Source organism: Microchirus variegatus (assembly GCF_963457635.1).
Source record: "Microchirus variegatus genome assembly, chromosome: 5".
Classification (NCBI taxonomy): domain Eukaryota; kingdom Metazoa; phylum Chordata; class Actinopteri; order Pleuronectiformes; family Soleidae; genus Microchirus; species Microchirus variegatus.
In genome coordinates, this window is record NC_139806.1 from 20,309,357 (window position 1) to 20,380,756 (window position 71,400).

General features: G+C 39.2%; 5 protein-coding genes across 7 annotated transcripts in view; 3 read left to right on the plus strand and 2 right to left on the minus strand.

Annotated features, from left to right (window-relative positions):
* Positions 1–14,590: 14,590 nt before the first annotated feature.
* LOC310928024 (aquaporin-1-like) lies at positions 14,591–17,168 on the plus strand. The gene is made up of 4 exons (XM_083890484.1): positions 14,591–14,989; positions 15,611–15,772; positions 15,967–16,047; positions 16,337–17,168. Exons 1-4 carry the CDS (start codon positions 14,627–14,629, stop codon positions 16,514–16,516), a joined length of 786 nt encoding a protein of 261 aa, XP_083746610.1. The 5' UTR covers positions 14,591–14,626; the 3' UTR covers positions 16,517–17,168.
* A 6,078-nt stretch (positions 17,169–23,246) lies between these two features.
* LOC310927307 (aquaporin-1-like) lies at positions 23,247–24,697 on the plus strand (the record flags this gene model as incomplete). Its single annotated transcript, XM_083889601.1, has 4 exons — positions 23,247–23,609; positions 23,992–24,150; positions 24,338–24,418; positions 24,500–24,697. The coding sequence occupies 4 exons, from the start codon at positions 23,247–23,249 to the stop codon at positions 24,695–24,697; spliced, it is 801 nt and encodes a 266-aa protein (XP_083745727.1).
* A 1,346-nt stretch (positions 24,698–26,043) lies between these two features.
* thoc1 (THO complex 1) lies at positions 26,044–37,913 on the plus strand (the record flags this gene model as incomplete). Its single annotated transcript, XM_083889603.1, has 21 exons — positions 26,044–26,074; positions 32,284–32,398; positions 32,962–33,019; positions 33,114–33,183; positions 33,893–34,011; positions 34,101–34,149; positions 34,229–34,324; positions 34,415–34,497; positions 34,599–34,672; positions 34,871–34,979; positions 35,063–35,197; positions 35,803–35,903; positions 35,985–36,051; positions 36,286–36,336; positions 36,424–36,494; positions 36,604–36,699; positions 36,805–36,870; positions 36,951–37,034; positions 37,161–37,308; positions 37,405–37,489; positions 37,613–37,913. The coding sequence occupies 21 exons, from the start codon at positions 26,044–26,046 to the stop codon at positions 37,888–37,890; spliced, it is 1,986 nt and encodes a 661-aa protein (XP_083745729.1). The 3' UTR covers positions 37,891–37,913.
* A 537-nt stretch (positions 37,914–38,450) lies between these two features.
* usp14 (ubiquitin specific peptidase 14 (tRNA-guanine transglycosylase)) lies at positions 38,451–48,010 on the minus strand. The gene is made up of 16 exons (XM_083888809.1): positions 47,909–48,010; positions 47,002–47,147; positions 46,383–46,415; positions 46,173–46,277; positions 44,614–44,717; positions 44,482–44,540; positions 44,263–44,393; positions 43,906–43,986; positions 43,702–43,784; positions 43,449–43,563; positions 43,252–43,317; positions 43,047–43,139; positions 42,820–42,948; positions 40,928–40,988; positions 39,546–39,653; positions 38,451–39,455 (listed from the first exon to the last, which is right to left on the minus strand). The coding sequence occupies exons 1-16, from the start codon at positions 47,922–47,924 to the stop codon at positions 39,310–39,312; spliced, it is 1,476 nt and encodes a 491-aa protein (XP_083744935.1). The 5' UTR covers positions 47,925–48,010; the 3' UTR covers positions 38,451–39,309.
* A 1,333-nt stretch (positions 48,011–49,343) lies between these two features.
* rock1 (Rho-associated, coiled-coil containing protein kinase 1) overlaps positions 49,344–71,400 on the minus strand; it is a 28,327-nt gene continuing 6,270 nt past the window's right edge. Inside the window, exons 2-33 of one of the 3 annotated variants that reach the window (XM_083889464.1) lie at positions 68,505–68,586; positions 66,112–66,212; positions 65,835–65,972; positions 65,509–65,684; positions 64,190–64,274; positions 63,950–64,094; positions 63,696–63,834; positions 63,399–63,490; positions 62,400–62,559; positions 62,177–62,249; positions 61,983–62,071; positions 61,460–61,508; positions 61,156–61,291; positions 60,697–60,788; positions 60,360–60,606; positions 60,115–60,221; positions 59,818–59,968; positions 58,965–59,125; positions 58,663–58,847; positions 57,376–57,445; positions 57,183–57,286; positions 56,843–57,008; positions 56,651–56,744; positions 56,230–56,318; positions 55,952–56,143; positions 55,697–55,862; positions 53,751–53,821; positions 53,567–53,655; positions 53,305–53,383; positions 52,893–53,154; positions 51,461–51,668; positions 49,344–50,712 (exon numbers count right to left, since the gene is read on the minus strand). In XM_083889464.1, the coding sequence (XP_083745590.1) occupies positions 50,709–50,712; positions 51,461–51,668; positions 52,893–53,154; positions 53,305–53,383; positions 53,567–53,655; positions 53,751–53,821; positions 55,697–55,862; positions 55,952–56,143; positions 56,230–56,318; positions 56,651–56,744; positions 56,843–57,008; positions 57,183–57,286; positions 57,376–57,445; positions 58,663–58,847; positions 58,965–59,125; positions 59,818–59,968; positions 60,115–60,221; positions 60,360–60,606; positions 60,697–60,788; positions 61,156–61,291; positions 61,460–61,508; positions 61,983–62,071; positions 62,177–62,249; positions 62,400–62,559; positions 63,399–63,490; positions 63,696–63,834; positions 63,950–64,094; positions 64,190–64,274; positions 65,509–65,684; positions 65,835–65,972; positions 66,112–66,212; positions 68,505–68,586 (4,002 nt within the window). In that variant the 3' untranslated portion in view covers positions 49,344–50,708. Of the gene's footprint in view, positions 50,713–51,460; positions 51,669–52,892; positions 53,155–53,304; positions 53,384–53,566; positions 53,656–53,750; positions 53,822–53,908; positions 54,004–54,760; positions 54,811–55,696; positions 55,863–55,951; positions 56,144–56,229; positions 56,319–56,650; positions 56,745–56,842; positions 57,009–57,182; positions 57,287–57,375; positions 57,446–58,662; positions 58,848–58,964; positions 59,126–59,817; positions 59,969–60,114; positions 60,222–60,359; positions 60,607–60,696; positions 60,789–61,155; positions 61,292–61,459; positions 61,509–61,982; positions 62,072–62,176; positions 62,250–62,399; positions 62,560–63,398; positions 63,491–63,695; positions 63,835–63,949; positions 64,095–64,189; positions 64,275–65,508; positions 65,685–65,834; positions 65,973–66,111; positions 66,213–68,504; positions 68,587–71,400 lie in introns of those variants that run through there. The other 2 variants (XR_014592823.1, XM_083889465.1) reach the window with 2 other exon arrangements.

Here is a 71,400-nt window from a genome sequence, read left to right on the forward strand (position 1 = left end):
TTAATCAAAACAAGTGAATGGTGACCTGCAGCCTGAGCAAAATCTACAAATCACTGATTGACCAACAGGCAGACGTGTGTAATGAAAGACCAGATTCAGAGACTTCAACTACTTAGAGTTAGAAACAATGAAATAGATGTGTTGTTAATCTCATGGACTATCCACAGTTAAACAGTTCAGGGAAGACAGATGTAGGAATAAGGGCGTAATTAAGGGTCAATTAAAAGCTAAGTTAAAAGCAAAATCAGAGACTATTGCTTTAACCATTTCTGATCCTGATCATCACTGATTGAATCATGATAAAAGTAATGATAAGAAAAGATAACAGAAGAAGATCATCACTGATCCATTTTCAGGTATTTAAAGATAATTGGGACCTGGCATTGTTTGGAGATTACTGATATACATGATTGGAATTCAGCAGGTGTGTTACCTGGGTGAGCATGTAGGAGATTCATCATCTCACTGGCTGAGTTTATCCTGCTGCGTTTTCAGGTGGGCATATATTGCACTTGGCAAGTTCCACAAAATGTCCAGAGTAATTTTTGGCAGACTTTTTCACGCACACAGTATTGCCCCTCTTAGACCATTTCACAGTTTGGGGTTGTTTACACACCATGTGTCTTCATGGTAAACCAACATTTACATGTCAGAGATGGGGTAACAGAAACTCTGTGTAGGTTCCATGAACATGAACAACATCATGCTTCTGTTGGGTTCTGACACACGCACAAAAAGGGAAAAAAACAAAAGAGTGGAAACAGGTCATTATGTCGCGCATAAGAATCTGAAACTCCCATTTTGAAGCCGCCAAAATAAAAATTTAGCTGGTACCTAAACTGACGTATTGTAAAAGGAAGTTTAGAGTCGTCAACCAGGCTTCTACTGCTTTATCCTCCACATCAGGGTCGTGTGGGGGGTGCTAACTCCATGCAGAAAGGTCCTTCTTCCAACCGTGTCGCAAGCCCGGGTCTTCTTGCTGCAAAGGCAGAAGAAAAACCAGTGCTAACCACTTCAACCGTGTGGCCCATGTCCACTCATATGTGTTGTTGCTTTAGTGTTTATTTGTGTCTAAATGGGAACATAGTTTGACATCATGTTCTTTTGGAGAAGACACAAAACTAGTTCTTGAGACAATTATCTCCTCGGGAAAAGGTTCACTATCAATCAAATGGGAAGTAGAATCATTTTGCCATAGAATTCCATTCAAAGGGAGTTGTTTTGGCAATGAGTGGAGTCTCCCCCTTGTCAATATATTGTTACTTCATGGTTGGCTTCAGGAGGAGCTCAGAAGACTGCATGCATTTTTGGGTCTATGGTCAGGTCAGAACAGAGGAATGTCCTACTCTTCTGTAGGACATAAACAGGGAGCAAAATGCTGTCATTTCTCAACATAAATCTTGCCATGGAAAAAAAAAATGTCATCCATCATTACCATCATAACACTATGTGAAATCCCCCGCTGGATTTAGAGGGAGTTTCATCAGACAGCCACACACTGCCACATGGGAGAATTTGGTTTTCGTTTTGGGAACCACAAGAACTCACAATTTATGGATGCACTGTGTCGGGTGGGACTGACAGACTGAATTATTATCATGAAATTAGAAAGATATTTGAGGACACATTATAAACAGCATGCTGACCAAACTTCTTCTAATTACTTTTCTTATTTAATCAGTACAATAGTAGGCCTATGTACTTGTATGTCCTCTCTTTATTAGTAGTATAATGGGGGGAGGGGGGGCTACAAAATAGTATCTCTTTTCCTATTTTTTTTACTAGTTCCTCATTGAAAGAGGCAGTGTCGCTTCATTGTTTCCCCCCAAGTATAAAAACAGATGACCTTACACACCCATACACACACTCACACCCACTCTCATGTGTATCCCCCACATTCTAAACAGAATCGCTCCACGTGTACCAGAGGTGAACTTGATGACCGTGGTCAGAAAACTGATCAAATGTGTTTCTTCTTAAAGTAAAAGCTTACCAGTCTGGATCACACAAATACACTTGATGTACACCTGTTCTACGGTGCGTGAACGCAAATATCTAATCAACCACGGCTGGTATGAATATTTCAAAAACTGCTGATGGGGTTGAATGCAGAACCATCTCTATTGTTTACAGGAGGGTTTCTTAATCCTGGTCCTGGGGACCCACTGCCCTCCGTGTTTTAGACATTTCCCTGCTCCAACACACCTGATTCAAATGGTCAGCTCATCAGTAAGCTCTGCTGAAGCCTGATAATGAGCCATTTATTTGAATCGGGTGTGCTGGAGCAAGGAAACGTCTAAAACATGCAGGGCAGTGGGTCTCCAGGACAAAACATGTCTTGTTAATGCCAGAGGTAAAGGCTGAATGGCCATGATGAGAAAGGCATCAGTAACTCAAACAAACACTGGTTACAACCAAGGTTTGCAGAAGAACATCTCTGAATGCCAAACAACCTTATAACCTTGAAGCAGATGGGCTACAGCAGCAGAGGACCACACCAAATGCCTAATAAAGTGATCATTGAGTAACGTTTTTTTTTGTTTATAAAAGAGTACTGGTCTGAAAATTGAGATGAAATGTGGAAAGTCTTGAATGTGTGTGTAATAATATTTCATTTCACTAAAGGAGCTTGAAAGGCACAGATGACTGACTCACAAAACATTCTAAAGTCATTTCCAAAGAGGCATTTCTGTGAGTCTCCATGAACAGTGGGAGTTTCAGTAACAGGGACATTTACATCACAAAGCCCAGTGTGTAAACCTCCCATCCCAGAGAAATGTCCAGCCTAATGTAGAGAAACAGCTCTGTGACTGACGTCATCGTAAGAAATTTCAAATTCAAAGCAGCAACAACCAACCTCAGTCAAATTATTAAATAATGTCAACAAAGAACTGAAAGTGTACATAGTGAAATAATTTCATAGAAATGAAGGGATGTTTTTTATTATTATTATTTGTATTTGTTCCCTGATTTGTTTGTATAACATGAAAGCCAGGAAGCTTGGAAATTATGGAATAACGTTCATTTTAAAGACATAATGTAAATAATAATTAGTAGGGCTCAACAAGTTCATATTTATTTACTACTCGTACAAACTACAATAAAGTAGTTCTACCTCTGTAATCATATACTTTTTCACCCAGGGTGTTGCAAATTTAGTTGCATTGACATTTTATTAGGAGGCACCCAGCCTGAACAAATGACCACAGATTATTTTTCACCTGAGTGAGTATGCCTATAACATTTAGACTGATGTGTAAAGGATGATTATTTGATTACTTCTGCATGGAGTGACATAAATCAGCCGATATACTGGCGCCATCTGTTTCTCCACTGTCTTATCTCAAGCACTTAAAGTGTCCAATTGAAATAATGCATGGCAAATAATTCATTTGTTACATCATTGCCGTGATTTACTGCGGCATAGTATATGAAGAATATGCAGGGAAAGACCTTTCCACAACTTACAATGTAAGCAGTCGGGAATTTTACAATGAGATTACACTCAAACTGTTAAATGTTTCTTATATAGACTGCATTAAATGGCAAATTCCTCTTTGTGGGTTGTATGTATGCACAGTGAACGTGGTACGGCCTGTGGATGTGTGGTCCATCTTTGCACAAAAGGAGATATGTAGGATTTTTAATTGTGGAAGAGAGCAAGACCTCCTGGAGTAGGTGGAGACCAAAATAAAGCTAATGTTAGCACTTGAACACACACAATGCAATTTTGTCGCTCAATAAAACGATCATGAAAGGCAGAGTTTGATGTTGTTAGAAAACAGAATGGGATCGTGGGAATTTTTGGTTCATCTGTGCTTAGAGATTCAGAAGTGAGTTGGTGTGGTCCGTTAATGACACACACACAATGAAATAAAAAAAACAAGACAACACAGTTGTTAACTTGTAGAACAGAATGTTTCCTTCCTGACTCTGAATATTTGGAGGGGCTTGAGGATGTCATTACAAAACAACCAAAATGAAACACAGTGTGTTATCTTGAATAGAAATGTGCATTTCTATGGATTTAAGGTGTAGGAAAAACATGTTTTGCTCATGTAAGCGCACTGTTCAACAAAATAAACATTAGTCTTACATCGTTTTTCGTATTCATATCTTTATGAATACAGCAGTCCGATTAGGGGCCTTGTGGTTAACATCTCTTTGAGTTACAACACATGCACACTCATAAAGTTGACACACAATAACAAACCCAAGTTTGTATACAGTGCTGCGTCTCTGCAATTCGTCTCAGGCAAGTGTATCATAAATTGGCAGTATTTATCTGCTACTCTACCAAGGTAGGGTGCTTTTGAGCAATGCAGAAAGAAAAATATAGTAAGTTATATGTGTATGTACTCTGTCACACTAATAGGTTCTTAATTCGTGATATATTGACATATTTGGGCTTTAAAAGGCTGTTTCTGGGTCATTTGGTCAAGTGAACAACAAAATCATTATGATGCTGCTGTGTTTGTTTAATTCACATTCCCAGAGTACCGGGAGAAAACCCACACACATACAGTGAGAACATGCAAATTCCATGCAGAAAGTCCCTCAGTTGAACCAGAATGGTTCCAGTTACCTTCTTGCTGTGAGACCTTCTTCAACATGTGGCTCGTGACACATGTTGAAGAAGGTGTCTTCTAAATCAATAAAAATGAACATCCAACACCCTTCCTGCTGTTACCTTAAAAGAATTGTAAATAAACACAAACCAATCAAACATAGTGGTCATGTGTTTAAGGATAATGGTATATATCGTTATCCCTACCAGAAAAATCCAAAGATCAGCTGATAACAGTATGAAGTCCATCCTTATCAGATGACACTTAGCATTTTATTATTTTATAAACCTGTTTTCATGCCAGACAGTTAACAGGGCAGAGTGGCAGCTCACCATAAAGACCTTATAAAGTTTAGTGTTATCTGCGGGAGAAGAAAGGGTTTTGTTTGGGGGCATCTCATAATAGTGCAGTGATATCACCTTTCATTATTTGTGCTTTCACAAATGCAGTGATCCGTTTCACATCACAGCTACCAGTGTTCAGCAAAGAGCCACTGAACTGTTTCAAAATCCTAATGTGCTAAGTCAGCAAGGTCACCTTGGTGATCTCGCCACAGAGATGCATGAAAAAAAAAAAGATGATATGGTCTCTGAAGCGTGAGGAAGTCTATAATGTCGGGGCTGTTGTCATGACATCGCAGACCCCCGACTAAGTCTTTCACAAATGTTTCTGTATAGGTTTTGTAGAGTTGGGGGGACACAAGCAAAGGGCTTTACAATGGTCATTAAATAGGCAAAGAACCATGCGTCACATGCAACAATTGAGGGAGACTGAAGCTTCTAATAAAAGACCCCCCACCCACCACATGTGTTTGCAAGGCCCCCATTCTCAAGAGAACACAGAGAGCTGAAATATCAGTGCATCTCAGGGTTTCTAAATCATAGTCCTGGAGACTCACTGCACTGCATGTTTTAGAGGTTTCCTGCTCCAACACACCTGATCAAATGGTCAGCTCATCAGCAAGCACCACAGACGACAGATAACAACCCATTTATTTGAATGAGGTGTGTTAGAGCAGGGAAACATCTAAAGCATGCAGGGCGGTGTGTCTCCAGGACCAGGATTGAGAAACCATGCTGAGTTTCTCAGAAACCCTGGTCTATCTTACTCAAGATGGTCTAATATCAGCATCAACCTGGGATCAAACGGCTGAGGCTCATTCACTGTAGCCTATAGAACAAACGTTGTCTTTTGACAGATCAACTGAAGAGTCTGTGTTCCATTTTGCGAACATAAAACCCTCTTCAAGACTCATCAGTTAATGTTTAAATGTTTATGAACCCAACCACAGATAAGACACTTTGAAGCTGTTACAAGTAACTATTGTAGAGGAGCAGGTGTTAGAATGATCATTTGTTCCACACCAAGTTCATGAAAACAACCCAGGAGTCATCATAAGTTATAATGCATTAACTTATACAAGTAGCTGTTACACCAACATTCATTTTTACGAACAGCCGATCAACACGGTTGGCTTTAACAGAATCACATAAGGAAAACATGCCAAAATCGCTGATTAATGGTGTGAAGGGGGTCATACGAATGTACTACTCTTCCTCAACTGTGAGACACATGCAGAATAAGAGGATATCCCATAATGGCTCTTGCAAAAATAAACAGTTTCACGTTATAACTCACTAATTACGCCCCCACTGTGGAAGTCAGATAAGCCAAAAGACCATTAAAGCAGCATTAGACCTGCTAATGTTTCCTATCCTGAAAGAGCCACCCCAGACGTTACACCTTGGATATTTCATAAACAAATAAAGGAGGTCACAGAGGCAGCAGGACATTATGTGGGTTGTCATGCTTCACCTGTCCCTGTTCACAATATCTGGACTCACGGATATTTCATCACATTGGTCAGACAAACTGACAAACTGACAAACAAAAAAACTCAAAAAGAAACCTGCTCATAAAAGGTGTTGATGTTTAAGTTTCCTTTGATCCGTTTAATTTTGTTGTTTAAAACACTCGCATGTGAGAGTAATGGTAGGCTAATTTGGGCCATACCTCTATTTTGAGGTACTTCATGTCCATAACATAAATGGAGAGATCCAGTCTGGAGGTGCACTAACCTGAACTCTGTATGCAGCATTAGTCTCGTGACTGCGATTTGCCAGCTGATGCTTCTGTGTCCCAGTGTTAAATAGAAGAACATTGAAGCTGCTCGCTGGTAATCATTTCAGTATAAGTGCATTTGTGTGTATGTGTGTATTAGTTACTCTCTAGGACCTTCTCTGGCATAAACAGTGACCTTGTCAGGACCAGTAGTCCTCATGGAGACCAAAACCTTGTCCTAATTACTGAGGAACTGGTTGTGGGCTCAGATTTGAATTGTGATGAGGTTCCGATTAGGGTTTGGTATTAATTGGTTATGGTTAATGTTAGATAGTTAGGCTGTCCAAATGAATGGAAGTCAAAGAGAGTCCTTAAAATGATAGCTTTGCAAACCTGTGGATGTGTGTATCTGTGTTTCAGGGCAATGCATAATGACACTCTAACACATGGTTAAGGAATCTGAGTCCTGGCAAAACATTTGATTGGTCATGCGGCTCCTTTGTCTCTGTCTATTTTCACACGCTCGTGGCTGAATTCCTCTTCTTGTCAATGTGAGGTCAGTGTGAAGAATGACCTCCCTTTATCCCGGCAATCAAAACATCAGGAACAGATTCATCATCACTTTCCTCTAAGTGATTTCTGCTTTGAGTTTCAGTCGTGTTCATGACACATGGAATAATGTATTTCTTACAGAGACACAGGTCATATATCTGTTTTTGCTCTGGAGAATTTCTTCGCTATTCAAAATACCTCGTGACCAATCTGTAATTAGATAAATTTGAGCAATTAGTAAAATGAGTTCCTAACTGTCACAGGCTGTTTCACGGGTCACTGGATCTCTGTGTTGTCCATGCTCCTCAACCTTCAACCTGATAGCTTGTTTGTTCAACCACCAGCCCACAGTATTCCCGGAAAACACTCAGGTTTAATTCTCATTTTTACTGCATTTTACCACTTAGAATTAAATCATTAATTAACAAGAAACTATAATGACTTTTCCCTATTCAACTTTTTACTCAGCTTGTTTTATTACTAATCAAGGCCAATTAAAATCATTTTTCAAAAGAACTGTAATTAGATGTCATGAGTCCTATTCCATTTCTCTTGATTCTGTTTTGAGTTTCTAAGGCAAACACCTGTTTACACTCTCCCAGTATTTAAACATGTCTGTTCCACTTGTTCACTTCCAGATCTTGTCTCATTCCACTGTTATCCTTCATGCTGTGGACTCTCATTCTAGCTACTGTACCTGTTACCTGCACGCTTAGTGCATTTGTTTTTATAATTTAGATTTGCCATTTGTGCCTGATACCAACTTTGAGTTCTACAAAGTTTCAGCATATTTAGAACACGAAGGTTGACACTGATTCACATAGCATTCCTATATTGTTGTCTACTTATATCCTAACTAAATGTGTACTGTGTACATTTACTCAAATACATTTCCCCTAACTCTCTTCGTTACTTGTTATTACTAAATAAAATCAGGAGAAGAAGAGTTGGTAAATGTTCTGTATTTATATAGAGCTTTTCTAGTCTTGATGCTGCTTTACACTATAGTTTTGCCATTCACTCAGCACATCTACACACATTTCTTTCATATCCATTCACACGCTGACAGCAGGAGCAACATGGGGTTAAGTGTCTTGCCCATGGACACATATAGACCTCCACAGCCGGGAATCAAACCCACGCCTTCCAGGTGAAAGACAACTCACTCTGCCCCTACCAAGAGTTACCAACACTTTTTAAATACTTTTATTTCTAAAACTTGAGTACATTTTATATCAGAAAATTACTTTTAATACTTAAGTACAGTAAATGGCATATACTTTAAGTCTTTTACTCAAGTAATATTGTAAAAGGTGACTTCTACCAAACTCATTTTTGTGTGCGATACTTTTACTTTTACTCAAGAATCCCTTTTAGCTGTTTTACACAAGACTGCTAATAAGGCAATAAGGCTGGGCGATATGTCCAAAATGTAATTGCTGTCCGTATATCAATAATAATCACAGTAAAACGGTGATCAAATTTTTAAGGCGCTGCATGAAATACGTATTGTCATAAACTGGTTCGTTCAAGGCTTGGCAACCTCGAGTATGTAGACAGAAACATGAAATAAAGTACAGTGGCATTACTTACGTATAGCCCCTTTTAAGTCTTGTTTTGAAAGTTGAAGAATCAATTTGTTTATTAGTATTATTATTATTCCTGTAGACACAGGTGACACTAAAACTCAACAGGGTACACACAAAGAAAAACTTCCAAATAAAACCGCAAACCGGCAGTGCATAGATAGAGATATAGACAGATATATAGCTGATATTGAATAGCTGATATTGAATAGCTGATATTTACAAAAACTTAAATCAATAACAAAACTTTGAACAAGTAAACACTATCTTTGAAGAAGCCTCAGTTCTCTAAGAACAAAAGTTCGCCCCATGGTTAGGGAGGGTCTCAGTATGCAGGCATGGATGATTCACACACATGATTGGATTACGGATTTGTAGCAGCAACCTCTGTCTTTGGTACACGTCCCACCTTTGAACTCAAATACTAAACAAACCTCTCAAGTGATAATCAAGCCCACCATGACCTTCACCTCCCCTTGACTTTTGCTTTCCGTCCGTAATCTAGCAGTCAGTTCCATTAGCTGGAAATGTTAAAGGTTTTCAGAACATTTATTTAATCTCTTACATAAATCACTCACACAAGTGTTTATATTTTGTGTGTTTTTTAAGCATTCTCCACATTCCTTTAAATAGTAGCCCGAGCAGCTCACAATGCGGTCTGAGATGGCGTCACTGCAGGCGTGTGTGTTTTCTTTTTTTGAAAATGTAATCACGGGCAAAACTGAGAGTGGTTTGAAAGTCTGATAAGATAGAGATGGCCCCGTCAACTGTGAAAGCGTAAGTGAAACACTTAGCATAACTGAGGTCAAAACAGGCTACAGCTGAGGTTTGATGATGCAACGAAGAATCCATGTGATATTTCAATGTACAATTAACTTTTATAAGTGCTTTTACTGTTGTGATGGCGCTTCCTCTAGATATATTAGGCCACATAACTAAATTATTCTGGGTAACTGATTACATAACAGCTTTATATACTTGAAAGTTTGACATTTTCCATCTGAAATTTTCATCCTTATTCTGTTACATTGTCATCATGATTTTAAATGGTAGGCCGTTAATTTCATTTACAAATCAGCTGCAAATTAGTTTTGGTTCTGTCAGGCATCAAATAATTGCTTTTAAATGATGCTTGAAAGTCCTAGCCCTCATCTTCCCTGTTGTCACTTCACTCTTTAACAGGGACTGCGCTGCACCAAGAAGAGCTGATTTGATTGACTGGAAGTGATGCTATTGAATTCTTTGGTTCCAAAAGCATTCCACGAGCATGCCAAACCTTCACCACACATTACTCAACGTTTCCATACTTGTACCTATCGTCCCCATGGCACACCACTCCCATGGAACCGGGAGGGAAATGTTCACATGACAAGAAAAGTCTGCTCTGAAAAATGTCCCTCAACTGTATGTGCCACATTCATCATGACATCAATTTAAGATGAAGCAAAGTCGTTTGAAGGGAATGTGAAGGTCCAGGCAAAGGGGCAAAGGTGTAGGATCCTACACACAAATCAAAGTTCATGATTATACTAATAGTGGTGTAGTTGTTAGCGCTCTTGCCTTTGCTGCAAGAAACAAGGGCCTTTCTGCATGAAGTTTGCATGTTCTCCCCATGTGTGCGTGGGTTTTCTCCGAGTTCACCGGCTTCCTCCCACAGTCCAAAAACATGCAGATTTGGGGATTAGGTGAATTGATCACTCTAAATTGACAATAGATGTGAGAGTGTCAATGAATGGTTGTGTGGCCCTGCGATGGACTGGCGAACTGTCCAGGGTGTACCCCGCCTATCACCCTGTGTCAGCTGAGATTGGCACAGCACCCCCCCGCGACCCTCTGGTGGAGGATAAAGCGGTAGATAATGGATGGATGGATGGATAATCATAATAATCATTTTATTGATTCAGCACCTTTGCAACTTTGCGCTGCCCCTAACTCAGGAAACTAAACGGAGGACGAAGATAAGTTCCTCCTCTGCCTTAGATCTGGGTTGTCATGGCAACTGTAGAGAACTTAGCTGACATTAACGTGGCGAATTCACTACATATGTGTTACTCACAACTTCTGCTAAAATAAAAGCCAGCCCCTGAACTTCCACTAAATTTTAATGACTAACGTTAGCTGTCAAAGTCCAAGTTACACCTTAGCGACAACTGACCGGAAGTTAAGTGGCTGGCTTATATTTTAATGGAATTTGTAAGTAACGCTCCATGCATGGCTCTTCCTGAAACCTCAGGAAGAGTCTGTTCAAGGTTTTTTTTTGTGAGAGAGATTTTCCTCCCTCAATGTGAGGGTCCAAGGACAGACATGAATGGAATGCATGCGACCCCAACTTTAACAAGCTTTCCAGTCCCCGCACTGGCCACACAGCCCCACAGCATGATGCAACCGCCACCAAATTTTACTGTAGGTAGCAAGTGTTTTTTTTAGAATACTGTGTTCTTTTTCCCCCATGCATAAAGCCCCTTGTTTTGCCCAAATAACTATTTTAGTTTCATCAGTCCACAGCACCTTATTCCAAAATGAAGCTGGCTTGTCCAAATGTGCTTTAGCATACCTCCAGCGACTCTGTTTGTGGTGGGTGCAGAGAAAAGGCTTTTTTTGCATTACTCTTCCATACAGCATCTCCTTGTGTAAAGTGCGCTGAATAGTTGAACGATGCACAGTGACACCATCTGCAGCAAGATGATGTTGTAGGTCTTTGGAGCTGGTTTGTGGGTTGACTGTGACTGTTCTCACCATCCTTCGCCTCTGCTTATCTGAGATTTTTCTTGGTCTGCCACTTCGGGCCTTAACTAGAACTGTGCCTGTGGTCTTCCAATTCCTCACAATGTTCCTCACAGTTGAAACTGAGAGCTTAAGGGCCAATTCCAATTCCTATCTTAACCCTCAAGCTCAACCCTTAATCTTAACTGGCCCTCAAAACCAAGTGTTGAGGGTTATTTTGTCACTTAGAAATGGGACACCCCTTAAATGCAGATACGTCTTCAGACTGTCGGGGGCAGAATAACGCGAAAGCTGCGTCCAGTCTGTCAACTCTAAAAAAGAAGAACACATTTACGTCACAATTATTTATTACGATCCGTTTGTCAGTCAAGTTATTAGGTTGTCAATTAGTTATAAGATAATACTCATACAAATACCACAACCACGGACATATTCAGCTGACAGTTACCACACACCACGGCTTATTGAAAAGTAAACGATAGCAAACTATCGCTTGTTATGATTGGATTAGGTTACCAAACCAATTTTGAGTTCCAAGGATTAGTGCTAAATCTATTGAAATCAATAAAATGACAAGGGCGCCTAAATTTATGCACATGCCTAAATGTGTTTAAATAATTCTTGCACACTTTCTGTAAATCATATAAACTTTATTTCACTTCTCAAATATCACTGTTTGTCTCCTATATGATATATTTAACTGACATTTCTTATTCAAACAACCAATATAATATAAAGGAAAATCATGAACATTTACAGGGGTGCCCAAACGTTTGCATGCCACTGTATATATAGCATAAAAAATGTAATGTTTTTCTTTGTTTTATTTCACGTGCATAAATTAAATAAATTAAATGTATGAATCTGAGGCTTATATGAAAACCACAGCCAGAAGAATATACACAGGACAAAAAAATAAATAAAATAAAGTTTCATACGTTTTTGTGAATGTTCAAGAGCCCAAAATTGGTTCATTTTTGGAGAAGGAGAACAATTGCAGGAAAGGTCTTCACAACACTTGTGGCGAGGTCGTTGCAATAGAATGATGAAAGGTACAGGGATGAAAGGCAAAGCAAAAAAAATGAGAACGCAACATTGTGGATGTGGATGATCATAAAATACCACCAATAAAGAAGAAAACGAAGAAAAGATTTACGTTATGATTTAAATCGATTCTGTATGTAAGAGCTTTATCTCACCCAGGTATGTCGTTCACTGCTGACCTTTACAATAGAGCCCCACAATATTATTTATACAGTATAGTGCACTGGTCTACAGCTCCCCACTGCCTTTTTCTCCAATAATGTGTATTTGATTTCACATTACATCAGCACTGCAGTTATCTAAGATAGTGGCAACACTTATAACGTGAAGCAGCACTGATACTGTTTTACAGAGCTACCTGATAACAGCAGTAGACCTGAAGGTCAACTTACTCAAGTGAATTTCATGGTTCTTCTGTTCTGAAGCTGCACTACTATATTTTTGATCACCACATTCGGGTAGCATTAGCAGTAAAAAAAAATACTTCTGCAGGGTCAAGTGTGCTCAAATTTAAATTGCATTATTGCTCATAAATCTTCAGACCTCTTAATTTTAATATTAATACTAAGCCAGTTACTGGATGCCTTGTGTAAATGGCAAATGATGAAATAATGTTATAATGCGTCAATTTAAAAAGAAGAGATCAGTAAGAGACAGTACTGTCAGTTCTGCGTCACAAGAGAAACAGCCGCTCAGTGTTAGTCATTGAATTTTAAGAGTTTCGCAAGTTATTCTTAAGCAATTTTTTCATCCGTGGGCATCATGTGGCCACATTCCGGTCACACTCAGGAATGTGCCAAACGTGAGTCCACGGAGCTTGTAATTGTACAAGATGGCACAGTTAATCATTAAAAGGCCATAAATTTGGTGTAGGACGGGACGCTCTGCCTCCTCTGCTTTTGCTGCTGCTGCTTTTATCACGTCGCAGCGACAACACAACTGTTTTCATTCACAAGTTTGCAGACGCACACATCTCCATGTTTGTTTACAAATGAGTCAGTGCATTTTTGTCATCAACATCAGACGGGAATTACTGCCTTTGAGTAACACATGTGTGCTTAGTTTAATTTGAATGAAATGAGACACTTGAATGTCAGAGATAAACTTACTCCTGTGCGGAGAGAAACACTCATACATGCCAACACTTAACCGTAAACTCCAGACAGATTTCACAGTGGCCTGCGTGCTGTTTGTTTGTTGTCACACGCCGCTGAGTTGGGGACCAGGTGTAACAGGCAGCTCATTTCTCAGAGTTGATGTTTTACCCTGCGTCCAACGCTTTGCCCTACAGTGCATCTAATAATTATTCATCTTACATGCTTTGAGTTAATGAGTTATTCTGGTGAAAGAAATGTGTTCTCTTTTGGACTACATATTTTATTTTGTAGATGTTTCAAAAATGTTGCTTAATATAAAAATACCAGAATGCAAACTATTTAAAAAACACTTTATTTTCTTGTCACCTTGGCAGGATTATCCTGCTCAGAGCAGACATGGAATAACGTCATTTGGGTGGACTTGTAAAATACTGAATACCTTTTCTGTGTTAGAAAGGGTGAGACCTGAAATGATCTGGCTTCTCTCTGACTCTCCCTTATGTGCTCTTAGTGAAACACAGTACATAAACACACTAAAAGAAATACTTATCGCAAGTTGTTTGTTTGTTTAGTTTCTTTTTGTTGTTTCACAGCTAATGCTCAATTAGGACAAGTTCAATTCAAAATGAGTGCATGTGGATGAAAGTGAAAATTTAGAAGCTATGCAGGTCAATAATACAAAATGCTCTTTTAGGAATCATTACTATAACTCACAAAAGTCCAAAGAGCAGAAAGTGGTGATCAGGGAGGCACTGGGAGAGGGGCTGGAGGACAGAGAGGGGAGGAGGGAGGGTGAGGGAACAGAGGGAGGGAAGCAAGAGACCAGTCTTTTGGATTTCTCATTAATTCAGTGTGGCCCTCTCTTTCAGGTTCCCAAATGCCCGCCTCCCAGCCATTATCAGTGCGGGGCGTATATATGCAGCTTGCTGCTGTGGTTCAGCTCAGAAACTTTAGACGGGACAGCCCAACGCTAAGCAGCCAATCTTCCACCAAGATGAGAGAGTTCAAGAGCAAAGACTTCTGGAGGGCCGTTCTGGCCGAATTTGTTGGCATGACCTTTTTCATTTTCCTCAGCATCGCGGCAGCCATTGGGAACGGAAACAACACTAACCCAGACCAGGAGGTGAAGGTGTCACTGGCCTTTGGACTGGCTATCGCCACGCTGGCCCAGAGTTTAGGCCACATCAGTGGAGCCCACCTGAATCCTGCAGTTACCATAGGGATGCTTGTCAGCTGCCAGATCAGCATATTCAAGGCCATCATGTACATAATTGCTCAGATGCTGGGTTCAGCGCTGGCCAGTGGCATTATGTATGGAGCCCGTCCAAAAGACTCTACAGCACTGGGGCTCAACACTGTGAGTAAAACCTTTCATAATATTGTTGTTGACAGAAGAAGTTATAGTAAGCAGTTTGAGAATGAGAGCTCTAAAATATCCCTCACTTCCAAGAAACATGAAGCAACTGTATGTAAAGTTCCTACTTAGTGTGAAGTCAACCTCACACTGAAAACTTTCTGACCGAATTAGCACAAAAGTGTGCATGTTCTTCTTTGGACATTCTGTCATTGCTTGTTATTGAACAGTGATGACACATGATTTTAACACACCGCACTGCAGCACCTTAAAGAATTTGCAGGTAAAACATGAAGTGTCAACAGGCTGACATTTCTCCTCAGCTGTTTTTGGAATATATGATGTTTTGCATATTATTTTTCTAATTTTACACTTTTCCTTAAGCAGGGTTGTAAAAGATAATATCGGCTGGGTTTTTTTGCTGAAATGCTTGGTCTCACTAGCTTCTCACTGTGGTTAAACTTCAGCTAAATACAACATTTTTTGCAAAGTAGCCAATTTACTGTCACACTTTCAGGGCAATGCCAGTGGCCACTGAGAGTGAAGTGGTCATGATAGGAGGCAATCCATGTGAGTGACACACTGATAAACATGTTGTTTTGTACTCCTCTTTAACTCTCACAGCTCAATGGCATTACTGCAGGCCAAGGCGTGGGCATCGAGCTTCTGGCAACGTTCCAGCTGGTGCTGTGTGTCATTGCAGTCACTGATAAACGGCGGCGTGATGTCACCGGCTCAGCACCCTTGGCCATTGGCCTCTCGGTCTGCCTGGGACACTTGGCAGCTGTAAGTTTCAGCTCACAATCGCTCTCAAATGCTGTGCAAAGTAAAACATTTTGAGGCAATGTAAACCAGCAGCAAACATGATAGTGCTCTTTGAGTAGAAGGATTCCACGCATTATTATTGTTTAAGCTAATCCCCCTCTGGAAGTCTGTCTAGACCGTATAACTGAAGATCCTTTTTTCATTGTTCATCACAGATCAGCTACACAGGCTGTGGAATCAATCCCGCCCGCTCCTTTGGTCCAGCTTTGATCCTGAACAATTTCACTGACCACTGGGTAAGTCCGACAAGTACTCTACGCATGCTTCACATTCTTCTGTATGCAAATCCTAGCAAGTCATGCTTAAATAATTCCATAACAGACAGATGTCTCCATTACCCCCCTCATGTTGCAAGTTAATCAGTTATAATATTCCTATTCTTTTTACAATTAGCCCAACTGAAATATTGGTAAAAGAAAACCTTTTGAACCAGACTAGAATGTGTATCAGCAATGACAATGGTTTGTGCTTGACTCATGTCAACAAAGATCCATCCAATGATCGATCTGTGTTTCTCAATCGCAGGTTTACTGGGTGGGGCCACTCTGTGGTGGTATTTTAGCAGCGCTCATCTACGATTTCCTGCTCTCTCCCAAATATGATGACTTCCCCGATCGCATGAAAGTACTGGTCAGCGGTCCAGTGGACGACTATGATGTTAACGGGAGCAACGGTGCTACAACTGTGGAAATGACGTCAAAGTAGCAGCGCTGTGCAGTCACAACCACTTAGTGTCATTGTACATGTGTGCACTCCTGTAAAAAAAGAAGAATTGCTCTGGACTTTAGTGTTTAGGACAGTCAGTGTTTCTGTGCTTTTTTTGTTGAAATACCAATGAGAACATGAAAAGTGTCACGTTCTCATTCACATCTCTGTTTGACCCAAGCACATACAATTTGTATTCTAACTGATTCTAAAACACAAAAGATAGGGATTATTGTTGCCCAAATTGCCTTCAGTCGCAATCTCTATAAAGCAATTTACAAAAAATAGAATCTTAGAATGACAGAATGAACATTTTTAAGACCTACATTTTTATATAAGAAGGTTATGGAAAATCTTGACAGGGCAATGTGCAGAGTTTATTTCCCTTATCAGTATTCTATGTTGAGCCATTGTTGTTATTTTTGTATACATATTTCTATTTGCTTGTATCACTTTGTATTTCTGTTAAATAATGTATTTTATGAACACTATGGAAATGTCTCACTTTTATAAATAAATAAAACACTTATTATTATTGATAGTTGTTCTATTGTTTTTGTTCTTCTTTTTTATTGGTATAACAAAATTACAAATTGAGAAACTTGTGTTTTGTTTCATAGCATATTTTTATATTTGAAAATAAAGTGCACATGGAAAACTAATTACAGCCCTTGAATTATTGTGTGTAATTTCATTAAATATGACTCAAATTATGAAAATGCAATGGGTCAGTACAACTGGATGAGTTTACATGATAATTTACTGCCTGAATGAGTGCAACAAATTAGCAGGTAATCAAATAACCAAATCTGACATGCTGTAATCTTTCTGGGATGTTTAAAACATAAGCATGAATCATTTGGTAATCCAGCCTTGACTTCGTCCCATAAAAAAATAAATATACGATATTACCAGGTGTCCTGCGTAATGTGAGCCAAATCGTCAATGTTTCTCAGCCTTCACATTTTATTTTATCTCTGGTCTGCACGCCAGGACAAGGAAAATGTGCAAAGCTGTGATCATTAAACTGCCGCTCATGGTGGATGAAGGTTTGAAAAACCTGGCCTGAGCAAATGATGATGCATTAACAAATAAAGAAAACCAAAAAAAAAAACAAGGAAACCAAATAAAGCAAAAGCTGTACTGTACTGTAAATAAAACATGTTTTTGAAGCCTGCTAACTTTCCTGACTTGACTGGCTGGTCTGTAAAATCAGATTAAATGTGAAATATAAACGTTTAAAATGATGAAATCAGGGGCGTGGCCTCTGATACACAGGATGAACTATTAAGTATCAGAAATGCAAATATTTACAGAAACAGTTGTAAGTGTAATCTCATCTCTGCAATACAAACGTGAAGATACCATGTCAACTTTACCTCAACAGTATAAATCCTCTTTTGCATGCTGCATTTTAATTTAATTGCTCATTTTTTTGTTTTTCTAAAACTACCAACCTGTCACTGCTGACTGATGATTACCGTCTCCCACTTGTGCTTTCAACAGGGGGAAGCATCCAGTGGCAGGTTGCCAGGTTGGCGAGTGTTCTTTCAGCAGCCAGGAAACTGTAAATACACAAGATATCTCTTACTCACCATTTCTCTCCTTCTTACTCACTCCCTTGTGGGTCAGCTGGTCCCATTATGGCCACGTGCCAGTGTTGACCCTGTAGTGTTTTTGTTATTAGAAAAGTGAAACCTTGAAGTTAGGGCAGGTTGCCCAGGTTGCGAGATTAACTTTTAAAATGGAAGTCTATGGGAAAATTAGCCTACTTCTCACTTGATTTATAACATCATTGAACATTTTTCTGAGGAGTTAATGGTCTCAACCACTAATTTTGGGTCTTCTTAAATAGAACATGATGCCAATTTCATAAATTATGTTTAATTTATAGAAGTGGACACTGTGACTTTACAGCATACATCTGCATATTAATTTGCATGATAAACTAGAGTAAAGGGTTTTTGGCTAATTTAGTGGGTCTGGCATCACAGAGATGAAAAGTTTTAAAACACTGTGAACAATGGTTGAACCACTGATATACCAGAGCTTACACAAGTCTTTAGGGACACCAAGTACAATTTGATTAGATCCTCCTTATCACCAGTACTATTGTAAATGATCGATCACACATTCAGTACATTTACATTAGAAAAACAATTCATTGTTGTATTAGTCAGACATTTCAAATACATGTAAACAGAAATTATGCTCTGCTGGATAACAAAAGTAAAGTACATGCATTATTAGATTATGGCACTTGACATGCTAACAACTAGCCACATGCTAGACTAGAAACTGCCTAATACTTACACTGAAGGACACAGGTTGTAGAAAGCAATATTTGTTGACTACAAGAAAGATGCTGGGGTGATATTAGGAGAATGAACAGATGGCCATCACTGCAGGTGTGGCTAATTGAAAACAGGTGAAAGTAATGTAATCAAACTGGTGGGTGTGGAATCATGACAGGAAGTAAATTGTCCTGTAAATAGAAACGACTGTTCGATTTCAAAATAAAACAGGAACTGGCAACGAATGAACATAATGTTATATTAAATTCCTGCTCGTGTTTGTGGACTGGGACAAGGACAGGAGTGTCATTAAACTGTGAGCTACAACCTTAGCACAACATAACTGTGCATGGAAACGTACTGATGCAGCAAGCAAATTGCATTGACATCAAGTAATATTTTACAAAATATAATCTTTTGAGACCTGTTAAGTGCCACAAAAAAACATAAGCAACCACTTAGTTTGATATGCACTGGGCCAGCACTGGATACCAGTAATTATTTTGAAGGTAACAGAGGAGCTGGAGCCAGTCCCAGCTGGATGAGAGGCAAAGTTCACTGTGGACATGTTGTCATCTTCTGTTGGAGTATAGCTTTCATAATGATGAAGCTCATTCAGCCTGTATCTACTTTTTGCCTGTCTGCCTTTTAGAATGAGACCAATCCTTATAAAGCATTATTTGTTAGAGTGCCAGATGAAGCCATCACTGAAAATACAGCATTTTCTAGGAAGCATATTGGGATGTTTGCCCCAATATATTTAAAGGTTTGCACTGGCTCTCAGCCTATTTTCAAGGTAGTTTTCAAAGAATCCCTATTTCAAGAAATGTCCAGGGCTCTGCTCCTTTCCTCTCCATCATGCCACTGTTAAACGAATGCCAAGTGATTGAAGAAAAACATATAGCTGTTCAGTTTATGCACATTGTGTTGTATTGTGTTCATTGGGCTTATGGTCTCTGCTTCTGGTCTACTGTATAATTTACCAACAGATGATGCCGTTGTGGGTTGTAACAGTTCAGGAACTGAGCATAAAAAAATATTTGAAGTTGTAAGTACCAGTTCACTGCTTAACAGGCCAGCACAAATATTGATTATATAGTTGACTTGCTTCCACTTCTGCACGATTAAATGCTCAGTGTTCGGCCTATAATTTCTTGAGTTAAGTTAAAACCCTGACTCTCCCAACAGGCACCTGCATTCTGATGTCATCTGATGGCTCTGGAATAGTAGACTGTGTGTGAATCACGTTTGTATGGTATTTACATATGAAAGCTGTGGGGGCATCATGGGTCAGTGGAGAGCATTCACGTGATGAGGTGTTCACAGTGGCATGAGTACAAGGGAGATTCTGGTGGGATCTCAGATTGTCCTCAACCAGAGGAGACCTGTTTTCCCTCTATAAGCTACTGATGAGAAGTAAGACATGAAATCAATAGCTGTTTCAGTAACCGATGTTCTATTTTAAAGGTATAGTATGTAGGCTTTACCACCATCAATTAGTGAAGTTGCATGTCCCAACTGAAAAGCTCTCCCTTCCTAGCATGTAGGTAGGAGAGCCTATGGTAGCCTTTAGTTATCATTAAAACTCAAAAGATATTTAGTTTGTCTGTTGTGAGCTTCTGTAAAAACATGGTGGTCCAAAATGGCCGCCTCTGTAGAGAAGATCCACTTCTCATGTAAATATCAAGTAGGGATTGAACAATAGCAGTTTTTTCGTGACTTGATCTCAAACTGTTTTATTTAAATTTCATGTCATATACTGGACTTTTCGGTTGTATCCGATTTGACTTTTTTATCCAAATCCAGTAATTTTGACCAGTATCAGCGCATACCAAGTATTGTATCGTATTCCTAAAATCATTGAAAAAACAATACATACATTCAGATGATATTCAGGAAATTCAACAGATAAATAGATCGATCACGAAAACCTTACACACTGGCCTTTAAATTAAATTAACAATGATTTCCTCACACTTTAATATGTTCAAAATAAAATGTGAATTAAAATTAAATTAAAATTAAAATGTGATAAAATAGCAAGTTCATGAAAAAATTAAAGGTGCATTATGTAATAAATCTAAAGCAACTGGCCATAAAATCCTCCTAATATGTCACAGAGACTGAGGAATAATGTTCATATAACAAACTGAACTCACCAACAACAACAGTACAGCCAAAATATTTGCATTAAAAAATATATTTTGCAGACTGCAAATCATGTTTATGTTTTGAAATCATGTTTTGACATGTGGCGCCACCTACCGCCGTCTACCAGTGATTGCAGTCAGTAGAGTCTCAGCTGCCAAGCAACCACGGGTTGCCAGTTATGTCAGAAAACGAAACCTAGAAGACCTCAGTATTTAGAATTTGAATGTAGTAACTGTTTTTGGCCACATTCTTACATATGGCACCTTTAACCAAATCCAGAAAAAAAAACAATTGTCTCACAATACAAAAGACCAAATGGTGCTACAACAATAGCCTAAAAAACATAGGTTATAATTGGATGAAACTGATGTCTTGCTCAGTCTGCTGTTGTCACTGTTGCTGCCTGTAGGTGCAGATATATGAAATGCAATACAGTCAGGAGAGTAGGATAGTTTGGCATGTAACAGTGGACAAAAAAAGGTGATTTTCCTTTAAACAAACCAAGTGCTAGTCGACAGTTTGCTGTGGTGCAGTTGTGGTCTGATCCACAGAGCTGCTGCTGCTGCTGCTGCTGCTGCTGCTGCTGCTCACAGAAACCACAACCTTTGTCCTTGCTGGCAGTTTTCCACATCATTACTCCTTCATCTGCTCGTCTGACAATGAATATCCTCCGAGCTACGCTCCCTTCACCATCCTGCAAATGTATGCAAGCGGTTAAAGGGTACATATTCAATATTGTGGTATAATATGTGGTTTTCAATGCATGGAAATGATCTCAGACAAGAGATGAAACCAAATCGCTCATGATTAAGCGATTTTGTTAGCCTAATATTTGAAATGCATTGCCATGGTTTAATGTAGGCCAAGTGTAAGTATTGTCATTGATGTTAATTATATTTGTTTGGGACCATGGGTGTTTCTGTTACTGATAATACTCATGCAGCTCAAAATTACTGCCCTTTTTTTTTTAGCATCATTTAAATGTGGAAAGTCTGGGAAATCATCTTCATATTCATACAACTTGTAAGAATGTGGCCAAAAACAGTTACTACATTCAAATTCAAAATACCGAGATCTTTTAGGTTTCGTTTTCTGACGTAACTGGCAACCCCTGGTTGCTCTGCAGCTGAGACTCTACTGACTGCAATGATTGGTAGACGGCGGTAGGTGGTGCCACATGCCAAAACGTGATTTCAAAACATAAACATGATTTGCAGTCTGCAAAAAAAAACATTTAATGCAAATATTTTGGCTGTACTGTTGTTGTTGGTGAGTTATGTGAACATTATTCCTGAGTCTGTGACATTTTAGGAGGATTTTATGGCCAGTTGATTTAGATTTATTACATAATGCACCTTTAACTCGCTAAAATTTTAAAAACTTGCTTGATTCTAACAAGAATGACTTCGGACTTGCTTGAGACTTGAAGGTTAAGATTTTAGATTTGCTTGTGACTTGCGTATGTGTGACTTACTCCCATCTCTGGTGTGATTTGTGACAAAAGCGTGGCCAAAGTCGAAGGTTATACTCTTTGATAAGTTTCTTTCATTTTTACCTGACGAGACGACAAGAAGCACCGTGACCCTTTAACCTGTCAATTCTTTCACACAGAAAAGCAGAATGAGAGGCCCCATTTCCTTGTCATGAATTCAAAAGGTCCCATTTCCTTTCCTACAATCGGTCATGACAGATGTTAACTTCAATGCGGCCGGCCCTGCATGACACAAGCTCAGAATAGGATCAGTAAAAGGAAGGATGGACAAACCGCTTCTATCCTTCTCGACTAAAAAGCTCCGGAGTGCTTAATGTCCTTCACACATCTCATGAGCCTTTTGTAAAACTTGTATTTTTATTTTTAGCTTAGAGCAATAATAAAAATGGAATTGTGTTCTTGGTTAAAATTATGACATAAATTGCCTTAGTCTCTTTTCATTTTTATTCCAAAAAAAGCACTTTAACAGTATTTACTTCAGTTCAAAATCAATCCATTTAACACTTCAGCATCCAAGATGTGAATAAGAGAAAAGCAGCAGTGCCCTCTGTCAGACCAGAGAAAAACTGAGGAGATCAGACAATGTGGAGGTCATTCTCACTGCTGAAACACACATCTCTCAGCTGTTTCTAATCAGGCCTGATTCTCCAAAGCCACCCACTCCATATGAATGCTGCTGAGTGTTTGCCTATTATGTTTTCATTTGGGCTGCTGCTTCTGCCACAGTATTGTTGTGCCACTCAAAAACTACCCAACGTTTGATTTCTGAGCATGAGGTTAGAGGCAAGAAGCCATGTCTGAAATTAAAACATGGGCTTTCTGGAGGGCATTCCTCGCCGAGTCTCTTGGAATGATGATCTTTGTCTTCATCGGCCTCTCAGCCGCAATTGGGGACAGAAATAATACTTACCCTGACCAGGAGATAAAAGTGGCATTTGCCTTTGGCTTGGCCATCGCCACATTAGCCCAGAGTTTAGGTCACATCAGTGGTGCCCACCTGAATCCTGCCATCACCCTCGGCCTCCTTGCCAGCTGCCAGATGAGTATCCTCCAAGCTATTTTCTACGTAATAGCTCAGATTTTGGGTGCAGTGGCTGGCAGTGCCATTGTGATCGGTATCAGGCCAGAAATCATTGATTCACTTGGCGTTAACAAGGTAAGGTTGCATTTCCAATGTTTTAAACCATGAGTCACTGATGTTTGGTGCTCTAGTTAAGCGGTTTTAAAACGTCTTCATTTGCTAACTGTAGCTCTATTTGTTGTGTTGAAATGTCAGATTTCTATTATCAGTGATTTGTTGCTGTTATGCAACAAAGACTCATCTGTGTTTATGGGAAAGCTTGTGGTTTTCTCACTAATTAGATTACTGAATCGTTTAAGCAACTAAATACTTGAAGCATAGTTCTGCTTTTTTGCTGAGCACGATCCTGTAAGAGTTTAATATATGGAAGATTTAAAAAAAAAAACCATAACCTGACCATAACTGTTTGCCTTTGCACAATGGAGGTGAGCAAACAGAAGTGTTTTCCTCTCTGCAGCTAAACGGAGTCAGCCCAAGTCAAGGTTTCGCTATAGAATTCCTGCTCACCTTCCAGCTGGTACTGTGTGTGCTTGCGGTCACTGACAAACGACGTAATGTCGGTGGATTTGCACCTTTGTCTATCGGACTCTCTGTAGGGCTGGGACACCTTGCCGGGGTAAGTACATTCCTTTAGTCTCCCCCCCTCCCCCCCTCCCTCATTAATTTAGATTGTTTCTCCATCTTACGGTGGCCTGGTACAATGGATTTGCGTAAGTTGAACTGGCAGTAAATCAGACTTGAATGTAATTTGCTGATGTACAGCCAGAGAGGCGAGCGGTGTTTTCCTCTGATATGGTTTACAGATCCGCTACACAGGATGCGGCATCAACCCAGCTCGATCCTTTGGGCCTGCAATTATACTGAGGTCATTTGACGATCACTGGGTATGTATATCATGGCGTTGTAAATCTGATTCTTTATTCTTAATAAAACAAGGAATCATCTGTCCCGTTTCTGTTTTCCAGGTATACTGGGCAGGACCGATGAGTGCTGGTGTGGTGGCAGCTCTCCTGTATAATTATCTACTGACATCCAGAGACGAGTCCTTCAGAGAAAAAACAAGAGGCTTGTTCTGCAGAGGCTCCTCACCGGAAAGTGAGAATCGGGAACCTCTGCTGGAGCATGTTGAAGATGTGAACTGGTCAAAGGAGCCGGGAGTTTAAGTGGAAAATTCTACGTTGTGTTTAATTGTACCCTATAAAATACATTTTTCTGAACATAAGGAGCTTCATATCCTGTGTGCACTTAATCCTCCTCCTCCCCTTTCTGCACATAAACCTGTTCATCTGAAATGTTGAAGCACAATTTTACATAGGTTACAACTTCAAAAAGAGCATTTCATGTTTCTGTAAGCAACAGCATATTTACTTTAATTATATTATCTAACGTTTTTGCCAGTAGCTGAAATTTGTTGAGTCAGTTTCCAGCTAATGTGGCTGTAGGGCATGGCTTTGTCATTCCTTGTCACCCTTCAGCTGGTTCCGTGTGTGTGATAGCTGTGACTGATGAGTGACAGTGATGTTGAAGGCTAAGCTCTGCTGGCTATGGAGCTCTTAATGGGAGTCCTGGACTTCCATGTCAGTCATGGTGTTCTAACTCTGTCATGTTTGAATGTTACACTAAAGGAAATCACAAGGTAATTACTTTAGGCTCAGAAGAAATGTTGAAGCTTTTATCCTGAGATTTGAAACTAATGAATGAAACTGTACAGACTGAAGTAATATCTTGATATTATGAAATATATGAATAGAGGGAGCTTTCCTAATCTGTTTCTCTTTGCCACTATATATTTGGAATGCTCACGATTCATTCACAAAAGTGAGGGCAATTTCATGCAGGTGTGATATAATGATAACATAATAAGGGAAACACAAGGGCAGGATGTGAAGGTAAATGGACGAGAGTGAAGCAACACTACTAAATAAAACAAGTGAAATAGATTTCAAAGTAAAATTCAGTATTCATGTCATTATTACAGTCAGTCCAAAACAAAGAAAAACATATGGACTGGCTTTTGTTTTTTAATTTCACTTTGTAGTATACTTTTTTAAACAAACCTTTAATTTCGTCAAAGTCCGTACACGTTTCTTCAGTTGCCTTCTGCAATCATGAACCTCAAAACTCACTACCATGATTTATAAGATGAAAAACATGTTGCTTAAATAACAGAAGAAAACAGTGCACAGCCAAGTCAGTGAAGAGCTCTTTAAGCTTTTCTGTGTGTGCACTTTAATAAACAACTGATCAACGCCAGATCATTTTGAAATGGCTTTTTGTGCTAATGAGTTATTTTAAATCCTGCATTGAGTGCTTTAATGATTGTCTTTGTGTATCTGCTGATAATGATCCATTCTATTCCATCAGTGTGTTTATTTCAAACAATTTTCTTAATAGTTCAAAGTTCAAATAAACCTATATCCTTGTTTGTATTGTGCAATAATCAGAACGACCTTGCCATTATCTTCTGCATAATGTACAGGCTACTGTATATAGTAGTATTCAATTCAAGATGTTTGGCAAAGCTCCCAAAAATGTCGATGGTACAACAACACAAGGATGTGGATCACATAATTACGCATGAAAGAACTTTGAATTTCTTCATATAAGAAAAATGCATGAATGGACAAGATGTGGGTGTCGTGGAGATTTCCTGTTTGGCTGTGTCACAAGAATGTCCTTTTCCCATCTACGCACATGGCCCCGTCTCACATCCCGTTTTATGGCTTATGAGTATTTGATGGTCCCCACACCCCGGGCTAATCATTGAATAACCATCAAATGACTTTAAACTCAACAACCAAACATTTCCCAACACAATCCAGCCAAGGTTGTGTGAGTAGATGCAAGTTGTTGTTAGCCAATCAGAGGCTGAGTAGTCGCTGAGGTTGGATGCACATCCCCTTGTTCTCCATTGCCATTATTCTGCTTTGTGTGGGATGATCATTAACAAAATGTCAGTGTCCCAAATAATTTTACAATGTCGCATAAAGGAGTAAAGGTGTTTTGTTATATTGTCAGGTCCAACTTCCACTTATTGCCACATAACTGTGGCGGTGAGACTGGTGATGGAAAATCATTCAGATTTACCATCACTTAAATGCAACATCGAGCATAAATTCAGCAGATGGAAGCTGTGATGGTGTCAGAGAGGAAAGGTTGCTGTAAAAACATGGAAAAATCTGCATAGTAGGAAAAAAACAATCAGATAAAAATATTATTTATCTACGTCCTGTTTATTCATCTTCCTCCAGCTCTCCTCCCATTATGGAGCAATGATTCTTTGCTCTGGTGTAAGTTACCACGACTGTAAAGAATCCTGCTTACGTGCACGGTGCATAAATGCATCCATGACGGATGGCTCTGCTGACGGGATTATCTCACTCATAGGACATGACACTTCTTCACTTTTCTTTTTTCTTTTTTTTTTTACGGTGGAATCTCAGAGGTCAGTCATGTGACGGCAGCCAATCAAAAATCCCCCCTGTTTGTGTGCTTAACCCTCAGAGGGCAAAGCATTGTGTTTAGCCTCTTGTTTTGAAGTCTGTCCTCAACAACATGGACAATGCTCTTTTTGTTGCTGCTCACTGGTTTTGTCTGAGAGTGTCCTTATTATTTGGCTCTCATGTTGAACTTGATTATTCCATGATTTGTCATGGGAGAGTGTCCAGTAGTCCTCTCATTATATTTATTCAGGCAAAATAGACAATTGGATAGGGAGGAGACAAGGATGAGGATTTTATTGATATAGTAACAGTAACATTCACCTCAACTGGGTCCATTTGATGCACAGTCTGATGAGCTTCACTATAAGCATTTTAGTATTTATAATGTCAACAAATCTTATGAAAAAACATAAATCATATCTAAAAAGAAAGCTTGATATTATTCATTCATATATTCATTCATTCATTGTCTACAACTTGGATAGGTGGCCAGTCCATTGCATGACAAACACTTAGAGACGAACAATCATTTCCTTCTCACATTCACAACTATGGTCAGTTTAGAGTATCCAATTAACCACTGGATGTTTTGGGACTGTGGGAGGAAACCGGAGAACACAGAGAAAACACACGTGCACACATGGAGAACATGTTAACTCCATAAAGAAAGGTACTTACTTGAAACGTGACGCAAACTGGGGTCTTTGTGCTGCAACAGTGCTAGCCACTATTCCACTGTGTGGCCCCCTGATGTTGTCCAATAATACTCCCCCTTAATGATATGTTCAGTATACAGTTAGTAAAGGTATTGTAGTTTTGTTTCGGGAGGATTTTGCTTTCCTTTATTTGGGCAACAGGAAATGAGGATGGCACATGCAGTACAGATCCATCCCTCTAGGAATTGCTTATCTGTGTTTATTTGATTGCCCATGAGGTGAACACGCCCTAACCATAGGCTATAAAGTAGTCTTCTGAATTGCCAGGTGAAGCTAATTAGGAAGCAAGGATATATCGAATGACCACCGGGGGGCGGCTCTGCTGCTTGTAAAAGAAGCTCCATTTAAATGAAAGACTCAGTTTCTACTTCTCACTCGCTTTATAACATCAATAAATAATGTCCTTATCACTAGTCTCAGGTCTTCTTCAATAGAACACATCAGTTTTGTGAATTAGGTTCCCATTTTGAGTGCATACACCAGTGGTTATCAAACTTGTTATACCAAGTATAACCTGAGAAAAGATTGAGCTCTCAAAGTAACACCATTATCACCAGCAGTAAAATACAGTGGTGTAAATCGGTCAAACAAAGTCAGCTACAGAGGCAGATTTACTCACAATAAGATCATTTGTTCTCTCATCATCCTCCTTATCCTTAACATATAATTCACACACTGGAATAGTGAAATTAGATAACGATAGAGTGAGAGATAAGGGAACTCTAATTATTGTTATTATTTAAGATAAATATATTATTTTTTTATTATTTTCTACTCACTCTGGTCAAAATTCCTCTGATCACATACTCTGGTATATACAGTACTCCAAGAACCACCGGAGGACGTATGCGTACCATTGCTGATACACGTACCGCGAAACACGGACATACACAATAAAGCACTGCACATGATTAAATGTCTATCAATTTGTGCCGATTCACTACATTTTCAGGTTGCACTGTTATTGCTTTTCAGTCAGACAGTCCCTCAATAGCAACTATGAAACCATATTTGCACAAATCTGTGGGCAGAACAGTCCCTCACAATGACAGTATTTATTCCAGTTTTAGTTTCATTTGCTAAAACAAGAACTGGAAAAAGCAAAGCAACTATTTGAAGAAAAACAGGTTCTTCTTGAAGGAAAATATTATTAATAGACACCAGGGTTTTTGTTGTCAGTCGATTTATATTGTCCTCCACATTCTGTAAAAGTGTATACACCCTGCGACCTGCAGCAAAACACGTACAAGAACTTGAAGACTAATTGCATTTAGCCATAATCTTAACGCCACCACTAGCCCTCTTCACCCCCTCTTCACATTCTGACTGATACTGGCCCCTTATCTGCAACCCGAGAGTTACTGCAACGCTCACTCCCTTTCTGCTTCTCATCTGTTTTTGGCAAAGATTCAATAAATGTTCTGTCAGAGGAGGGAGTCGTGGGGGTGCTGGGGTTACCGTTAGATATCAGTTGAACTGTGAAGCAGACTCTACGTACTGGAACTAATGTGTCAGTCAAAACAGCAGCAGAAAAAACATTTTTCACTTCCCGTTTTTACAACAACCACAGTGATCTCACGGACGTCGTGACAATGACTTCTCTGCTCTGCCTACGTGATCGTACCGGCCTACATTTTTGCAGCCGTACTGTTTTTCTCCAGACATTCAGCACAACACCTTCACATTCAGTTACCAGCATTTGCAACTGCACGGCTATAAACACTTGTCAGTGGGTGCAGAGGGTGAACGATCCCACTGCTACAAACTACTCCAGAGGTCCTGACCCGTGAAACTGCTGGTAAACACAGATCAAAACAGGGCGAAGTGTTCACATTGGTTCTGTCAAAGCTAAAGCCACAGCCCATGATTTATATGTAAACCAAGGGCTCATCCCTCCACCTGAATCCAAAACAAGGGTTTAGAAAACTGCAGTCACTCTCAAAAGATTTATAGGTTGTTTTTAATACACAGACTAAGATTTGGCAACAACTGCACATGTCTGCAGCTTGTTCAGCTGTGGCTACACTTGCTCCCTTTAGCCATGGAGAATTATATACACTATACAGTATATGTTTGTATGTACTGCCTATAGTTACATATAATAGTTATTATGTCTTTATTATTTTATGTCTACATGATGAACCAGTAGAAACATTATTTCTTTTAGATGCACACTCGACTGGGGTATGATGCTAAATAAAACTAAATTGATGTTATAAATACTCTTCATGGTTTATGGCAATGTTTGTTTATTTAATTAATGAATCCCTAAATCTATATTACAAAAACTAGCATGGTGACATTTAACCAGTCAATTTAGCACAAGCATAGACCTTGAACTTCAGTGGTCAAAAAAGAAATCACAGCTTGGACCTTTAATGATTGACGTCAGAGTGTGATGCCTCATTGGTTTTTATGTGCCGTATGACTTTGTTGAACAGTAGATCGCATCAAGGAATTCAAGCCCTGCAGCTCAGTGGTTGTAATTTAAATTGAATGATCCCAACAGACAGAAATGTGAACTCACAAGGCACAGATCAAAAGACACAAATATGATTGCTGTGATCTCAGTGGAGCCAGCACATCACACTAATGCCACAAATGCCCTTGTCTCAAACGGGAACCCTCACAACTAAGATTATTCGTCAAACCGATACTAAACAAGTCAAACACATCTATCAAATAAAACAAACAGTTGTAAAGTCAAACGCATGTTCAGTAGCTTCCTGTTCCTGTTCATACAGTGTGAACTGCTACAGTGATAATTATCAGGAAAGGGTGGATTTCAGCTTTATCTACACACACACACACACACGCACACACACAGTGAAATGAGGTTCTGCCTCATCAGGACCAGGTTTTGGTCTCCATGAGGATGACTGGTTCTGAAAATGTAAGCTTTTATGCCGGAGAAGGTCCTAAAGAGGTAACACATATAAGTACACAGTACACATGCATCCTTAAACCACTGGCAGCACAAATTGTGCAACACTGCCTCCCTCTGGTTATGGTCTCATTTGGATTTCGGCCTGCATATTTTGTGTGTGTTTGTAACTCACGTTATCAGCAATTTCAAGACACATTTGGTCTTGCCTGAACATCCTAGATATGACAGGCACATTTTGAGTTCACAAGGTTCCATGTTTTTGAAGATGTAACGGTTTCTGGAAGGTTGTTTTTTTTTCAGGGCCCATGGTTGGTATAGTGGTTAGCAGTGGTTGCCTTTGCAGCAAGAAGAACCGGGTTCCTGGGTTCGAGCCCCGTTTGGCACATCTTCGGAACAAGGGCCTTTCTGCAAGGAGTTTGCATGTTCTCCCCGTGTGTGTGGGTTTTCTCTGGGTTCTCCGGCTTCCTCCCACAGTCCAAAAACACGCAGTGTGGGGATTAGGTGAATTGGTCACTATAAATTGACCGTAGGTGTGAGAGTGTGAGTGAATGGTTGTTTGTCTCTATATGTGGCCCTGTGATGGACTGGTGAACTGTCCAGGGTGTACCCCACCTATTGCCAATGTCAACTGAGCTAGGCACAGCACCCCCTGTGACCCTCTGGTGGAGGATAAAGCGGTATATAATGAATGGATGGATGGAGTTACAATTAATTTTTTTTAATTGGTTTTACATCATCAATTCATTTTCAAATAATATGATGAGATCTTTGATTAATACAATAATTGTGAACATTCTGAACAGCAGAACGGAGGGGAATCGTTCATGTCCTCTCTAAGTCAGAAGCAAGACACTTTTACATCTTTTTTGTATTGAAGTGGAAGTGAAATGGAATTAAACAACGGGACTTGTAATATGAACATAGCAAATTACATAATTATAAGCTCAACTCCGTTTCCTGAGAAAGCTGTGCAAATCTATTCAACATTTTTTATGTTGTGTTTTTTTTTTTCTTGGTTGGGGTTAGAAATCTCATTAATCTACAATAATGGTCAATTATATTTGGAAACCATATCCTCTGCTTCTTTTATATTCCATATACTGCTCTATGTTTGGGGTTCTGCTTAATGCCTTTGATGCTATATTCAGCTTTCATGAACAATTTATTTGCAAGTGATGACAAAAGGTCAAGAGGCTTTTAAATGTAAGTCTTTGTAAACATTCATATCCCGAATGGCTTTTCGGTTAATTGCATGGTAGTGTTTTTAAGATTAACGGTTGGAACAACAGTTTCTTCCAGGCGTTTACATTATGAATATAACACTTTCCATTTCTGAGACAATGAATTACAAAAATAAGTATTGTCCAAAATCACGCCCTATAGAATCGGCTTCTTTCCTGAATCCCCCTGAACGCACCACTCGTAGCAGTGGAAGAAACCGGAAACAGTTTGGTGGCAGATCCGGTAGCAAGTGTGCAAATATGTCGCCGTCCTTGTTTAATTTTGTCGACGCTAAAGACAAATTCACGGTATGATATCTTTTTATTGGGTTTACTTATGAAAAACAACTCGTTGTTGTATACAATGCCAATTCATTTAAAGCAATAGCTATAGGAAAAGCTTGTTGCTGTGATTTGAAGTGTGTTATCTTTTTGTTACAACAGGAGGTAGCACAAGCTAACTGAGCTACAGCAACGTTTTAGCGTATTTCTCTCTTAAATGTTTTTATTCTCTCAAACACACGCATCTCCAGGCTTCTGCCCTGACTGGAAGGAGTAGCAAACATTTGTTAAATGTTTTTAACCAGATCCCCGGCAAGTAAGTCATGTTCATTTATCCTCTGTATTTACCAGTGTAATGTAAACGTACAAATGCCTCGTTGCTCTACTTGAGTACACAATCCAAGTATCTGTATTTTTATTATATATAACTTTTACTTAACTGCATTTCCTGAATAAATTCTGTCGTTTTACTCCAATGCATTTCCCCCCAACTATCTACGTTGCTCGTTACTTGTAAATTAAATCAGGAAAAAAAGGTAAATGGTCTGTATTTATATCGTGCTTTTCTAGCCTTCATCACCACTCAAAGCTGCTTTTTCTATTCACACATTCGCGCAGCACATTTTCTATAACACAGTTTATGTCACAGCATTACTCTTGATACTTGAGCACAGCAAATGTCATATACTTAAAGACTTTTACTCAAGTAATAATGTAAAAGGTGACTTCAGCTTCTACCAAAGTCATTATGTTTATATACTTGTTCTTTTACTCAAGTATCACCATTTAAGTACTTTGTACAAGACTGGTATATACAGCAAAAGATTGTGTACCAGTTGCGAGTCATGCATGTTCAGTCATCTCTCCTTTTTGTTACAGTGAGTCGGAAAAGAAAACCACACTTGACCAGGCCCTGCGGGGTGTTCTTGGTGATCAGGTATGTTATAAATCTTATAATATTATAAAATCAATCTGATTTCACATGAATCATGAAAACCTGGAATGATTTGTTTGTTTGTGTGTGTGTGCAGATTGAGCAGAAGACATGCTGCGATGATTACCTGTCCCTCATTTACCTGAGCATCGATGCTGTTAAAGAGGGTAAGTTATCCACAGATCACCAGTCTTGTATTTACTGTACTTTAAGTATCAATAGTAGTTTTTCTGACATTAAATGTACTTACATTTAAAGTAAACGTAAAATTGAGGGATGGTAGAGCAAGTCGTCTTTCAACTGGAATGTTGTGGGTTTGATTCGTGGCTCCCACTAGTCTGTGGGTGTCCTTGGGCAAGCAGCGTGTGAGTGGGTATGAAAGATGTGTGTATTGGAGTAAAAGTAAACCATTTAGGGAATATAGCGGTGTATGTGGAGTCCAACATATAGAGATATATAAAGCAAATTATCTTAAGTAAAAGAAAATAAGTGCATTGTGTTTTATTTCAGATCATGGGGATCCAATTCACTGTGTAAATTATGAGAAAAGCAAATGTGTGCATTACATATCTAACTGTTCTGACTGCAATTTCTATAAAACCTGATATTATAAGTAAGCCAGACATTTGTGTTTAGTATATGAATCACAACATGTTGTGTTTGTTATTTAATAGGAATGAGGCAATATGATACCCTCTGTCCCATACTGGCAAAAATAAATGGCTCAGAAATCAGATATACAGTAGATAAATGATAAACCAATGACAAACTGACTGAACTCATTTGAAAGTTCTCTACAAAGTTTCCTTTCCGACTGCGTTGTGTTATATTGTAATGACTAAGCTTTTGTCACACCATTTCCTTCCCTCCACGCAGGCATCTGCTCCGCTACAACACCTTTCATTTTGCTGGGGGATGTACTGGACTGCCTTCCTCTTGACAAGTGTGACAAAATATTCTCTTTCGTAGAGGATAATGTCTCCACCTGGAAATCGGTAAATGATCCTCTTGGTAAAAGCACTTCAAGTATTTGTCAAACACAATTTAAATCATTTTTATGTCTGTGTTCTCTCCTTTTTCGTAGAATTCCTTCTACACTGCTGGAAAGAACTACTTGTTGAGGATGTGTAACGGTAAATACATGTCACCCATAATGCTCTTGTTCATGAAGATTTTTATGAATAAAGATGTAACGCGTCTTTTTCTGTGTAGATCTTTTGAGAAGACTTTCCAAATCCCAGAACACAGTATTTTGTGGGAGAATTCAGCTTTTCCTGGCACGTCTCTTCCCTCTGTCTGAGAAATCTGGTAAGAAGAGCAACAAAACGATGCCACTTTTAAATCAATACAAGAGGTGCAAACTGTTCATGATGTAACCATGTTCTCAATTTTGTCCAGGTCTCAATCTCCAGAGCCAGTTTAATCTTGACAATATAACCGTGTTCAATAAAAATGAACAAGAAACGACTCTCAGCCAGAAGGTAAAGTTTCAATGTCTGATAATTCTTGAGAACATTTTTGAAATTAATCTCAAGCCAAGTGAAGATTTTAAGTGAAATATTATGTGGTTCATTGTTTATAGCCTGCAGAAGAAAAGGAGGATGGTATGGAGGTGGAGGAAGGAGAAATGGGTGAGGATGATGCTCCTGCACCATGGTGAGTTCAAGTATCTCTAAAATATAATATATATGTATATATATATATATATATGTATGTATATGTATGTATGCGTGTATATATATATGTGTGTATGTATATGTATATATGTATATATATATATATATATATATATATATATATAGGCTTGTCCCTGATGTTTAGTTCATTATAAAATGATTCACACTTTATTTTCAGCTCCATTCCGATAGATTACAACTTGTACAGGAAATTCTGGACCCTGCAGGACTACTTCAGAAACCCTGTGCAGTGTTATGATAAATTCTCCTGGATGACATTTCTCAAGGTAAACGCCTGATTTGATTTGATCGTCTCCCTCACTCTTCAGTTGACAACACTCCTCATGTTGACTCCTTTTGTCCCGCTCAGTTCTCAGACGAGACTTTGGCAGTTTTCAAGAGCTATAAGCTGGATGACACGCAGGCCTCTAAGAGGAAACTAGAGGAGCTGAGAGCATCTGGAGGAGAACATGTCTACTTTGCCAAGTTCCTCACAAGCGAGAAGGTATGATGCATGTATGTTTTTGATGCAATATTCAGATTTGACACCTGCGCAACTTCTTTACATTTAAATAAATTGTAATTTCATTCTTCTAAACAGTCCCATGCTTTCATTTTGTATGCCTCTTCAGCAGCAAGAGGCAGTTTTTTAAAAATGTACATATCCAATTCTTATGAACATTTTATGCAAGCAAAACTATTCTACAAGTTTTTTGACCATAACTCAATAATTCATGCACCACTAATGACAAATGTTTACTCAAAGATCCAGTAGGATAAAAGTGTGGTGTTATTCTGTATATCTTCACGTGTCAAAGATCAACTTTACTGTAATAATCTTAAAAGGTGCAGTTTTTAAGCCTTTGTTTAGACTGTATTTCTTGCAACTTGAATTTAATTTGAGTTAACTGATTCAGTTGAATGTTCAACAAAAACATAAATCTTTCTGCCAGAGATGAGACTTTGACAATATTAATTCTAGCACAGTATCTATATCATTGTTTACTATTTATTGTCGTATCAGTATTGAATCTATACATTTGTATTTACTGGCAAAAAATATCTCACATGGGTTTAACATTCCCTGATCCATTCTTCTTCTCTCCTCAGCTGATGGATTTGCAGCTCAGTGACAGTAATTTCAGGCGACACATTCTACTTCAGTACCTCATTCTCTTCCAGTACTTGAGTGGTCAGGTCAAGTTCAAAAGGTTAGTTATCCCCCCCCCTTTTTTTGTATTATTTATCAGTTGTTAGTTGTTCTTATTTTGTGTGTCTTTGTTCTTATGCAGCTCCAGTTGTGTCCTGAATGATGATCAGACAGCATGGATTGACGAGACGACTAAACTGGTTTATCAGGTCAGTCCTTATTGTCATACATCACACATTTTGGTAGCTACTGTAATCTATGAACAAACAAGCCGGTCTCCTTTTCCTGAATCATTATAGACTTATTGTAGATACACGTTCAATGCATTGTAATCAGGAAAACAATTTGATAACTGATATCTTTGATTAAAGTTGTGCTGTATATACAGCATCTGTTTTATTTTCCTTTCTAAAACTGTCCGTGTGTTAATCTGATTGTTGTAGCTGCTGAGGGAGATCCCCCCTGATGGAGACAAGTTTGCCACCATGGTCGAGGTAGGCAAAGTTCTGGAAGTGCTGGGCTTACTGCACATGTGTCTATTGTGTAAGTTTGTGGTGATGTTGGGAAATTTGTCTTGACAGCACATCCTCAACACGGAGGATAACTGGAACGCCTGGAAGAACGAGGGCTGCCCAAGTTTTGTGAAAGAAAGGTTAGCAAGCCTAGTAAAATATGACGTATATCTCTTACAACTAAGTAAAATGTGTTGTGTCCACTTTGGGACAATCAAAAATAAAACTTCCTCGTTCACTGTTGAACAGGGCAGTAGATGACAAACCAAAAAGACCCACCAGGAAAAGACAAGCTCCGGAGGATTTCCTCGGAAAAGGGCCAGACCGCAAGATCTTCATGGGAAAGTATGTGAAGTAACCCAGGGCTGAGTGTTACAGAGGAGAGAGATTGTCTTTATTTGACTTAAATCTCAGAGATCCTTCAATAATTTAAGCTCCTGTCTTTGTTAGTGATGAGTTGACTCGACTCTGGAACCTGAACCACGACAACATGGAAGCCTGCAAGTCAGACAGCAGGTCAGTGATTTGTGAAATTTGGTGATTTTAATTCATCTGATTTATTTATTATTTTTTTAATCTGATTGTTTTTCTTTCAGAGAGTTCATGCCATCGCTAGATGAATTCTTTGCAGAAGCAATTGAACAGGCTGACCCCGTAAACATGGTGGAGGACGAGTACAAGTGAGTTTGCAGAGTCATGTTTCCTGTCTAACCGTTGAAAGCAAGAACAACATTTAAATAAAGTAATTTAGAATGACTCGTTTGGTCATTTTCAGTCGTCTGATTTCTCCCTGTAAATCTATGCAGAGTTGTACGAAACCCCAACTACGGCTGGCGCGCTCTCAGGCTGCTCTCCAGAAGAAGTCCACACTTCTTTCAACCAACTAACCAGAAGTTCAAGAGTCTGGCAGACTACTTAGACAGCATGGTCAGCAAACTGGCCAAAGAACTGCCGGTGAGGACTTAGTTTCAAAAAGACAACAGAAGGAAAAACTGTATTCGCATAATAACTGTTGGATATTATTCTGACTTCTTTGTTCCCTCTGTGCAGAAGGATATCCCTTCTGAAGAGATCAAGACAGGAGAAGATGATGACGACGATAATGGTGACAATCTCCTCAAAGACAGCAATGACAGTGAGTTCAGACTGTTACTTATCTCACTGTGTTGCTTCAGTGATGATCAGGCTCACAGCTCCTTTTTTAACCTCAGGACAATAAAATGTGTGTTTTTCACATCGTGTTTCATCTTCTCTCCAGGTCCGAGCATACAGACCAAGATTGTGACAAACCAGCAGATGGACGACGTGGCAGCTAAACTTGGAGCTCAGTGGAAGACGCTGGCCTCCCATTGGGAGATGAAGGCAGCAGAGCTGCGGGAGATCGAAACAGACAGTGAAGATGTTGACATGCAGGCCAAACTGCTGCTCGTAGCCTGGCAGGACAGAGAGGGAACACAAGCTACTGTGGAGAACCTGGTGACAGCGCTCAATGCTATTGGGTTCTCCCAGATTGCAGACAGCCTCAGTGAGGCTTAATGTAAACCATGTTCTTAACATTACCTCCGTTATATTGTTGCATCTTTTTTGTACCAAAAGCAAATGGAGTCTAAAAGTTTTTTGTATGTTGTTGAAGTTGAAAACTGTTTTCACTGTAGGAAAGCTAATAAATCCTTTTTAAAATAATAATTAGACCATACAGTGTCACCTTCTCACAAGTGAATTTCAAGTTTTGGTTGAACAACAAAACACCTATCCATTTTCTACCGCTATAACCTCCACAAGGGTCGTGGGGGGTTCTGTGTCAATCTCAGCTGACATAGGGTGATAGGCGGGGTACACCCTGGACAGTTAGCCAGTCCATTGCAGGAACACATCAAGAGAAACAACTTTATTGCTTGTTTTGGATTGTGGGAGGAAACCGGAGTAGAACCCACACGCACACATGGAGAACATGCAGAAAGGCCCTTGTTCTGGCCAAGCACAATGCATTATTAATGTTACAAGTGATTCAAAAATCTAACAAGAAGGGAGTCCACACATATTTAACATGTTTCAATTCATTTATTTCAACAAAAGAAAATGAAGAATCAGTGTGTCAGTGGTGAGTGAATGGATGAGTGAGGTGTGTGTGCATGCAGCCTTGCAGAGCCTCAGGGAAAGCGCAGGATTGAAACCGGCTGAGCCTGCTCCTCCTATGATCAGAGGCCATAAGCAGATCAGAATCAACAGACTGTGATGCTTCAACTGAACTCAATGACGACCTGCAATGACACTTGGGTCGTCACATTCAATGTCTACTTAGTCTGCAAGAACAATGTTCAAGGCTTGTCGAAAAAGCAATAGTCTCAATGTCTAAACTGCACATTCAAATTCTTAACACCACCCAAAAAAAGAGCATTAATTAACATTTGGCAGAAATAAAATCATCTGTCAATACATTTGAAAATAAATCCCAAAGATTTCGAAGCTAAGCGCTGAGAAGATCCTAGATCACCCCCATGTTTATCAGAGGGCCAACAGGTGAAGGGCAGGTGTTTACAGTGGAGAGAAAATCTCAACATTGCATTAGAAGATAAAGACAAAATATCAAGAACAACCGCATGGCAAGGTATTTTCTTTTGAACAAGTTGATTAAATGACCACCTTATGAAAGGCTTCAAAAATATACAATGTGTATAAAACATTGAACGAAACTGCAGAGCTCAAACTTGGACTTCTTTCCAGTCCGGAGACCGCTTCTCGCCAATCTCCATTTTCAAAGCTCACTTTGGTTGAATACATTTAAGACCAGTTGACAGAATTTGTGGTAACAAGCAACATGTTGATTACAAAAACAATTTAACATCATCAAATCTTTAAAGACACCAGTTTTATTGCACATCTATGCAGACAGTGCTTGGAAATGGCAATTTGAATGTGTGTTGGATGTCGGTTTGTCTTTGAAGTCTTCCAAGGCTACTGATTCTCTTCAAGTATTTCCAGTCGTCGAGGCCCGTATAGTAGAACATATGCTATATGCCAGTCTCCACCACCAGAAAGCCGCAGGATGTCCTCTGGAGACACCAGACTCACCTTGTCATCATCAAACTTCACCCACTCACCTATCGATGGGAACAATGAACAGTTCCTGAGACATCTGTGCACAAATAAATATTTTTAAATGTGCCACAGAGTGAGACGTCCGTGTTTACCTTCTTTCCTTTTGACCCATCCCACATAGTGGCCTGATGAGCTGGAGCGGCCCTGGTGTGTCAGCACACCCTGCAGGTCATAGTAGCCACTGTTGTTGGAGCCAAGGTCTGAAGAAAGAAGCCATTTTCCTTCAGCATTTACACATAATTGACTGAAATTGTATGCCTTAAAGAAACATGTAAAACATATAATGACTGATGTCATCAGAGATTAAGTCAGAATGTTAATCTGAAACAGTATGGCCAGTACATTCACAATTTAAATGTCAAATTACAGGCTACAAAACTCTTCATGTCTGGCCTGTTGCAGCTTCTCAGATGATTTTGACACCCACTTCAGTAGAGTTCATCAAACACAGCAAGTTGCAGCGATGGGTCGGAAATGCCTCACGTTACTGAACACAAAAGGCCTCTCTACCCCTCTGAGAAACTTCTCAACAAGGAGAAAAATAGGGGGTCTGAATTGGAGATGTATTACAAAATGTAGACTATTTGAATACAGATGCTGGTTTGGTTCATTTTCTCTAGGCAAGTGATTCAACTTCAGCCAACATTAGTGCACCTCTCTCTCTCTCTATTCTTTGTACGCTGTTGGTGTCTTCTCGTGGAGTGATAAGTCTCTGCTTCCGTTTGATTGATGTCAAATTTAAGAACTTTGCAGGATTAATTCCCTCAAATTCATGGACCGAATGTGCTGACACAGCTTAAGACGGCAGGGCAACGTGCCTATGGCGTCCACTTGATTTGGAGCACATTCTGCTGTCAGTCTTTGTAATTTCTTTCGGTGAGCCAGAGATCATGAAATGTGCATTTCCCAGGCATCACGTAATTTGCTCTCTCTTGCCTAACGTTACTTGCTTATTGTTCTGCATTTAAGCAACAGCGGAGAGAGACAGTGAACAATGTCCACCACACTGCTAGTAATTATGACATGCAATTGTTCTGCATAGGTCTGGTCTACAAACACCGAGCAATGAGGACGTATGAAACAGTAGGCGATGTAACAAATAAGGGCATATTGGCAGCACAGAACATTTACCCAAATATCAACTTTACTTCTTTCTTGCACAAAATTCAAAACACTTTTAATGGCCTAAGTCTGTTTTGGGGAATTTTCAAAAGCAGTTGAAGCAGTTGCTTAAGATTGTTTAATTGTCAATCAATTAAACAGAAAATGGGACCGTTATGTTTGTACCCAGTTTTACACTGTGTCTATGTCTCCATCCTTCAGAAACTATCTGGCAAACCAACGAGAAGGAAGGACACATAGCCACAGTTTTCCTACTTAAAGCCCTGTTTTTATAAGTATTTAATTCTCTCATCTTTAGACAAGGCCATATATCACCACATGAGAAGCGTGTCAATGTTGTGTCTCAACATACCGTCAGAGAATGAGAAGGGCTCATATTTCACTTCTTTTCCTGCATCTGGTTTCTTCACCACCTGATGCAAAAAGAAAAGCACATTGTAAAATTAAACAGAAGTGTTAACTACTGTTTTTATTAGGGATGCACCGATTAATCACGTGATCGGCCGCAAAGTCAGAAATATTTCCTATTGTAATAAGCCGGTCAAATGCACCCGCATCGCGCAGCATCAGCAACACACGTGCACACGACTACACGCACATGTAGTAGAGTGTAGGGCTGGGCGGTATACCGGTTCACACTGAATACCGTTTTTTTTTTCCGTTATGATATGAATTTTTAATATACCGCCATACCGGTGTATTTGATGACACAATATCCACGCAGCTGCGGCGCCGCTGTCTGCTTAGCGAGTGAGCGCGCGCTCTGCATGTAAACGTTTCATTAATGTTGATATATTTCTTTCAATCACTGAATGAAGCCTGTCATATTTAAGACAAGAGTCAGGACCTTAAATCACTTGCACAAAACTTTTGATCAGCACTCAGCATTTGTTTGTCATTTAAACCAGTGAGCGCAGAGAGCGCGAGGCATTTTTGGCACGGGGCGGAGGAGCGAGAGCGAGCGAGCGAGCAAGTGCGAGAGAGAGAGAGGTCTGCGCTCTTGATCATTAGTTCATTTACTTATTTGTATGTAGATAATATGTTGTGAAATATGTTTAAATTTAAATAAAGTACATATACAGGTAGTTATGTCTCGTTGTAATAGTTTGTCCTGTTATTGACGTCATGCTGTCATCACCTGACAGTCTGGCTGATTGACAGCCCCCAGATGCAGCTGATGCAACGTACACAAGATGCACGATGCAAATACTATGAGAATATATTTGAATATCTGTGTTTTTTAAGAGGGAATATTCGAATGTCATTTTTGAGCAATTATTTCAAAATTGAAATCGGAATCGGCTAAAATCGGTATTGGCAGGTTAAACTTATTGGAAAATCGGCCCCAAAAATGGCAATTGGTGCATCCCTAGTTTTTATGTGGAAATTCTTGATAAATTGGTAACATTTGATAATAAGCACACACTTTTAGCATTAGTTAAGCATTAATAAATATTGAATTCATCATTTACAATGCATGAATACTCATTAGTATGTAGTTTATAAACACAGTTATAAATGTTTTACTCATCCCATCAGCTGAGGAACGGTGTCCAAATAGCTGCTGTACTCAAGCAGCCATTCAGCATCCACCTCCAACAAACAAGCTCTTTGATCAACCTAAGCCAATTCTCCTACGTAAAGTGCTCTACATCGGTTATGGAGAGCCCTCTCCGTCGTCTACAACTGCATGAAATATTTGTGTGTGTCTGTCAATCAAGGGACAAGGGCTGCGATTGGTCCTAAGCCAGTCTCTGTGCAGCATCAAAGGGCATGTGGTTGGTGCCCTGACGATTAATATGAATGAACAATAAGACTGTTAAATTAGCCTCAGTCATCAGTCTCGGTACATGCCACCTCCGGCCACGTCTCCTCGGTCTTTCACGTCTCCATTTTTGTATCAAAAGTATCTGTATTTCAATGTTATTATACAACAACAGTCTTTCTCTCGGACACCATTGCTCACTGTAGCTGGAAGCACAACAACCTTGAATAGTGACCCCTATTGGTCGGGCGGGAATTTGCAGTGCATATCCGGCACCCAGCGGAGAACTATGGGGGCTCGAGGGGTCTCCGTGGTTACGCAGTTGGATAATGCATTACGCAGTTCTAGAAGTATAAAGTGGCCTTGACAAGAGACTGCTCTCTGTGCAGCAGTTGCTCAGTTCATGCCAACACTTCAGCACATGAGCAAAACATTTATAACTGTGTGAGACTACAAACAAATGAAGTATATGAAGCTACCTTTTGCTGCTGTTTCTCCAGGTTCTTGTCCTCGACCTCCTTAAACTTTGACCTGATTGGCAGCATCTTCTCCTGGACCTCAGAGGTGCACAACTCATAGACATCCAGCATGAGTGGGAACTTCACATCCTTCAAAAAGAGACAACAGGACGTTTCAGAGTTCAACTCGTAAATACACTGATATGCTACTGTTATGGTATATTTAAGTATGGTATCTAAAAACAAACCTTGAGGACTTTCGCATTCACCGATGCCTTCTCTTTGTAGTAGAATCTCACCATTTGAACAGTTAAGTAAGCAGGAAGACGGCTGAGTTTTGACTAGTGGGAGAATAAGACAAAAAAAAGATAAATAGATGTTAATCTCCAGTTTGCAAGAACAGTAGGACAAAATTACATTTAAGAAGAAAATTAAAGGCAAAGAAAAACGTACAGATTTTATATACAGGGCGTTTCTGTCCAAGGTTGGTGACATTTTTGTGATTTCTTCCTGTAATCTCTGCAGAGGTAAAACAAATAAAAAAAAGAACAGGAGCATGACCACAATGACACACAAACCAAATGCACGTGTTTCTTCAATGATTAAGGATGCATGAATCACTCTAACCTCAGTAAAGTAAGTGTACATACCAGCCTGAGTCCTGTTGCAAGGTACTTGACCTCTGGATTGATGAAGCAACTGAGCTGGAGCTGATTCTCCTTGCCCTTAATAGCCTCCTCTTCCTCTGACTCTGTGCATTTCATGCTGAGCAAGAGTTAAGAAAATGTCTCTTTTTAAAAAAAAAAAAAAAAAACTATGACATGTATGACATGTTAAAGGTCAAACCATACTGAAACAAGAAATTAAATACTACCAGGAAAATAAGTAACAATGCAAGGATACGAAGTTTCAAATTCTACGCCAAAATACTGGTCAATAAAGTTCTTCTTTGAAGAGGCAGATGCAGCTCCACTCTCACTCTCAGTCTAACAAAAAAACGAAAAGAAGCAAATTTGTTGGTAAAACATCGATTACACAAACACTACTTTGTGTTTTTTTCTCTCTTTTTTTATAAACACCACAGATAGAAAAACAAAATAGATTTACCTCCATGGGAGTCTCGGGCTCTGGTGGCTCCAACTTTTGCTGAAGCACTCTCATCATCTGCAGCCAACACTCATTTGCATCCTAAGAGAGCAGAAAATATATATGTCAAGGATTTAAGTGCTCCGTTATTTCCATCACTTACAAGTTTCCTATAATCAGCACAGACACAAAGCAGTTCAGCTCCTAATAAGAAATAATAATCAGTCAAGGAACTGCATCATGATTTTCAAAGCTGCTCATTTCTGCCCAGCCACACTAAAATGCTGCAACAAAGTATTAAAACTATCCTGAAAAACATCAGGAAAATCTTGTCAGTGGTTGAGTATGGAGGATGTACTGTGCTGAATAGTTTCTCACCTGCTGGAGGTACTGTCCCTGATCCCCCTTCTCAGCAAACTGTGGGAAGGCCATATGAAGGAACTGCAGCAGAATAATGGGTGGGAGGCTGGACGAGGTCTTGTCCATGGTCTCATACAAGTCACGAAGTGCTGAGGATGCAAAAATGTGCAATATAAATTTGAGACATTAAACTACACCTACACTTTCATGGGGCAAACATTTCATTGTGCTTCATACCTGCTGTGATATACTGTGATGGTGCACTGGCCCCTGAAGATCGCAGAGAACCTGAATACCTGTAAACGGATGATTTTAGCAGGGGAGAAAAAAATGACCAAAAACAATACTGGGTATATTTTTGAGACCCACCTTCTGAGGGCAGTTTTGAGCTCTGGCACAGAGCGCAAACACTGCACTGTGGCATTCATATAGCAGGTGTTGCCCAAGTTTGTCAAGCCACAGGGCAGTTCCATCTGAAAACAACAGAAATTATAACAATACCTAAGAATGCAAAATATCCTTTAATAGAGGTTTGTCGATTTTATTCATACATTTATTCAAGCAGGAAGTCCCTTGAGATAGAAATATCTTAAGAGGGAGACCTGGCCATGAACACTCACCAGTTACAGTTCAATTAAATAATATACAACACAAAATATTAAAACAGATGTCAACTTACAAACCAGGAGAGAAAAGACTACATTCAATCCAAGCAGCTTAAAAGAAAAGTTATTGTTACATCCCATTCCTTCTAACTCAATTTCCAAAGAAAGGACCAACAGCATGTTTCATTTGAGGACAAGGGAAGGTTTAGATGTCAAACATTAACATTTTAAGATTTGATGGTTGTTCATAGGGCTGGGTGATATGGCCTAAAAATAAAATCCCAGATTTATTTATAAAATTATTATTATTATTATTATTTTATAAACTACTAAAGACAAAATATTTATTCATATGATGTACTATGTGTAAATGCATGACATTTTACACACACATACACCGTGTTTCAGTGCAAGTTATTTTTTAAATACGTCCTCCATGACTGTGTCCGTGTCACAGTCTCTGGACTAAAATACAGCGACAGCGTGATGCGAGTCATGCACCAGACTACTGTGTTAAATATTGTGGTTTTAGACATTTCCCCTGTAATTGTCGGAGAGTTCGGCACTGTGCGGCATGATCCTTGTGTCGGAGGTCTCCGGAGCACAGGCTCTGATACAGTCACATACAGCGGTAGCTCACCGCTTGCAATCAGCAGTGCTGTCCCGACTTGTGCTACTGCCTTTTGTTGAAATGGGCATTAAACAAACTTTGCAGTGTGCAGTCACTTGTTCCCAAACCAGTTCCAAATCACTGAAGATACTAATCCTTTCTTGGGAACAAAATTCTCGCACTCGTTTGTGGTAGCAATGTTGTCGCTATGTGTGCATCCATGTGCATGTCCGGAGGGGAAACAAGTAGGGGGGGTTCTGCTCGGAAGCTTCCGAGGGCAAAGGGTGCGCCGTAGTAAGAGGAGAAAATAATCAATGTTTTTATTTTTTAAATAGCCTGGAACAAAAATCTCCAATTAAGCGATAAATTGATATATCGCCCAGGCCTAGTTGTTCACTGTATCAGTCCAAGCATTAAACAATTCCACTTGGCACAACAAAAAGCAGGCGATGGAGTCGGTGACCTTCCAGCTAAATACTTAACAACACCGAACGACGACTTCAAATCTTTTAAAATCATGTAGTGAGACAAGCAGACTACAGTGGCTATGATCAGAGGGGTATACAATACATTTCATTCATATATATTAATTTTTTTTCTGCATGGCAACAAAAATCACATTGAAGGAAACATTTAAAAGGCCACATCAGTGTGGAAAACAGCAATCCGCCACATTTGTTTTGGGTGTACTGGTAATATTGAGGCTTACTCACCGCCGAGGCCAGCTGCTCCTCAGTCATATCCTCTGCGAACATAGGCCGGTCAGAAGGCTCCTCAGGCAGGGCCTCTGCTGAGCCCATCATCAGCAGAGTCATTCCCTACAAAAACAGGCTCCGAGGTTTAATGATTCATTCATTAAAATGCTATGCCAACTAAGAACTGCTTGTTGCAGTACATGCTTTCAAATTTGCTCATATACTCACATTCTTCAGTTTAATGTTTCCCCACTCATCATCCTAGAATAGAAAGAGGACACAGATTAGCTCCTGAAAAGGCCGGTATTTTGCCCACAAATGTCAACAAATCCTATTAATTTACTAAAACCTTTCATTTTTGAGGATTGTAGCAATTAATCACACATTTTTACCTGTACTAAAGTTTGAATACTCTTATCAACATGGGAGTGGGATTGCTTTAGGCAGATAAATTAACTTATACTTTTCTTGGAGTATAAATTGTCAGTTGTTAAAATGTAAGGGAGGTGAGCAATGAGGTTGTGTCTGTGTGTGCAGCTGCTGAAAGAGCAATAGAGAGAGAGAGAGATGTATGCTGCTGCACTGCCTTCAGTCCGTTGCAGCTCACTCACAATTGCACTCAAACAAAATTATGTCTGACGCAGAAATGTAGCTTTAGGTCTGTCATGCATGTCTGCATAGAACACCAATACTTGTTAAATAACAAACGCACAGGAAGAAGTTGCGCTTATGTATATGTAGCATTAATTGTTACAGACATAACCATAATAATAGTCAGAAACACTTCATGTGAATTGCGTCACAGTGGTTTGTCAGTTGAAATTTTTAAGTAAACTTAAATGAGTACCTTCAGAGTGCCTCCCTTCACCATAACCTTCTGTCTGTCTGGCTGAACTCCTGTCAGGGCAAAGAGCTGAGCTTTGAACACCATCGGTGGCTCCTCTGTGTTCAGCTCGACTCCATCAAACTTCTCTTTGCCCCATTTCACATTTACTGAAACAGAAACATGTAACATTAACACCAGCACACCGATAAGTCTGTCAGTACGCTCCCATATATGGTGAAACAAGCATGTAGCTAAGTTATGGTGCAGGTAACGAGCTCCTCAACCCATTGTCAGGCTGAAGCAAAACACGACTGCTATCTAACACATATATCGCAATAACCGATAAAATACAGCTTACGATTAGTCATTTTGATTTTTTAAAGACAAACATGTTGCCACTCTACCCAAAACGCTTTGTTAGCAATGCTAACTGAGCTAGAGGGCGTGATTAAATTATTCCCATACATGTTCTTAGCAAACCAAGTAAAGGTGTTAAAATAACCTATTTTAAAAAACAAACAGACTTTGTTGTGCCGCGAACCGTCAAATTAAAAACTATTTGAGCCGCCTCTGCACAACTATTCCATGGTCAACACGGCTAGCCAACAGCTAGCTAGGCATTTTGTGGTTTGACACTTAGCTTTTGGTCGACTTAAGGTTCTCCAAATATCCCTAACAGACAATACCCCAATAGCTTAACAAATCTGAAATGTCCCCTGCGTAAAATAAAGCATTTTTAATTATTCTTTAGGCCCTCGCGAACCTGACTGTCTGCTACAGTTAGCACGCTAACAACATATCATGCTAAAAACTAGCTAGGCTAACAAGCTAACGTGTTTATGCTATTCCTCTAAAACACGTGTAAGAATACGTGTTATTACTCATATATTCATGGCAATTAATGAGATCAGATATGATTAAATTATACCTGAAAACACCGGCATGTTTAACAAGCGTCTACTTCCTTAACGCTTGTTTCTTGTTTTAATCCACCGGACGTGAGTCTAGAGTTGTCCAGTCTGAACTTCATTCAATCAGAATGACGCTGCAACAACACGCTGGGAACTTATCGATGCGCTCTGACATCCGTATATCCGCCCTGCGGCATGAAACGCGCCTAGACCAAATCAAACACACCCAGATTATTGTAGCCGAATGTACAGTTCATCTACAGAGCCAACTCCTGAAGAAGACTGACATGGAAGAGTGAGAACATTCACCGACATTACAATGGACAATCCTCGAGACGATTTTCTCGCATTGCGGGTATGAGGATGGTACATAAGATTATTAGTACTACATTTCATGAAATGGAGAAGACTGCTGGACTATGAGTTTGAAATAATGTTAAAATATTTTATTCCCACAGCATATGAATCCTCATTTACTTGCTTGGTGGCTCCTGGTAAACCCTCATTCCTCCCCTTGTGAAGTGAGGTTTTTCTATACCAACTGCTGACTTATTCCACATTAAGTTCAGTCTTGTACATGCAAGTACCTAAAGAGGATACTGGCATTTTACCAGAAAATAACTTTGGTAGAAGTTGAAGTCACCTTTTACAATATTACTTGAGCAAAAGTATACGCATATTTCTGTACTTAACAATCAAAAGTTATTTTCTGATATAACATGTTCTTAAGTTTTAGAAAAGGAGCTTGAAGGTAGAGCAGAAAAACACTATAAATATAGACCATTTACCAACTCCACTGATTTTATTTGGTAGTAATGAAAATAGTTGGGGGAAATGTATTGGAGTAGAAGTACATAATTCATTACAATAAATAAGTATTTGTACTCATTTCTACAACACTGATTAAGTTTGAGAATGTGTAATAGTGATTTTGTTTAAAATGTGCAGCGTATAGGCACAAAAGTGAAACAATCAATGGCTTTCCAGGTAAGTCAAAAACTCTTTAGAGACAATGACCTAAAGAAAAGAGAATAGGTCCTTGAAGTCCGTGACTTGACTTATGTCAGTTAATGTTCTACCGCACACCATCACTTTGGAAACCTTGTGTTTGTTTAAAATTGTGCTATATAAATAAAGTGGATTGGATTGGATTTTCCCCATAACACAAATCAAACTGCTCAAAGCAGGTCTTTCTTAGTCCCTGTCCACTTTGCATGATTACAAATCACATTTTGGGAAGCCTCCATGTCTAGCATGATGATAAAAATATGAATATCAGCAGTGAAAACTAATACACTACAGATGACAAAGATATGTTTATTGACATATCCATCAGTGCGGACTCCAATGCAATTAACCATGCAAATTATCCAAGACAAGAGTAGATCATAGTTCCAGTGCTTTTTTTAAACTGAACAAAAAGTTACAAATGAAAAGATTGCAGAGGTATGCCATAATCCTCATGTCTCTCTTATTATATACACCCTGGGGGTCTGCATTAACAGGACATTACCATGTTAGAGACACAACTCGTAAATGTTAACAAGGACAGTCATGACACAGGTAGCCTCGCTGTAAGTACACCATCCCAAAATATGCCGTATGAAGAGTCTGGGGACTTCGTTTTGACACACTAACTCTATTGCAATGTGTCCATAAAGAGGTAATGTAATATATATATATATATATACTGTATATATATATTTCATATACTTTAACCAGAAACAGTAAATTCTGATAAAACCACAAATAAGTGGCAATTTCTTTTTAAAAAAATATGGAAGCGTTAAGATTTGTCTTGTTTTGGAGAAAAAGAAATAAACAAACAGATATGGCAGTAAAATCAATATCCAAACGTTAAGGCACTAGGTGGGCCAAATGCTACACCTGTTTAGTCTTCTACAAATAATTTACAATTTAAACAGTGCAGTTTTACATTTGTTAACTTAATGTTTTCCTTTTGAACCATTTTCTATGAATCAATGTAAGGCAATACATTACAAAAAATACAATGTACCAAATAAACAACAAAAAAGAAATCAATTAAGTTTCAGGACTCCTACATGCCATTACAATGGAACATTCCTTATGGCTTGGAGCAATAAAAATAATTATAATAAAATAATGCATAGATTTAAATGATGATCTTGCATGCTCCTCACTCAATACTCAAAACATCTAATACTCGTGTCCCAATACTCCGCCCCAAACCTGATAAGTGACTTGTAAAGTGATAAGAATAAAGGCAAAAAAAAAAGGCCAGAGACAAAGGCATGAGTTGTTTGTTTTTGTAGCTGGAAACAGAAGTATGCTTGCATTTAGCTCGAGTATCTGTCAGGCGTGGAAACAAACAACTGATATTCATGTTCCACCTGAGACACAACCACTCACTGCAGACGTGAAAATCCCTGTATGACAGTACCTAAAACCAAACACATACTTGCAGGAATCCCAGCAAACCCCCGTTTTATCTTCCCGTTTCCATCAGAATGTCATAATATTTAAAACTCAGAATAGCTCCATGACATGAGTCCTGCTTTTAATATCACTGCACTGTCCACGTTTAGTTCATGACGAGTGTGCCATCTTCTGGTCGAAGTAGAGAGCTGCAAGTCGAGTTGGATGGTGTTCTTCAGAAGCGAAGTGACAGAGGGGGGGGTATCAGGCGTCTGTAATGTCCTTGATGCCTTTTGTCTGTCATGTGCTTGCAATTTTCCAGCGCTGGTTCTTTTTATTGATATTTTTTTTGTTTTCTTTAAATGAATTTTCTATAATACAGGTTTCTCCATTTTTGAAGATGAGGAATGGTTCAGATGGTTAGCTGAAAGAAAGAATAGAGACAGGTGTCCAGTAAAAGAAAGACAATATCTTATCCTTGGTTAGTAACCCAATTTGAGTCAACAAAAAACAGAAAAGCTTGTTTACCGACACTGCAACACCATTAACACCTTTTCATCATGTTTGACAGGTATGATAAAAAAATAAATAAAATAAAATAAAAAAAAGTGGACCATTCTAACCAGTTGTACGGTAAGTCTATCAAGTTAGTTACTGAACCCAACAACACATTAGTGCCAATTAGAAAAAAACAAGAATCCAAAGTGTCAACTGGAAAAAGCCCAGGAGTCAACCAACCAACCAATCAGGAAGTGTCTTGTGTTAGAAACACCCAGTAACACAATTAATAAATAGAAAAAGTTTTAATTCTTTAGACAAAAGTCTAAAAAAAATAACACTTTCTGGAGAAGTTCCTGTCAACAAGTGCTGGATGTTGTGTCTGCTGCATGGAGGCTGGACTGCGCTCTGCTACAACACAGGAGACAAACAGCAGGTCATGTGACTGACTAAACCACATCTCAGCTCAGCCCACCAGATGGGATAAAATAAGACTTCTGACTGTAGCACACCCTCCACTTACTGCCTAAAACAATATCGCAGTGCTCTATTGTAAGTCATGCAGTTAGCCATAGCTATTTGAACACTAGTAACTGAAACTTATTTTAACACATCCTGATTTAAAAAACAAAACAAAAAAAGAATTATAAATTAGGCCCATACTGTCGAGTTACCTCAGCTTTCCTGTATTGCTTTTAGGGTTCCTGCGGAAGGACTGGTTTGGTCCAGAGCGAGTGGACATAGAACGAGGAGAGGCTCTAGAAAATGTAGATGGTGGGGTCTTGGGAATCTTCTTGCCAAGGTGACCAATCCACTTCTTCTGCTCATCCTGGGTCAGAGCCAGCAGGAGCATGTCCCGGGCAGAGGTCACATCATAATTTACTGCAGGAGATGGCATGAGAGGATGTTGGTCAAGAAGCATCAATCAAGCACAAATGAATCATCGAATGATCCTGCATCTAGTAAGAGCTACAACTAAGGATTATTTTCACTGACGATTAAATCTTCACTTTCTTGATTTATTAATTATTTGAAAAAGTCACTACATGTTCACTACATATTACCAACACAAATATAAGTAAAGGAACTAGTGGCCAAGACCGTAGACCTCGCTTTCTCTGTCTCCCCGCCTCCCGCCCGTGCTAAACAAGGCTTCACGCTCTCTGCGCATAATGGTTTAAATGAACAACAAACAAATGCTGAGTGCTGATCAAGAGTTTTGTGCAAGCAATGTAAGCTCCCGACTCTTGTCCCAAATATGACAGGCTTCATTCAGTGATTGAAACAAATATGTTAACATTAATGAAACGTATATTATATATATTCAAATATATTTGAATATAGACTATCCATTGGCAGCCCTATAATGTATAGATGGATTAGGCTACAGGGATAAATGTGTTATCGATTGGTTAATACAGGATACTCATTATTTATTTGACACTTGTTAAAGAGAGATCACTTTAGGCCTAATAAAGCATGTGGAGTCTTTGGTTATACAGTAGACAAATATATTTTTTTGTTGTAGATACATTTTTAACTGTAAAACTTAATTTTCTATTGATAGAGGAAACCTGTTACGTTTCAGATACATGTTTTGAACAGCACGATATAACGTTAGCTTAGGTAATGCCCAGGTAATTGTTTATTTAAAGATGTTTATTTGATTGTATTCAGTATAGACTAGTGTAGTTATTTAACTTATATCTTTTATTTGTTGTTGTTTGTTGTTTTGGCCTAGTGATACTGCAAGATCCTGTTTTCAATTATTATTTGCAATTCATGTACCAGAAACCCTATAGTCAATAATGTATTTACAAAAACATTCAGTTTGAAATAGTCATAATTTCACATTTCTAAATTATTGTCGTCATCAACATCATCGTCGTTCAACAGACATGTTTGAGCATGCCGTTATTTTAAGGTTCAACAAACACTGATCAACATTTTACATAATTATATACATTTAATGGAGGTTTACGTAGAGAATAATTGACAATTAAAACAATAATGAAATTCATAAGTCATTGCAGTTCTACTGGAAATAGAACAAAAGTTCATCATCAGAATGTATGACTAATAACAACAAGACTTTAGGCAGGTTACCTTTGCAAGGAGCAATAACGTCTTCCTTTTTGTCAAGATGGTCCTTGTGGCACTTAACATGGCAGCGGCGACACTCCAGGGCCGGAGGCGGCTTGAAGACGTGCCACAAAGGCTTGGAGCAGGCCTCACAGTTCGAAGGGAAGTGATATAACGTGGGGATGAACTCATGACCTTTGTGTGGGAGACAGTTCGTCTTGTCGCCCTGAGGGACTGTCTCCATGTCCGCCTCCTTCCTGCACTCTCCTTCATTGGCATACAGAATCTGAAAACCGACAAACACTGCCTTAAAATACACATTTCTGAGGCTGAGCAAGAACTTGAGAAATCTAACATTTTCGCATCAGAATTATAGTGTAGCAGAGAGATGATTCAAAAAGCAAGAGACATATTTGGGGAAAGACAGGGCTCCTACCTGGAATATCCTTGGAATCTCTTCCGTCTCAGCCCGGTACACGTCTCCTTGAGTGACAGGTCTAACATGAAATAGTTTACTGTGCGGGAAAACACAAAATCAACAATTACAGATGAGCAAATCAAAAGTTACTAGGGCTGAAAAAACACATATATATATATATATATATATATATATATATATATATGTATGTATATGTATGTATATGTATATGTATGTATATATATATATATAAAAGAATAAATAAATAACAATAACTTACTCTATATCTAGTACCATTGAGGGGTTGGACTGTTCCTTATCCTGCTCATCATTGTAGAACAGAATCTTCTTACTGCTCACCACCACATACTGTAAACATTAAGAAGGCAATGACATGAAGGCTGATTTTGTCCAATTCAGAAAATGTGGCTTAACAGAGAAAATGTGAAACAAACACAACATACCTGCTTCTTCCATCCGTATCGCTTGATATTAGCACGATTAGGAATAGACAGCCAGCCCTCCAATCTGGATTCTGAAAGTCAAACGTAAAAGACACTAATTTAATTCAATACCATGCACTTAAGACACTGGCCATGCAGTGATTAAATCCAAACTCAACTGAGGGGGGAAAAGTTTGAGGTCTCAAAGGCCATAAGTGTTGCCTAACAGCAGGTGAACCCCTGATGTGATTATACCAGCATTAAAGTAGCTGCACTGGAGTAGGTGACAAGAGATATACATTTAGATATCTCATGCTGCTACGAAAACACTCCCCATGCAGGAGGAAAATGTTAGACATAAGTGAATCCTTGTTAAAAGAGCATGGGAGATTTTACCATTAGTCGTGTTACAAGCACCACAAAAAAATGTTTGCAGCAGGATTTTGGTGTTCGTTTAGGCCCAATTAGTTTGATCACTCACTCCTTTGATAGGTGTAGAAATGATAATTCATAAGTGCATGCACCTGAAACAACACATGGACATTGAACTGAGAGGGACTTGTCTGCTACATGTGACATTGGGAAGGGAGTCTTTGTGTCCAACAAGAGCAGAACTTCAGAGTGAACATGCCGACAAAAACATTAAATGAACAATATCAGTGTTTGAAGTGCACAGTGCTGTGAATTAAGTCAGTTTCGAGACACATTTTGAAAGGTGCTAAGAGTGATGTGGTAAAACCTGAGGTCACACACCAAGTCACTGCGCCAGTGTGGTCTCTTAACATTCTGTTAATATTAGTCAATAAATTTGTTTGATCAGGCAGTCACAATAACATTTCAATTTCATGTATATGCCACTCTATAAGGCTTCTTTCAAAAGTGTTTCATGAATCCCCACAGCAGAGAAGGCTCTATCACATCTGGCAAAAGAAAAACACTTTAAAAAAATAAAAAATCAGGGGCAAAAAAGACAAACACACGAGAGCTGCAGCACAGGCCAGGCAAAGGGGCTCGTCCACTCAGTTACTCACAGAGGGAAAGGAATAGTAGTTACAAAGATAAGAAGAGCAAGGAGAACCAACTGGACATGAGGGGAATAAAGAGAGAATGGTTTAACCACAGATATGAGCAAAACATGAAAACTGACCGTAGAAAGTTCATTTTAAAGATGCAATGATTAATCCGTTGTACATTAGTATCAGAAAATAAGAAGGTTGATGTTTTCTGGGCTATGTATACTAAAACAAATCTCACAAATGAATAACTTGTTAAATAAGAGGCTAAAAAAATGTGCTCACTGGTATAATTAAAGGTCGCATTAAAAAGGTTATTTGCGATAATTCATAGATAGTGTGATGACAGTTAAGGTGTTGTTGATAATGAAGATCCCTTTGTACTCGGACCACGGAAGAAAAACAAAAAGTAAAAACAAATGAAACGTCAACATCAGTATGAGCTACAGTATTGTCTAAATCTGCACTGCCACAGAATTTCACAATCGGTGCATCATCATAACGTTGGTGTTCATGTTAGATCTTGCAAGAAAACATGAACAGTTTTGAGCATATGGCAGTAAGTACAGCAGCTGGACTGTTTTTGATTAATCCAACCGTCTCAGCTTTATACACCTTCATATACCAAAATTATAACTAAAGGCATCTGTTGAACCAGTCCAATAAACATTGGCTACACTCTTTTTAACATAAACACATACATCATGATTTTAACTTCTTAAGAGTAAATGTCTTAATACAAAAAGTAGGATATAATAATTAAGTAGCATTTTCAGCATTAAGTCTACTTGATCTTTTTTTTTTTCACATATAGAGGCAAATATAGAACAACCTACTTTAACCATCACATAATATAATTACATGTTGAATATCTACAACAGACTTATGACCATAGACTTTTCAGTGTTAGTATTAGAAGGTGCAGTGACCAGTTAAACCCAGAGGTGACCTTACCTGCAATGTTGCTGTCCGTCTCATCTGTCAGCAAACTGGTGACACTTGAGTTATCCATGCGCTGTTGCAGGTCGTTCAGTTTTTCCCTAAGCTGCTCGATATCGCTCTCCTTACTGTCCAGCTGCATCTGCAGCTCATTGCGATATGTGCATTCTTCTGCCAGTTGCTGTGGATGAGAAAGTTAGGATACTTTGAAAACAAGGGAAACAAAACTACAGAATTATTCTAGCTTCTAGCACACTGATGTTAACTTACCGCCTGCATCTCGCTCAGCTCCTTCTGATACTTGATGGCCATGTGGTTAAACTTCTCCTTCTCCTGATTAAGATCGAGCTGAAGCTTGCGGTTCTCCTTCTCTTTCTTCCGCAGGTCTGCAGTACTGCCCTTCTTCTTGTGGTCCAGCTTCATGTCCTTGCGGTTCATGATCTCTGCCAGCTTGTTCACCGCCTGGCAGACAAAGGTAGATAAATCAGCCACCATTGTACAATTATATAACCAGTGTACACCATCTGACCACAGGGGTCCATGTTTACCTGAGTCTTCAGTGTGCGCTCTGTGGTGAGGACCTTCTCATAGTTGGCCTTGATTGTGTTTGCAATCTCCTCCTTCTGAGCTGCATACTCTGTCAGGGAAAACAGTCAATTCAGGATAATTACAATATAGCAGGGAGAAACGGTTGACCCACTAATACCGACTACATTCATTTCAAGAGCTTGTCATACACCTTTCAGAACGAATTCCCTCATTTTCAAGTCAAAGTCAGTTACAAAACTGTAGGTATTACAGAAGCTAACAGCTTTTTCCAAAACAGCACATCAAAAGAGAGACAGCAAACAGAATTGTATCCAAATATATATATATATATATACATACATATTCACTCCAAAAATACAACATTTTCTCAGGTCTTTCTTTTCTTTTCCCATGGAAACCCTGTTACCAAAGGGACAGTACCTTCTTCCTGAGTTTTCAGCTTCTCATTCAGTTCACCCGTGTCTTTGCTCAGATTCTCCACATCTTTGGTCAGAGTTTTATGAGATTCCTCGAGCTGCAAAGGATTTTTACATAAATAATACAATTATATCGACATGGTGAAGGAAGCTTTTAAACTCCAGTTACATCGACAGATATTTCTGGATTTCTTACCCGTGAAATGGTGGCATCTTTTTCCCCAACCTCCTGCTTGTATCTGGTCATCGCTTTCTTATTCTCCTGGCTGAGCTCAAAGTACTGTTCCTCCTGAAGCGCCCGGGCAAGCTGCTCTGATTCTGCCTTGGTTACCGTCAGATCCAGCTGGGCAGACAGAGAGTCCCTTTGTCCAGGATAAAACAAATGTTTAATATTAGTTGAACAAAATATAACTTCCTTATTTCAGCTTTGTTGATAGCTTCATCATATGACATCAGACACATTTGTTGGTCAGTAATCAATATTTAGGGGGTTGAGTCACAGGGCTGCAGTTTGCATGAAGTATCCAGTTTCTTACCTTTCACTGCACAAATCCTGCACTCTCTTTTGAGCCTCTTGTACTAGCCGGTTCCTTTCCTCGAGCTCCTCTTTTAGTTCCTTGACCTGAGTTTTGTAAAGTGTCTAAAGGGGGATGGACAAATCAGTTATACCACATATTTCAAACTGAATTGAGAGGACAGAAATGCATAGGTAAAGGGAATTATACTTACAGAAAAATACTGTTCGGCCTCAAGCTGGTCCTGAAGTTCCCTCATCTGTCCCTCGTTGCCTCTATATTGTCTGGTAACACAGCAACAAAAAGGCGAGGGACTTAATTTCAATTTCTTCATTAAATCCATGTATCTGGCTAATTTAACACAGATATTTCCACTCATAAGTTTAGGCAGTTTCTGTAAACAATGCTCTTGAAAGCTATAGTACGTAGCTTTAATATCTATTAGATTCAAACCACTGTCAATGAGTTCTCACAATTCTGATTAAGTCTATTAGCTCCACATGACTCCTTGTTTCTCTACCAGTTTTTAGATCTTATGTCACCTGGCAACATTCCTGCACTGCACACAGAAAGTTATTTGTTTTATTTCAAGACAGACAGAGGCAACAGCAACATTTTGGTACTGAAGAGAGATAGCAAACCGTTTGGAGTTTAACTGAAAACACAAATCAGCGGCAACAAAAAGTTTCAAATGGAAAATCAAAAAAATATATATATATAAAAGTTACACACTGTAGACAAACCGTACAAACAGCCACTGAAGTAAGGACAACAAGTAGCACTGGCTGCTGTGCTCGCCAGGGGATTAGGAATAGATTGGAAGGAGCTGGACTCAGAGTAAACCCTAATCTTGTGGCGTAAACGCTGTCACAGAGCAGCTTTGGCATTCCCACCCCTCTAAGCTGGAATAATAGCACTTATTTGAAAATAACGAGTAATTGGAAGGCAATTGATGTCTTAACGTTCAAAGAGCATTATTGGGCAGTGCAGCAATAACAGAAAGTCCAAATACCAGACTGATGATACTGCCAGTTTCTTTGAAAATAAAATAAGATGCACAACTGGCTCAGATGTTTCCATTTTCCAAGAAAACACATCATATTCTATTCTGTTTTCATTTGTCTATTTTATGTCAGTGTTTCTTACATGTTTTATGTGGGGACCCACTCAAGTTATCAAGACCTGATTAACAATGAAAATGGTGACAAGGGGGACATTATATAAACGGTCATATTTTTGCTGACATTTCTGTGAATCAGCCTTTGGAAAGAGTTACATATTTGATAAATTATTACTATTTACCTTTATCCATGCTATTTAATAATTCTTAATTAAAAGGCTGTGGAAAAAATAAGACATTTTATTTGGCATCCACCCAAAAAAAGATTCCCACGACCCATCAGTGTTTCCCAACCCAGCCTCTGGGAATGTCTGACCCAAGTCATATGTAGTCAACACTGTATAAGCAGTATTTGTATGAACTTGCAGAGAAATGACTCACTTTGTCAGCTGTGCCAACTGGAACTCTAGTGACCGTTTAGTCTCTAGCGCTGAGTTGATCTCTTGTTTGAGCTGCTTCTCTGAACACCTAAGACGGTCCACTTCTTGTGTGCGGCTCTTCAAGTCATTCTGAGCCAGGATACGCTTGCTCGACTCCTGTTCCAACTGTATCCGCAGGTTCTTTACCTGAAGAGTGAAGACATAAAAAAGTGAGATGTCACATTAATGAAGCACAGGAAAACAGTGCAAAGGGATTTTAGTCAGATTTACCAAGACTGTCAAGGTGAAAGTGAGGTTACTTACGTCATCTTCCAGTCTCTCCTTTTGCTTCATCAGCTGCTCCATCTTCTGCACAGACTGCTTGAGGTCAAACTCTAGCATTGAACACTGCTTCTCTACCTCCACTACTCTGCTTTCAGCTCTCATCCTGGCTCCATTCTCCTCAGACATCTTCTGCTGAACAGCTGGAGAAGCAAGATCAAAGATGAAGAGTGAGCTCTTTCCCACTGCCAAACTGAACACCATAATCATTTCAGTATTTGAAAAATTTCACCGAGATCAATGCATGCCTAAGAAAATGTACAGTGCCTTTCACCACCATCAGCATAAACATAACAAAATGTGTTAATTTTGTTCTACGAACATTTTGGACACTCTATTTAAAAACCTTGTTCCCTGCAAATCAAAATAATAAGAGATCTATGGACCTAATATCGATAAACAGAGCCAAAAGAACCTTAGCATGGAAGAAATTAGACAAGGAGAGGCTGAACTATTCTCTACTCAAGCAAAAACAAGATAAAGGGCAATAAATCACCTGCACCTAACATTTTTCTATTGCAAAAAAAATGCATTAGAGTCCAGCTTTAATATGCAATGTGGCAATGTCCTGACATGCTGACTAGTTTATACTAGAATTCCTCCCACCCAAACTGCCCCTGGAGGAGAGTCTGAAACAACATTATAAATGAAAGACAAAGCAGGGAGAAGGTGGTGGTGTGACAGCTATAGAAACAGGGACAAAACATAAATATAAAAGAGAGAACAAATAAAATTATGGCAAAGATAAAAAAAAAAGAAGAAATGGAAATGGAAATGGGGAAAAGTATGGTGGAAAACAGCAAGAATGACATGCTCTGACATAGGACTAGCATACCATTCGTTGCAACTGATTTGGCTTCTTCAATAGACTCATATTTGTCAGTGAGCTGTGCCCGCGTCACCCTGTGTTCCGTCTGTTCTTGCTCAAGACGCTGCTGCAGGGTCTTCAGTTTGTAGTTGAGGTCTATTTCAAGATTGTTCTTCTCCTGGTGGGGGGAGAATGAGAACCCAGAAAAAAGCATGTAGCAAACTGAACACAGGACTCTTCAATGTCTAATTAAAAATAAATAAAAGCACAAAAGAAGATGCATAGAAAGCGTCGACATGTATGCATATAGACTATAGCCAATACCTTCTCCATGTTATTGCTCCTTTCCTGGGATTGTTTCCGTTCTGCCTCCATTTTAGAGAGGCCGAGCTTCAAGTTTTTGTTGTCCTCTTGCAATCCTGACATCCTCGCTGAGGATAAAAGACAAACAGTCAGATACTTCCTAGTTCACAGTCTGAGTCTCATACATTCATCGAATACATTTATAACACTATTATCACAGACTTATAGGACTTTAGATTATATGTTTGCCTATGTCCATGGTTCACCTTGCAGCTCCCTGATCTCCTCAGATCCTAGGCTGTAGTTCCTCCTCTCAGAGTCCAAGGTGCTCTGAAGAAGCAGAAGCTCCTTCTCCAGCTGCGCCTTCTCCAAGTCTCCTGCGCGGCTCCTCTCCTGCATCTCACGGTTCAAACTCTCCAGCTGACTCATTGACTTTGCCATCTCCGTGTGACTCTTCCTTAGTCTCGCAGCAGTGTCCGACTCGGCACGCAGCAGGTCATTGGCCTCCTCCAGCTGCCAATCAAAACAGATTGCGGTCAGGACAGATGAGCTCAGGGGTATTGTCCATTCGTCAGACTGCATGCGTGTATGTCATGCGTGTACCTGATTCTGCAGCTGGACAATCTTGTCGTTTGAGGCCTGTGAGTTCTGACTGATCTTCCTCATATCTTCTAGCTGCTCCTTTAAAGTTGACACTATGAGAAAAACAAAAAAACAGATAGTAAATAAGACACATCACATTTTACTATCTGTGTACACACACACACAAGTAGTGTTCACACAGAAGTGCATTTAGTGCAATCTTCTGTACTAAGTCAATGGGAAACGTAAAGTGACATGTGCATGTAGCACTTAATTAGATGTGTGGTTAGCAGCAATGAAGGTGAGGAGGGTCATTTGAGCATATGCCTTGGCCACATCAAATGATACTAAGCGGATGAGGTCATTACCATATTACAAAACTATGTTCAAACACAGAGTGCATCCACTGCTTCACTCTGCAATTATCCTTTAATTGCAAAGCTTCTGAATCATGCATCAGCAGCACCTCATTATCTTTACCCTCATTCTCCAAATTGCGTCTCTTCTCTGCGTCCTGGTCAGCTTTTCTTTGGTACTCTATGAATCTGTGCTGCAACATGAGCTTTTCCTTCTCCAGTATAGACATGCTGGCTTCTGTATTCTTCCTAACGTTTGCCTGTGGTGAGGGACAACCGAGCGGACATGAATCAGAAACAAACTCATTGAACTTAACCGCTTTTTGAAAATAAGTGTTGTTTAGAGTATGAGGCTCTACATATATATATTAACAACATCAGATTAAGATCTGTTCATAATTTAAAAAGAGTGAAGGTGTCAATTTAACCTCTTCATCTAGTTCTTTCATGATCTTCTCAATCTTGTTGTTGGACGTCCTAAGAGGAACAGAGAAATGAAACTGCTTACAAACAGATGTGGACAATAACTCAGTAACAATATAATTAACAAATGATATTCATTATACATCAATATCATGTTTATACACAGTGCAAACACACTTCGAGACATAACTGATATGAATGTTTTGCCTCAGATTTGTGAAAAGCGTGATTATAAAGATTAGCGTATTTGAAGTGTATGAAAATGTGAAGCAAATTCCAGAAATAGCCTGGTTTCCCTTTGATAAATATGTTTCTCATAATAAACTCATATGTGGTCATGTGTTATTTACAAATGTCCTAATTTAGCAAGACAAAAAAAATGAAAAATTAAATTTGCATTTTCAATAAGCATTAACGCTTCTCTGAAACATTTGTATTTCTGCCCATCTCCAAGGTTTGCTTTTAGTTCTTGAGCCAAGTGAAACGACATTTGTTTTGTATGAATAACTAACATGTCTCATACCATACCTGCATTTCTGTTCCAACTCATCCTTCTGCTGCATCTCAGTGTGGAGCTGTTCCTCTAGGTGGTAGATTCGTTTTTGGAGGTTTTCCAGCTAAACAGAAGCATAGCATATATTAGAGAATTGGCAGATATCCTATATGTCAAAACAATGTTTCTGTTCAAAAAAAAAAGAAAAAAAAAGTAGTCTTCTACTAACATGACTCTTGTCCTCCTTTGTGGAGCTGCTACGTTTGTCACTGGTCTTTGAGGTGGTAGAGCTGCGTAAAGGACTGGAAAATGACTATTATTAGTATCTAGTAACAAACCTTATCAGTTTAATCAGTTTAACAGGAAAAATAACTTGAATTTAAAGTACAATATGTAATGACATTGTCAAACTTTTGTGAACACAGCGTACAGCAACAATGAGCCTGACTTACTGTTGACTGCTATAGTAAGTGAATCCTACAAAGGGGAGCTGGTTGCCCACAAAGGCCTTTGGTACGGGAAAGGTCTCCTCCTCTCCCCGGTCCTCTTCAATGTCGTCAAAATTACTGGTGTCGACGTCGCTGCTCAGTTCAGGTACAACTGGAGCAGCCGCTGTAAATGGTAACAAGGAGGCAGCAGATTTATGACCGGCAAAATAAAACCACCAGAGTTGATTATGAATCATTTATCTCCCATTTTAAAAAGCACATAATGTTAATGCATTAAAAACAAAACATCTGATCTTCAAACAATTGGATCTTTGGGTTTGTTTACATCTCTGAGCATAGCTATAAGACGAGCATTTTACTTACAATTACGCAAATGTTCACTCACCAATCTTCACACATTCATTTGCAAATAAAACTAATAGGATCACACCAGGCATTTAAATTATCCCTTTCTTTTTAAACTTTGACCAACTTCTCTCTCCCAACACTCTCCATTTAAGTACATTTCTTTTTTTTTTTCCATCTACATTGCATGTTGAGTTTTCCCGAGATGAGCTTTCTTTTAAAATCTCTTTAAATCAAAGGAAACCAGCCAGCTAGCAGAGCTGATTAGCCAGTCAAACAAAAAGGAAACAAACACCAAAGTGCTGACTTAAGCCTAATCAAGTATTAAATATAAAGCCACTAAAGGACTGACTCAAGTGACTGGATTAAGCCATGTATTTCTAATCTCTCTCCGTTCCCGACTCAATGCCAACGCATTAACATTTGCATTTAACTGCTTCCCCTGTTGTTGGCCTCAGAAATGCAGTGCTGCCAGCAATCATGTTTGGTCTTAGAATAGGATGCAGAATGAATGGCTCGTCCACAAGAATTTCCTGCAACTGTCTGTAGTAGGTCAAATGTAAAACACGGTTGCTTTGCAATAACAAAAAGCAGACAGCCAGCTGAAATGGGAAGTGTGAATGTAATCTGTAAACCCAGCTGTGAAAATGCCCTTACCGTCTCTGATGCTCTCCCATGTCCACTGGTCATTCTTGAAGAAAGGATGCCTCTTGATTTCATCAACACCGTTACGGCCAAGCCGAACTTCCCTACAGAAGAAAAGAGGACATACTGAGTTTTGACACTCGAACAATTCAGAGTGTGATTTTCACAAAAACGGTTGAAGAAAGGATTCTCAAGATCCTTCCACAGAGGGGCCTCAACACTGAAACCACTTGACCCTAACAATAAAGAGAGGGCCTGAGATAAGGACCCTCTTGGAGGATTCAGTTTTTGTTCCAGTCACTCTCTAACCTGTCAGTCAGGAAAGCACAGATGAGATTCTTGGCATCGTTGGAGATGTCGCTGTCTTCAGGGAAGGTCAGGGCGTTCTTGTGGTTCATAATTTTGCTGTACGTCCCCACCAATGAGTCCGCATAGAAAGGAGTGTCACCTGTGCGAAACACGAGACACATAAGAGCCACTGGTGGATGAGAGTCCCTGGGAAAAGTTTAACATGTACACAGAAAGTGCTTCAAGTGCTTTTTTATCTTGAATTAACAACTTACCAACTAGCATTTCATACAGGAACACTCCCACAGACCACCAGTCACACTCTCTGCCATAATAGCCATCTCCTCCTTGGGATTTCAGTACCTCAGGTGAAATGTAGTCAGGAGTTCCCACTGCTGTGTCACATCGTACCATACCATCCTGAGGAGAGCAAGGATTTTTTTTACAAAAAAATGAAGAGTTTAAACTATGTAAATTGTATAATTAAAGGGTTTATTTGAAGGCAAGAGTGATACCTTGTTCATTTTCATACAGGTCCCAAAGTCTGCCAGTTTTAAGTGACCCACTTTGTCCAACAACATATTATCAGGCTTCACATCCCTGCAAAGACAAAAAAATAAATATACAACATGTAAACAATGCATCAAAACCAAGCATAGAACAATCAAACTGAAACGTTGCAGGTGTGTATGTTTGCAGGTCATGCTAGTGCTGCCTGACGGTGCCATTAAGGAAAACAGTTCTTAACGTCAGAGCTGTCTGGAAGTGCTGCATGCCGCTGCAGTGATAAGTCAAAGTAATGAGGTATGAAGGGAGCGGGGAATTGAGAGAGCAGAATTTATTACTGCATGAAATTTCCTTTCACTGCAACTTCCAGCCACTAATGGGAAAACAGCAGAGAACAAACTGATACATCTGTCACGGTGTGAATTCTCTTCCACTGCAGCTGTGCACAGGGCTTAGTATGTCAAATAGTATTAGTAACATTTAATAATGGCAACAAATAAGGAACTTGCGTAGTGCAAGCGATATTAAAGCATCATGGAACTGAATAGAAACACTGTATGAACATTATTGTATAAAAAATTATCACAATAACTATACCTTAAAAAAATAACTTTATAACTGGTTTTGGAATCAGGTAAAGATGTGGCAATTTACAGTTATTAAACAAAGTCAAACAGAATTTTGTCCCAAAGTAAATTAGTTTTATCATTTCAAAATAAGTAATGTATGAGACGAACAGTTATTATACCAGCAGCTAGCAGTGATGCTAAAAACAATACCTTTGTTCCTGAGCTACTTCCTGCTTATTAAAAGTCCCTTGGATCATATGTTTCCACCACTCCTTCTAGACTAGAGTCTAGTGCACATTCACAACTGTAAAGGACTGTGATAAATATAATAATTTCCAATACTTGCTTTGGACGTTTTAGAAGCCCTTCTGGCTCACAGATGCAAGAAACCCCTGTTTCATTAGAAATGTATCAAATCCATGTGTTTGACTGCAGCCAATTTGAAAACCAAAGCCACACACACACAATAAGCTTTACTGTAATACAGCAGCTGCTGGAGGGAATCGAAAGAAAGAACGCAAAGACAAAAGACATAAAAAAAGAGAGAGAAAACAGCTATGTTGCCTATTGATATTCACTTACCCTAACTCAACCATCGGGGCACTAGAAGAATGTAATGTTCACATAATAACAAAACCATTCATAGTTGGACCAGCCATCACAGGTAACCAAGGACAAATCTTGAACCAGTCCTGCCCTCTATATAACAATTCCGAGATGAAACACTCATCAGGGATATGGAGAAGTTTTGTTATTACCTGTGAATAAACCCCATGGAGTGAATTGCATCCAGGGCTAGCACCACCTCAGCTGTGTAAAAGCGGGCCCACTTCTCTGGGACATCATAGTTGCTCATTAAGTTCACCAAGTCTCCACCAGGCATGTATTCCATCACCATGTAGAGGTAGCGGTCGTCTTGGAAAGCAAAAAAGAGCTAGAAAGAAGAGATAAATGATCAGTGAAACACAAAAAATAATACGAAGCTACCATTCAATGTAGTCCTTGATTTAATGTCAGCTGCATTAAATAATAATAAGATAATATCAACCAAGGTGAAAGATGCCATATCTCCATTGCATCTTACCTGCACTACCCACGAACTGTTGGCAAAAGCCATAATGTCTCTCTCCTCCCAGAAGAAAGCAGAGTCCGACCTCTTGATCATCTCAAACTTGCTCAGAAGCTTCATGGCATATACTTTGCTCGTGGCTTTGTGTCTTACCTGTTAAGATGTCGAGGTGACAATTTAGTGAGTTTTCAAAAACTTGGAATTGTTTTGGAGCAGAGAATAAGAAATGTGTTTTTAAATATAAAAAATATCGACTGTATTGGAGGTTTATAAATACAAAAATGATTCTTACCAACTGCACTTCTCCAAATGCTCCCCTACCAATAACTTTAACCACTTCATAGTCTTCAGCTTTCATCCGTAGATCACGAATTTTACTAATAGTTTCCTTATCTGAAAAATAAAACAATAAGATGTTACAGAATATAGAGCATGCAGAATACTATACTGTGACTAAGTTGTTGCATGGACCTGTAAGAAGAGCCTTGACCTCACATGCTAAAGCATCACATCCAGTTATAGATGTCAACGTCATTCAGTACGTTCAATTGACATTAGAAAAAAAGTCCAACTAAAACCAAACTTTTAAATACACATAATGATGTCTTCAAAGTTGGAGTAACACATTCAGACAACAGGATACGGGAGTTTAATTCATACTGCATGTTTAAGTTAAGTCAGATCAGAGTCATGCACTACAGTTTCCACCCCAAGCTTGAAAAGGAAAATAATAGCAGAGGACACTGGTTTTATGCTTTGTCAGCTTAAAGAATTGAATATTTTAAAGTTCATGAATGTAGGAAGACTCCTAATGGCACTTGACATGCTAAAAACTAGCCACAGGCTAAACCAGAAACCAATTAATACTAGCAAGCTGAAAGGGGGTGTGTCGTCACAGTAGTGGAGGCAGACATATTTCATTCAATGAATTGATCACCCAGTATCCCTAGTGCTTGTATACTGTGACAAAAACAGTAACCAACTGAATGGCATAGTTGAGCTACAACCATAAAAAAAACATTCAGAGTGATGTCTTCACATTAGGCGTCACATGATGATGCAATGACAGATTTTCATAAAACATCTAGTATGTTGGCAAACGGGAAAAAAAGGCTGAAAGACTCTGCACAGCCGAGAAATGTCACTCAAGTTAAGTGTGTTTCTTACTGAGAGTTAGCCTTTCCCTGATTTAACAATGCTAATTCCCCAAAGGGAGATATACTATTCACTGTTCAGCCAAATTTGGACATATCTGGACTAATGGGATAATTTTCAATTCACATCGGTCACAAATGGCACTGGATCGCATGGAAAAGGGGGGACGTGGGGACATCCAAGTTCAATTGATCTAAAAATAAAAAGTGAAGCAGTGAACTATTAGAATAAGAACGTTTGAGAATTAGTCATCTCTAGTCTCTGCAGAGGTTCTCTGGATCAAGAGCCTTACTGAAAATCCTGGCGGACCAAAAAGACACGTAAACAATGTTTAGAAATGGTAAAAATATTGTGACGTTGCCACTGCAAACAGCAGAGATACAGCATAGATACAGTGGAGCAATCAGCTGATATGTTCACGGTCCAAAGCACAATATATGGACAAGAGCAGGCAAACTTAAGAGCCCTTCAGGCAGCGCATACAACTGAGGACCAGTGTCTCACAAGACAGCCAGTCTATTATCCATCAATCCATTTCCATCACTTGGGCGCTTCACGCAAATGTTCAGCAGCAAGAGTAATTGACAAGATGCCTAATGACAGTCTTTGCCCAAGGGTTTAGTAGCCTGGGTTGGTAATTCAAATACAGCACACTGACATTTTGGTTGTTCTCAAATGGATTATCCTGCCGATGAACCAACTCACGACAATGGTTGAGAAAAATAAGCTCTTAAACGAAGTGAAGACACCAAGGACACATTTTCTGATAACATCTTACAAACTCACATTATTATAATTAAGTACATTTATACACATGAAGGTAAAAAAATAGCACACAAGAGAAGCTAAGCACTTAATAAAAACCACAGAAGTCCCCATTATTACTACCTGACCACTATGATGCAATAATATTAATATTTTTATCACATCTCTGAGCAAGATGCTTCTATTTACAGATAGAAAAAAAAATCTAAACAAAATTAAGAATTTTGGGTCATACCAGAAATAGAAAAAGTAAAGGAGTAAAAGGTGAGCATATGTTTGTTCAACTGTGTTTTGTTAAATTATTTATTTAATTTGTGTATTCTTAAATTAGATTACTGGTTCTTCGTAGTGAGTATTCATGAAATTTTGATCAGCCTTTGGATAATCACTGTAACCTGTGAATTGGGGGGGTTAGAATAGATCTGTATGACGGGTACATTTGGCAACACTTTCAAACTCTGAATGATCATTTTTGTTTTGTCTAAAACATAGTTATGAGGGTTCCCCCAGGCTGTGGACAGTGAAAAAAATGAAGCCATCACTATGTGGGTCACCAGCCATTTATGAAAGCTCCTTTGTTGGGGACTCTAAGCAGCAGACACCTATTGTGTCCAAGCCCACATCGAGGCAGTGACCTAAAACAGCCTTTGTACTGAGCCTCGACTTATACCCACATATAAGAAGGGGTCTGAAAACATAAATGGTTAAAGCAAAAGACATATAGAGATCAGGGCATAAGGAGAAAGGATGATGCAAGGTACTCACATCTATTCAAGAAGTTGTCAATGCTCTTGTTTTTCCTCAGGGCAGGGAAGTCAAGGTCATACACCAATGCATCCAAGCCATCCTGAGGGGGAGAGGAAAGAGGTTAACAAGCAAGCAAAAAAAGCTACTCCTGCCAAGCTGTGGGCTTCCAGTCTGAATCACATAAACAAAGTTTCTGAGGGATTTAGCATACAACAAATACCCAAAATTGTACGCTAGTGTAAGCATTATGTTTTAAAGTGATAAATACTAGATCCACTAAAGAATGCTTGTTGAATTAAGAAGTTCCAATTTACATTACCATCAAATAAACCAAACACTATGAAAAAAAATGCCATCTCAAGATACTTGAGATATGTGATAATATCCATTATTTGTGTTTCCTTCAAGAGGCTGCAGCACCATTAACTGTAACAGGACAAAAGAACTAATCAAACGTGGGTGGTGGTATTGTTCTCAAGGTAAAGTGCATATCTCAAAATCAGCCTATGTGAGCATATGAATACTGAGAAACATTGATTCTTCAGGGCTCGAGTCAGATGATCAGAAAATGCCATCATCACCATATGCAATGAGAAAACCAGGGAGCCAATATGAAAAGTTATAGTTTGGTTTAAAGAGTACTGATATGTCTGGGGGAATTTTAACGCCCACCAGTCATTCTGGTTTGATGAACAGAAGCTGTATTTCCCACCCTGGTTACAAAGTTCCTAATAAAAGCAACTGGTGAATCTAAGTAGCTTTTGATGGCTGAGGCACGAGGGTGGTGCCTTACAATAACCATACAGTGAGGTCAACTCTGTGAATTTACACTACACAGCTGCAACACCCACTATATTTACATGAGTTACTCCCATCCTGACAAATTCTGGGTCCTCACTTGAATCCCTTTCATGAAAACCTGGCGAGCATTGCCCATGTAAACGATAATTATTTTTTTATTTTTTTAAATGGTGTTGTTAATTAAAAACTGACAGATATGTGTAAAGAAGACCCATCTGGAAACTACAACAGTGGAATTTCAAGAGTTGTAAACAAACATCATAGGATATCATAGGCTACCTTGCCCCCTTCTAGGCAGGAGCATAAGTGCCACTGGTGGGATTTAATCTAATCTTCCATAATCCAGAATAGCTGAAACAAGACAGGCACAAAAACACTTGAAGTCAAAGCACTGCAATGTCTTTTCTCAAGTGGGAGTGGACCAGATGTTGGAAATGAGCATTTCTTAGTCATCTGGTGTATATTTTATGTTTTCAAACACCTCAGCTGCTGGGCTACCCATGAATTACAAAAGAAAATAAATCTGTTTACGTGTTGACATAGGTTACATCATCCCTGCACTCACTATCACAGCAAGAATTTCGTCATTCCTGTACTGTCAATGGGCCTCTGCTCGTAATGTCACATTTCTTTTTGCATCTCTGAGCAAAACAATGATGACACATGGTGAATCAGCAGCTCAACAAGTCAAGGAATCCTCTTAAGTAACTCTGCTGCAGAGGTCAGGGCCATACCCCCCTCTTCTCTGAGACATAAAAGAAGCAGACGCCCTGCAGGATGGGTGGAAGCATGAAAAAGGCAGGTAAAAGGGGGTTAAGAAAAAAAACGATTGGTTAAGACTGGCTGGTAGGAGAAATTTGCAATGTAGACATTAAAGGAAACAGAATGTGGGAAAATAAGAGGGCAGGATGTGATTGAAACTCATCACAGTGCTGAGAGGCATTTTCTGCTCAGCCTATATAAACTTTAGGCCAAATTTCAGGAGTGACCATTTACACAAGCAGACCAAAAAGTGGACTTGTTAGCCACACTGCAACCAGCCAGGCTGCACTGGAAAAAAAGTGCTGAAGAACCGAGTCCTTTAGGACTCTAATCACAAGGCTCTGTGCACAGCAATGCACGTTTGCATAACTTCCTGCCGCAGAGAACTCTGGACAGCCACAGTAACATTCCTTAACAGGACTGTACACGTCAGAGAGCTATTTTAGGTATGTGGCCAAACAAGTTCTCAACAAAAAGTGAAGGAAGGGAGAGGAAAAAAATCCCAAGTACAGAGTCACATAGTGAGCCTCATTTTCAATCAGCACCAGTTCTCATCACTATGACGGAAAGGAGCAGGGAGTGAGGAGTTGATGCATGTGGAGCAGTCTAGTCCAATAGTAGAACAAACAAAGGGGGGAAAAAAAACAAAGAAAATCAGAAGAACCACATGCCCGGCCTTCTACTGAGACTCCACAGTGACAAAATAACCAAGTGTAGTAATAACAAAAAAAACAGAGTTGTGTAAATGTAGCAAGGCTGGCTTAGGACATTGACTAGAATTAAGAATATACTTACATTTTGTAGCACTTTTCCAGGTTGGAACATTACTGTATGTAATTAAACCCTCTCAGAAGATAAAATATATATCGTATACTGTATGTATACTGTTTTTATGTATTCCAGCATTTATTATGCGAGACTGGTTGAAAGATTATGGAAAAATATAATTATGTCATAGCCTTGCGTATACACTAACATTTAGTTTAAACCTACCAAACAAATGCAGGGAATGGGTAATCAGTTACAATATGTATAATAATTAAGAAATGGACAGTGGTCAATCATCAAGGTTGTGGGTCAGTAACAAAACATCTTTTTCTGTTTGGTTTCAGATATCAAACCACTAAGCTTACAATCTGCCATAGGCTACACTAAAAAATAAATGAATCGATCAAAAAACACTGACAAAGATTTTCCTAATCCAGAGACATGAAAGTTTCCCAGATATGCACTTGATGGAGCTCTTAAGTTTCCAGTGGCTCAGGGGTTTCTCTCTCTGCTTTCCACACAAACAGACAAAAAAAAGTAATCAGTGACTAAAATGTGCAGAAAAAAATTGAAAAAATGGTAG

Bases quoted from the DNA above. Each gene is read 5' to 3' on its own strand.
- LOC310928024 (XM_083890484.1), top strand. From the start codon at position 14,627: ATGAGAGAGTTCAAGAGCAAAGACTTCTGGAGGGCCGTTCTGGCCGAA. The intron at 15,773-15,966 runs GTAAGTTTCAGC...TGTTCATCACAG, and splicing joins GCCTGGGACACTTGGCAGCT to ATCAGCTACACAGGCTGTGG. The intron at 16,048-16,336 runs GTAAGTCCGACA...TCTCAATCGCAG, and splicing joins ACAATTTCACTGACCACTGG to GTTTACTGGGTGGGGCCACT.
- usp14 (XM_083888809.1), bottom strand. The intron at 43,140-43,251 runs GTACGTTTTTCT...TTCTCCCACTAG, and splicing joins ACGCCCTGTATATAAAATCT to TCAAAACTCAGCCGTCTTCC. The intron at 39,654-40,927 runs GTATGTTGAGAC...TTCTTTCTTCAG, and splicing joins GCCCTTCTCATTCTCTGACG to ACCTTGGCTCCAACAACAGT.